Genomic DNA, 72089 nt, shown 5'->3' on the forward strand with positions numbered 1-72089 from the left:
CTTAGTGAATGTGATGACCTAAAATGTATGTTTGTAAGGAGAGGTTATCCATACAAGTTCATTATGGACATTATGGTGGAAGTAGTGAACAAAAGGGAGAGAGGTTATTTGATTCCTTTATTATCCGATCTTGACACCAATATAGTTAGCTATAGTAACACTACCCAGGCAATGAATGTGGATAATCAAAGAGAGAAAAGGGACTACAAGACCTCTTTCATTACTGTTTACTCTAATGACAGTTATACTTTAAGAAGAATTCTAGAAAATAACTGGTCCATACTAAATCATGAAAAGGCCATTAGACCATTTATTGGTACCCAACCCACCATGGTGTTCAAGAAGGGCAGAAACCTAAAGTACATTTTAAAAATGGAACCAAAGGAAAAGAGGGATGACGGTTACATGAAAAAGTGTGCAATGTGTAACCACTGTAAATACATTAAGGAAGGAAACGCCTTTCAGATTAATGATGTGGAAGTAAGGCTTCACCAAAAATATAATTGTGCCTCTGAAAGGATTATCTCCTGTGCTCTATGTAATTGTTGCAGCTATTTTTATATAGGTAAAACAGATTGAAAGTTAAAAAAAATGGATCCATGAACACTTATACGATATAAAATCAAAAAAGACACCAATGCACTCAGCAGGCATATAATGGAAAACATTGGACATTCCTTCTATTTCATTATCATTGATAACATAAAAACAGAACTCGGTGGCGGCGCTTGGTCACTTTTATTAGAGAAGAGGGAACTATACTGCAGCTACTTCTTAATGCATCCAGCTAGCCAGGCATAAATGAACATATTTCTATTAGTTTCCTTTTAAAACTGAAAACCCTAGAAAGATAATATGTTTTAGTTATGTATTCATCATTTAAATAGATTTTAAATATTTATATATTTACATTTATGATTATTTATTATATTATGAATGTTTTATTGTATTTACTTTAGAATACATTGAATTTATGTGCTTCCTATATACAATTATAGGATTTTATATGTGTTTTTCTTTAAGGGTGTGTGTCATTTTAAACAATTCACTAACTGGTCATGACGTTTTTAATTAACAATTTTTTTCTATAAAATGTTTTGGGATGTTGAACTAATTATCTGATGAAGTTCTGAAGTGGTCAGGATGAAAGCACTTATCTTTTATTTTAAAATTTGGCTCAATAATCTCCAGTATTGGTTTTATTGAAGTGGCTCACTTTGGTGCATTATTTGACTGTGGAGTGGCTTTTCTTACTGTTACTTTCTATGCTCTTTTTCTTTCATCGATCTTAATATGCCTAGACATCTCTATTAAATCAAGCAGCTGTACTGTTATATCATTTTCTTCCAGACTGAGACAACCTTTTTTGCTCTCCATTTCCTGCATTTATTTCACAGAAAGTTTCAGAACACCTTCCAGTGGCATATCCTCTTCTGATGCAGCCAGCTTTATCTGCTACTCCTTCATATGGGAACTCATTAGCCCATCATTCCATAACATTGCCTAAATCAAAGTTGCCATTGTGTCCTGCTCCTTCTCTTGCTGTGCAACTTCATCTGAACTTTTGTACCAGTCTCCTACAGAAGGCTTCAGATCATAACCATGTAGCAATTCTTCAGATGCCTCCTGCTCCTCCTGTTTCTCTTTAATATGAGGACTCATTGTTCCATCATACTATGGCATTAACTGTGTTGGATTTTCTATACTAAATCATTCACTTTGCAAATAATCCATAACTGTTGTTTCTATTTGTTCATCTTCTTCCTTATTAATAGTTTCTACTTCCCCCTTCATTTTTTTATTTTTTTTTTAATTCTTTTTATATCTTTCAATAATGTCTGGGTTTTGTTCTTTATATTTTTTTCACTTCCTCTGTTGCTTTTTTTCCAGATGGCCCAAGGTGTCTTGGGTCTATATTAGATAGTTGAAGTTCCGTAACTCCGAGTACCTAATGGTCGAACCATTAAGTTCGAAGTTACAGAACTTCGACTATGCAAAAAAACAAAAATATACAATGTACTAAATTATAACTTATTGCTGTGCCCCCCACATGCCCTGCTACTTAAATATACCAACTACGAGATTGCACCACATTAAAGTGAATGGAAACCTCCGCTTACGGTGATTTCCATTCAAACGCTCAAACTTTTACAAATTTGAACATGTGGTTCAAATTTGTAAAAGTTTGACTACATGAATGGAATGGGTCTATATTATAACATTGAAGTCTTACAACTTCAAATGTTATAATATCGAACCCTATTCAGCGAACGCTAGAAATAGTGAAGCTGCAGAGCACTGAATACTTTCCTAGGGAAAGTATTCAGTGGGCTGTTTCTGCAGCTTTGCTATTTCCTCGACTGTGGAGTGAAGGTTACGGACCGGGTTAAGATAAGTGTGCGAACGAAGGTGATTGTGAGATAGGGACATTAGGGTTAGGGAGTGGGTAAGGTGAGTGTGCGATAGGGACTTTAGCATTAGGGAGCAGGTAAGGTGAGTGTGCGATAGTTAGGGACCTTAGGGTTAGGGTTGAGTTAAGGTAAGTGGATAGCTAGTGGTGTATATATGGTTTAGTGTAGGGTTTTGTGAAGTGTATGTGTGTGGATTATTTATTTTGGTGTGCTTGTGTTGTGTGTATTCTTGTCAGAACAGTGATTTTTTTCTTTGGGAAAAAATTTACTATTCTGACTGTTCGGTTTTCTGGTGTTTTGCTCTAATGGCATTGATATTATAACATTCGAAGTTGTAAGACTTCAATGTTATTCTATAGACCCTAATGGAACACGGTTTCTTCATCTATGCAATGTTTTCCATGGATATGTTCTACTAATAAATTAATGGAAATATTTATTTGAAGCTTTTGACAGTTTTTCTTGTGCAAGTATATTTCTTTCTTCTAGTTTCTTTCTTAATTTTTTCTGAATATCTTTATCTGAAATTTCTGGGCTTCTTGCATAATAGTAAAAATATATAATTTCATCCTTATCCTCAGCATTTCATTCTGTGATATTTATAACTGTCTCTTTATTTATTTATTTGTTGGCCTGGCAGACTTAAGGATAATTCCACTTCCAGCACTACTCTCTCTGTTTTTCTGATTTCATCATGCTTCCATTCTTTTGGCATTAAGTGTAAACCCATAGTCTAGTCCTTAAATCAGTCTTTGATCTGATGAAGCTGTTGTTGGAGTATGTGAGCACCAGAGGGAGAGCTTACCACAACAACATATTTGTGGTCATCAGCATACTTAGCTATATATTGATCATTAACTTCCACCACAGCACTATAGGCAAAACAGTAGATGGTCCAGGACAGAGCTGTATAGGGCACCTTTTTTGATTAGAAAAGGTTCCCCAGCCTTTACTATATACATACTTGTCAGTCAACCAGTTAGCAAATCAGAGGATAATATGTAGCTTGATATTTAGTTTGGTGAGTTTGTTGATAATATGAAGGTTGATATTTAGTTTGATGAGTTTGTTGATAATATGAAGGTTGATATTTAGTTTGGTGAGTTTGTTGATAATATGAAGGTTTATATTTAGTTTGGTGAGTTTGTTGATAATATGAAGGTTTATATTTAGTTTGATGAGTTTGCTGATAATATGAAGGTTGATATTTGGTTTGGTGAGTTTGTTGGTAATATGAAGGTTGATATTGCGTATCATAATCCCGAACAGTGAGGGAAAGAAAATTCACATCCAGAAGTCTGGAATGCAGAAGATTTTAAAGCTGTTCCTACTGAAGCTTTAGTTATCAAGAACCCATCTAACAGCCTAGATCCTTAACATCTACAAGTGTTACTTGAGTTGCTTCATGATACAGAAGAACCTTTTACTCGTGAACAAGTTTTAATAACTCTGGCTAATTGTGCAGCTTTTTCCATAAATCAGACGTGTTCAGCATAAGTGTTTTATCAGCAGAGAACAAGCCGTGGTGTTTAGCTGAAGATTTATTTTCGTGGTTTTGGTGTTTGTTCCTCGGCTAGCTTCAGCAGTATCTACTGAGCTTTTTTTGCTGTTGATATTTAGTTTGGTGAGTTTTTTGATAATATGAAGGTTTATATTTACTCATGTTCAGGACGGAATAATACATACCATGAAAGGATATCACATATACAGTTACGCAGGGATAGATTTAACAAAGGAACACTTTATCTGTGTATGAAAGTTTTAAAATTTGTACCTGCAAAACGTTTTGACTATACTGAAACACTTATAGAGTTAAAAATGTTTATGAGAAAATTAAACCTGGCTTATTTGTTTCAAGATCAAAAAAGAAATGAAAGGAGAAGTAATAGTATAGAACCTGGGAATAAAAGTGTTTATAACCCACCATTAGATCCAACATTAACATATACAGATTCTGATGAAATCCCTGGGCATAGGGAAGAAAGCGCTCAATCTTTTAATTGTTTGGAACTGTTTCAATAAAGTGGTTGGTGAGTGAATTCAAACCAAGGCAGTGTTGTATTGCTGTTGACTGAAGGTTTATATTTAGTTTGGTGAGTTTGTTGATAATATGAAGGTTGATATTTAGTTTGGTGAGTTTGTTGATAATATGAAGGTTGATATTTAGTTTGGTGAGTTTGTTGATAATATGAGGATTTATATTTAGTTTGGTGAGTTTGTTGATAATATGAAGGCTGATATTTATTTGGTGAGATTATTGATACAGCCTGTAAGAGGAATGGTGATGAATGCTTTAGGCAGGTCCAGATATGCACTGTGGACAGTCTAATTGTCATTCAAGTCTTCAGTACCCATTTTAAAGAAGTCAACAAGCTTGAAAAGGCATGATATAGCTTTTGCTTATACAGATTGCTTTGGATCAATGACCTGAATGTTTGGATCAAGCACCTGAAAAGGTTCATATGTAATTTTTACGAGTTCTATTTGAATATATTGCATGACCTTGCAGACAGTACTAATAAGGTCTATTCTTCAATAGTTAGCAGGATTAGCAGTCAGACCTGTCTTATGCAGTGGCACCTCAACAGCAGATCTCCAAAGTCTCAGAGACATAACCAGAGGTGAGGCTTTGGATGAATAATTTTAGGAGGTGCTGAGCTATATTTTGTATTAACCCAAAGAAAGCTAATGATGTGAATGGAACGTGTGAAGCTGGTGTTTTGGGTATTGGAAAGGGCTGACAGGACATGATCTAGACATATTATAGGTGGGAACATTTCTAGAAATGCATTCTGGAGAACAGGGGCAGTAGGGAAGACAAGGTTAGAAATTAAGTTCTGAATGAGAATGTTGGCAATGGCTAACAGATAGCAATGAGTCATACTATTTATTACCAAGTTACAGCAGTTCTGAGAGCTGCATCTAATGTTCCTAATATAGCTAAAAGGGGTTCTGTGATTATCTTCGGTATAATATGCAAATGTATGTTCATAACTAGGCTTCTTCTTCTTCAGGATATACCTAAAGCTTTTGATAACTAGATGTAACTCTTATTTTATATAGGAGCAGAGGAACTTTCTTATAAATGGATAGGAGATTATTTCCTTTATTGTGTACTTTACTGATAGTTGAACTTTGCATTGTAGGTTTTTTATATGTACCTTTGTATTTGTGTCATATAAAGTCACTCAGCCCAATGCTGTTATTTAAGAGAGAGAATAGTATCTGGAAAATATGCCATGGTGCTGTGAAGGTAGTCAGCTATGGACTAAAGCCAGCTATGATATTTGATAAAATCAGTGAATGGAACATAATTGTCTCTAAAGTAGTTTCTGAATACAGTTGAATTCTTGAGGCCTATGGCCTTGGTACTTATAGGGAGCATGACTAGTATTGGTGTTTGGAAGGAATAAAGAATTATCCATAAATATGAAGCAGTTGCTACTCTGCTAGAATACTTCAAGTGAAAGCAGTCTGGACAAGGCAGGGGTGATACGTTGTAGCACCATGGAACTAAGTATTAGATCACTGTGTTTGGAGAATAAAAAAGCAGGGTGTACTAACATAGGGAAATACATAGAAAAATTTTCCTGCAAACTGTTTGTAGCGTAATGCATGTATAATGTGTGCAAGTGAATGAAAGGGAAGTTATTGACATACTACAGCAGGTAATTATAAAAGTGGTAGACAAAAGTGATGTTGCAAGTAAAATCAGCCAGAGGGACAGCTATGAATATTAAAGGGCAATTATTGGATCAACTAGAGGGACTGCTATGAACAATAAACAGCAATAAACAGATCAGCCAGAGGGACAGCTATCAGCAATAAACAGTAATAATCAGATCAGCCAGAGGGGTAGCTATGAATAATAAACTGCAATAACCAGATCAGCCAGTAGGGCAGATATGAACAATAAACAGCAATAACCAGATCAGTCAGAGGGGCAGCTATGAACAAAAAACAGCAATGACCAGAACAGCCAGAGGGTCAGCTATGAACAATAAACAGCAATAACCAGATCAGCCAGAAGGGTAGCTAAGAATAATAAACAGCAATAACTAGATCAGCCAGAGGGGCAGCTATGAACAAAAAACAACAATGACCAGAAAATCTAGAGGGTCGGCTATGAACAATAAACAACAATAACCAGATCAGCCAGAGGGGTAGCTATGGATAATAAACAGCAATAACCAGATCACCCAGAGGGGCAGCTATGAACAAAAGCAGCAATAACCAGATCATTCAGAGGGGCAGCTATGAACAAAAAACAGCAATGACCAGAACAGCCAGAGGGGCAGCTATGAACAATATACAGCAATGACCAGACTGGACAGAAGGATAGCTATGAACAATAAACAGCAATGACCAGATCAGCCAGAGGGGCAGCTATGAACAATAAACAGCAATGACCAGATCAAACAGAGAGGTAGTTACAAACAATGAATTACGAGAATCAGATTAGCACATTTGGTGTCAGCCATAATGTAGAATAAGACCAGATGCACGGGGTGCTATGCAGAGCATGCAGAAGAAAAGCAAATGAGCAATCAATATAAGGCAGTAAGTTGTAGGGTTTAAGACATAGTAAGATAGCTCACATAGCAATCTTTAAAGTAAATAGTTCTTTTAATACAGCAACCAATAATAAACAGTATAGATCCATAGGACACGTAAAGCCTAATTAAAAAATCCTCACTGCTATGCAGCAAAAATACTTTTTTAACACAATTGAAATCAGACTGGACAATAAATGCATGCAATATACCAATAGTTAAAAGATAAATAAAAATGTTCAGATAGCACTGCCTTATCTTGAAGCCCTAAGTGGTAGCAGTCAGAAAGAAATGGAGAAGGAGAGCAACAGAAACCTTACTGGAGCATGAAATGAACTTTGCAATAGCCAAATGTAAAAGTGGATAAGGTTCAGGTAGGAGACCTCTGCATGTACTACCGTGTAGAGCTAGTCAGCTCCCAAATGAGCGAGAGCTTGGAAGGTTTCCTTTTCCTCCTTTTCTAGCACTGGGATTCACCAAGGTCATCAGTTTACCATAAAAGAGTGCAAGCTTCACCAACAGATCTGAATTAAAATCCAGACAGCTTCCACCAAACTATGAATTCATCAATGAGAGGTGCACATGGAAGAACAGCATAAAGTTTGTAATGACCAGAAATAAGTGGTCTCTGACCCTCCTCTCATCAGGAGCAAACTGCAGTACCAGTCATAAATCAAATCCTTATGAAGAGGTTCCCGCATCACCACAATCGGTAATCATGTCCCAGATTCAAAAATGCTGGGTTGAAGTTCTCTTCCTTTTTTGAAGCACTGAAATATGTAATGCTCAGTAGTTCAGCACAAAACAGCACCAGGGACTCACTCACCAGTTCTGAATTGAAATCCAAACAGTTCTTACCAAAATGGGAATCTTTCAATAGGAATGCACACTCAGGAATGACCCAAAGGCATAACAAGCCAGGAATTAATGTGAACTGCATCCTTGTCACCATGAATGATCAACAGTACCAGTCATAAATAAAATCTTGAGAGACTGTTTACTGATAGTCCTTGTTGTTTAAGACTGCCTTTATGTTTATGCTTATATTTACAGCTGTTGCTTCTTCAGTCTCTTTTCCATCTTTGTACATGTGTAGAAGCTTTTCTTCAGTCTCTTTTCCATCTTTGTACATGTGCAGAAGCTTTTCTTCAGTCTCTTTTCCATCTTTGTACGTGTAGAAGCTTTTCTTCAGTCTCTTTTCCATCTTTGTACGTGTGTAGAAGCTTCTCTTCAGTCTCTTTTCCATCTTTGTACATGTGTAGAAGCTTTTCTTCAGTCTCTTTTCCATCTTTGTACATGTGTAGAAGCTTTTCTTCAGTCTCTTTTCCATCTTTGTACATGTGTAGAAGCTTTTCTTCAGTCTCTTTTCCATCTTTGTACATGTGTAGAAGCTTTTCTTCAGTCTCTTTTCCATCTTTGTACATGTGTAGAAGATTTTCTTCGGTCTCTTTTCCATCTTTGTACATGTAGAAGCTTTTCTTCAGTCTCTTTTCCATCTTTGTACGTGTAGAAGCTTTTCTTCAGTCTCTTTTCCATCTTTGTACATGTGTAGAAGCTTTTCTTCAGTCTCTTTTCCATCTTTGTACGTGTAGAAGCTTTTCTTCAGTCTCTTTTCCATATTTGTACATGTGTAGAAGCTTCTCTTCAGTCTCTTTTCCATCTTTGTGCATGTGTAGAAGTTTTTCTTCAGTCTCTTTTCCATCTTTGTACGTGTAGAAGCTTTTCTTCAGTCTCTTTTCCATCTTTGTACGTGTAGAAGCTTTTCTTCAGTCTCTTTTCCATCTTTGTACATGTGTAGAAGTTTTTCTTCAGTCTCTTTTCCATCTTTGTACATGTAGAAGCTTTTCTTCAGTCTCTTTTCCATCTTTGTACGTGTAGAAGCTTTTCTTCAGTCTCTTTTCCATCTTTGTACATGTGTAGAAGCATTTCTGTCCCTTGCTTCCTGTGGATCCACTGATCTACATTAAGTCACAATTTTGAATTCAAGTTATTGGGTACATATGAAACAACAGAAAAGTAGGACAGTCCAAGTTCTAAAAGCAATCCCTCCAAATATGATGGTTTTACAGGCACAATGAGGCAGAACCAAGTGTGTCTCAGTATTATGGAATATCAAAAATGCATTCTGACCTAAAGACAAGAGTTTTAAATCACCCTTGTCACAATGTATCATCCTACCAGCCATCCCTCCTTCAGTGACTAGATGGCCAAACATATACATATATGTGTGTGTGTGTGTGTGTGTGTGTGTGTGTGTGTGTGTGTGTGTGTGTGTGTGTGTGTGTGTGCATGTGTGCATGTATATATGCATATATATATATATATATATATATATATATATATATATATATATATATACATCTAAGCATTGAATAGCCTAATTTATGCACTAGGCTGTAAAATACCCAAAAGCACCAACTAAACGGAGCACTACACAGCCGCCAACCAGGGAAAATTTCTATAAAGTGGTATTCATTTAATGGCACCTTGGGTATAAGCATGAACTTTAAACACAGAACATAAAATATCTTCAACAAAGCCATTATGATGTCCCTTGCTTTACTGGTGGGCTGTTGATCAATCAAATTACAGAATATTGATGCCAAGACACATTACTATGAGACAGAAATAACAGCAGATTGGTCATTGTTGAACTGCGCAGAAGGATGGAATGAGGAGCATCCAAACATTAGAAGGCCACATTTGAAGGGAGGGAGGAATAATTTATTGCTACACAAAAATTTCTGGATTGGAGGATAGTGTTGATGACAAATGTGTCTCCCTGTTGAAATGTCAGCACTCAATGCCGAGTTTTGACAGACTGACAAAAAAAGACTGAAATTACAAAAGAGAGAATTTCAGACATCACTCTTCTCCTTTAAAATTGCTTTTTTCAGGAGAGCAAGGCCCTACAACCCTGATGTGGGGGGGGGGGGGGGTGAGCCAGCCACATACCTTGAACTTATATATACTGACTCTGAGATCACGGTACCTCAGACAAAATGGAATAGTGCAAGGCATTACCATCTCAGACTTGTTTTCTTTTTTCATCTATTCAGTCTCTGTAATTTGGAATTATGACAGCGCTGATATTTCTTCTGGCTGGCAGTTTTTTGTGATGTGCCAGCAGCATGGCATTTGTAGCACAACATCTGGAAAAAGTGATCAGATTGGGCAATTAATGCTAAACCACACAGCTGTTTATTCAAACCTAGGAAACCACACATATGCATTTATTTAATTATGATTTAAACATCCCAGAGAACAAACTACAGAAAGGATGCTGGGAATCCCTTGCTGTGCTTAGATTAGATCTTATGAGAAATCACCGTAATGTTTAGGAAAAACTTTTATATTTGATCTTTTAAAGAAAAAAATACATATTATGTTCAGATATTGTACTTTAAAATAGGGACGTGAATATGAGAAACACTCATCCTGTTGCAGCACTGGGTACTGCTGTCCACTCATTCATATACAAAGAAAAAGTCTTATCGATAGAGCACGTAAACAGAGATGTTATATAGTGCCTCTCCGAGGCACAAAGTCATGTGTTCACTTAGGTTCATAAGTAGGTACTAGGCTTTCAGCCCAAGGGATTATCGGAGTAGGTGATATGCTACAAAGTAAAGCTGAAGTTTTTTAAGATGGTCAGTGTAGGGCATCTGTTTCAAGCCAGTAATCCTCTTTGTGAGGTACTTCTGTGACCTTTCGAGCTGCTGCAGATGTCTTGTGAGGTACATTCCAAAAGGGGATTTGTACTCTATAATGGGTCTAATGATTGCCAAGTAGAGGGGAACAATTACCTCTATTTTCCTGGATGAGAACCCTTTTGTAATGAGGTGTGCCACATAGAAGGATTTCCTGACTACTGTGGCAATGTGATTATCAAAGGAGAGTCTACTGTCCACCTATGTCCCAAGGTCTCTTATCACACATTCGGCATTAAGTAGACTGCCATTTATGTGGTAGTTCATGGGTACAGAGTTTTTACCAAAGGGGATGACAATGCACTTTTTGGCATTGAGCTTGAGGCCATGCCTCTGACACCAGGCATTTGTCTCAGTGAGGCCCTTCTGTAGGATGTCCACATCATTTGGGGACTCGACTATGGCTCCTAGTTTTACAGTCATCTGTGAACTTCGTTAGCCAGAGGCCTTCTGTGTTGGTCTGTACTTCAGAGAAGTAGATACCAAACAGGAAAGGTCCCAGGACTGAACCCTGTGGTACGCCATGTGTCACTGGTTTGAAGTCAGATTTGGAGACTGCAACTTTTACAGTGTGGGTTCTGTCAGTGAGCCAGTTGGCAACCCATCTTGTGATGTAGGGATCTATACCTAGTTTAGTGAGTTTAGCTATAATTCCAGAATGGGGGATGGTATCGAAAGCCTTGGCGAGGTCAGGATAGGCTGTGTGAATCACCTTACCCTCATCTACGGCTTTGGTGACTGCCTCAAGGAAGTCAATCAGGTTCAGAAGGCATGATCTGCCTTTCACAAACCTGAACTGGGTGGAGTCCAGGGTCTGGAGGTTACCAATGTCTTTGTTTATGAGTTCCATGATGATATGTTCCATGGCCTTGCAGACCAGGCATATCAGGCTAATAGGGCAATAGTTTCCAGGATCAGTGGTGGCTCCCCCTTTGTGGAGTGGGATAACTGTTGCTGTGTGCCATTCAGTGGGCACAAAGCCTGATGGGAGACTATGCTTGAACATGGTGCTTAGGTGGGGAGCCAGTTCATTCTGAAATTCATGTAAAACACAGCCTGGGATGTTGTCAGGTCCCATGGATGCTGTGTTTTTGGTTTTAGAGAGTGCAGCTTTTACCTGCATAGATGTGATTACAGGGACTCTGCAGTCTTCCTGTATAAACATGGGCCCTTTAGGGGGTGAGAGGGGGGTAAAGTTAGCACTGAACCTATCTGCCAGGATGCTGGCAGTAGTTGGTTCTGTAATTTTTGTGCCATTGTGCTGTAACTCAGAGCAGATCTGGGTGTTGCCATTGAGATTCTTGACATAGCTATAGAATGCTTGTGGTTGCCCTTAGAATCAGTGGCAATTTTGTTTCCGTAGCTAGCTTTGGAGGATCTTTTAAGGGATCTCAGCTTCTTACTAAGGCTGACAAGGCAGCTCCTCCACTCATGGGATTTTACTCTCTTTTGCAACAGTTTCTTCCTTCTGTTGTAGAGTTTGTTTATGGCATGGGACCACCAGATTGGCTTCCTTTTTTTGGCGGATAGCTTCTTGGTTCTGTTTGGGATAGCACGATCCATGCACTCATGTAAGTGCTTATAGAGTGCATTTGTGTAGGATTCAGCAGTCGTAACTACATTGTGCATCTGCATGGGTGTCATGAAGTTCAGCACTTCTGTCTTAAGAAGCATGAAGTTGGCTTTGGAGAAATTTTACCATGGTTTCCTTAATGGTGGGTGGGTCCGGGATGCGGATATCTAGGGTGATTAGCTTATGGTCAGATCTGACCAATGAGAAGTTGATTTCAGGTGTGGAACACCAGTCACTCATGTTGGTAATGACTAGGTCTAAGATACTGTTGCCCCTTGTGGGGGGGAGGATAAGTTGATCCAGGGCACTGGAATTTATGAATTACAGAAACCGTTCAGCGAAGTAGTTGGTACATGAGTAGTTTTCCCACTTAATGGTGGGTTAGTTGAAATCGCCCATTATTAGGGTGTTTGGCTGAACAATAATATTTTTCAGTATATCAAGAAAAGAGGAGTGGGAATCCTGGGGCATGGTGGGGGATCTGTAGCAAGCTACAATTGGGATTGCAGTTTTGCCTATAGTTAGTTGCACTTGGATAACCTCGGATGCATTATGCTGTGCAACTAGCCTGGAGGTGTGGATATCCTTAATGAATATGGACACACCTCCACCTTTGGTGTTCTGGTCCAGGTTAGATGACCGAAAAGTGTGGTGTGAGTTATAGCCTGGTAATACAGGGGTGCTCTCGAGAGCCTTGAACCAGGTCTCAGTCACTGCACAGATATCAATGTTGTCCATTTTAAGGAGTGCCTCGAGTGACTGCGTTTTGAGATTTAGACTTCTAGCATTGAGTAGCATTACCCGCCATTTTTGCTTGCCTATTCCTGTTATGGTGATGAATTTGTCATTTGAACCTTGCCTAAAAAAGGCACTATAGGGGCGGCAAGAGTCTTACCCAGTATCCGGAATCCCAAGGGCGACAGGTACAGGCCATCTCTGACAAAGCATCATGGTTTTGTTGAATATATGTCTTTATACAGTTACTAAAAGAATAAATAAGGTAGACCAAATGACTCACTTTCTTGTCAGTCAGTTATTAATTAAGGATTTATTTAGTTATGTATATATTTAGTTATTTATGTATGTATTTATTTATTTATCTAGTAAGTTAGTTGTTTCTTTTGTTGACTGGGTAATAAGACTGGTCCTTACAGCTGGACTATTTTCAGCCACAACCCAAGCCATATGGCAATAAGATGACACTGAACAATAAATTATACCAAGATAGAGTATAAAGCACATTTCAAGTCAAAGTATAGCATACAGGACAAATGACAGGTGTTGACAGGTGTGTGAGATTAGATTATTTAATAGGCTGAGGAATATGTCCTTTCCCCAAGAACAGTGTGATCTTGGAGTTAGTATGTGTAATTAGCAAGAGATGTGGGAGCATAACCCCACACACACATGGGGGAATTGCACAGGTGCTTGCCCCCTGCAAAAAAGAAAACAATGTTTTTATTTTTTTGTATTTGTTTTGCATGTACCTAGGTTATTGCTCAGTGCATGCTTAGTATCATGTCGATGTTTGCAGTGTCAAAGGTTTTATACTGAGTTTGTGATTCTCAACATCTGGGTCATGGATTAAATATGGGATGTATATATATATATATATATATATATATATATATATATATATATATATATATATATATATATATGTATATATCAAATTATGATGACCAAACCTGATAACCACACACAAAAATAAGTATCCACCAGGTAAGAGAACTGCAATAAGTAAAAATAATAAAAATGTTCTTCAAGTGGGAATACAAGGAGCAGCTGAGAATTTTACTTTCTATTCCAAAAGGAAGAAAAACAATGCATAGTTAAGCCTCTAATTAATAGAATTAGCTTAATAATACATGTCATTGAGTAATACATCCAGTGTCAAAACATGTGACATCCAAACCAACAGAATATATTTTGGCAAATATAATCAACTCCTAATCAATTATTCAAGAAAGCAAAAAATAAAACCTCCTTAGATGAGCAGCTTTATTCAAAATTAACACATACAAAAGTCAGAAAGTGGTGCAAGAAATATTAAGTTAACATGCCTTTTATTACCAAAGTAGAAATACATCTTTGACATTTTGAGCCTCCAGAAGAAGGCACCCCTGCCAACATTTGTTAGAGTATTAAGACACTATAAGAATATATTCTGTCAACTATGCTGCTTTAAGACTGTTTTCTAATTATCTGTAACTTTCTCTTAAGTTTCAAGCAGTTTAGTAAATTAAGTTCAGTCATCAGCATTCTGTATATTTATCTAATGTGATCTTTTTTCTTGGTTAGAAGGAAGCAGTTCTATTCCATATTTACTAACAAACGTACTATGTGAGCATATTTAAAACATGCAAAACAAAACTCTCCTCAGTCCTCTAACTTCTCAAAATTAGAAAACAAGGATTTTTCAAAGAGTAAGTTCAGTACATTGTACTGATGGGCAACAAAGACATACAAATTATAAAGCTGTATAAGGCCTGCTTCGTCCACCTAGTATGACCTTTATTTATTGGATAAACTGAATGTCCTATCTATTTTGCTGTTTATTCAAACCTAGGAAGCCAAAAACATGTATTTATTTACTTATGATTTAAACATCCCCGAGAACAAACTACAGAAAGGAAGCTGGAATGCCCTCCTGTGCTTGGACTGGAACCCTTATGAGAAATTGCCATAATGTTCAGAAGAAACTTTTTTATTTGATATTTTAAAGACAAAATACATACTATTTTCAGATATGGTACATTCAATAGTTAATAATACAATTTCTGTGACTGCAAAATTAATAAAAAGAACTGTAAATCCTTCTTTCAAGTTGAATATATAGTATAACAATTATTCCAGTCTTAGAAATATAACCCTAGCTACATTTTCCACTGTGTAACTAATCACTACATGACTTATTACTCATTCGGGTTCAATCATACCTGGGAGTCACCATCATGAGTAAAAACTGCATTTATGTTTCTACCTGAATGATCCATGTGTCAGGTGGTAGGTGTTGCTACATTTTCCTTCCCATTGTCATGCAGGATGTGCATAGTGACCCCTGATGTTAGCACAGTTCAAAGACATCAGTGTTTCATAATTCATATTGCCAAGAAAATGAGTCCCCAAACACCAGTGATCATTGGTCTGCAGATCAGGTACAGGTACAGTATACGTCTGCAAAAAGAAGTCAATAATTTCACAGTAATCTTCTGCAGAGCTGACAATGCTGCAAAAATCTTCAAAGCAATAATCTGAAAAATGCACATGCAGTCATATTTTAATTTTAAATTGTTTTGCTATTTTTAGAACTCAAGATTTTTATAACATTATAAATCATTATTATTTTTATTTTTTTTTAGCACAATTAATTCCCTGTTGAAAATGAAAAGGATTTTCCCTCAGCAGACACAAATAAGTAAGCAGTAACTTCAGGCTGATACATAATGAAGCACAAATGTATATGTATATGTGTGTGTGTGTGTGTGTGTGTATATATGTATATATATATATATATATATATATATATATATATATATATATATATATATAATGTATGTATATACTTGTCCACGTCTATTTATGCATTTTACCCATGTGTGGTTAACATTTCATATTTACTAAAAGCTGAATGTATGCCTAATAGACATATGCTAAAACTAAAATTGTTAGAAGATTTTATATGGGGCAGCTGTGAGTAACAGCAAAAAAAAAATGCAGTTTCTCATCCAGCTAATGTATTACACATGCTAATTTAATTTAGAACAAAAAAGTATCAAATATAGAATAAGGCAGACAGTACTCGCACTTCTGCTTGAAGTATACAGCTGTACAAAAGTTCCACAGAAGAGCAAAAACAATTTACAGCTATCAAAAAATGAAATTCCATTTTTATGCGATCAACTTTTTAGAATGAAACTAGTAATTATTTGTGCTATTCCTCTTCTTTACTGTGATTCTGTTATAATCTGCCACACATCTATATATAAATAAAAATAAAACAGACAGATTTGAAGTACAAAAGACGAATTAGAACAAATTGATTGTTTAATATATCATAGATATAAAAACAAATACAAGTTATAATGAATAAGTATTCTAGTCATAAAGACAAATTCCATGAAATCTCAAGATTTGGTATTATTCATATGGCTCTGATTCCAGAATTGTATAATATTTTCCCAGAGAAATGGAAAAACAACATGCCTGATGATATTTAATTTGAGCGATCTTTTATCTTCAGGTTGGTCATGATGTGAAGGGACAAACAGTCACACATGCTGTGAGACTCATTGCCATTCATGTAAAATGGGCAAGGCTAGGAAAGACCAGAACTATGTCTGCTTGCTGCACTGTTGCAGTTTGCTTGTTTCTAAATGTGTTAAAAGAAAGTAAGTCTCAGCTATTTCTCTGCGACTAAGGCAGAATTGCCACTAGACCTCCAGATAAAAGTTGATAGTTTAAGTGATAACTTCTTCATGAAATAAGCAGAAAATGCAAAACAATGCCAAAACTGATGAAATGGTGGAAGACCAAAAATGTGTGATACCACTGAGAACTAGAAAATGATAAACAATAAAACTCAATAAAATAGAAAAAAAGCCACCTCACAACAGACCAACACACAAATGACATATCAAAGATGACTTTACTTTTTATTTATTTTATTTATTTGCTTATGGTAAACCAGTTAGACACAAGTCTATTTTCAGGGGCAATCAGGTAGTACTGTTTAGTTAAGTGACTTTCTTAGAGTCACACAGTAGACAAATCATAACTAAGACAATCAAATCCCGAACTACAAAATAAAGGCCATTAGTAGCTAATAATTTTAATCTTCTGTGTCAAAGTATTAGATCATTTAACTCTTCAAGTAAAAAAATGTCAAGACCACATAGTAAATGAGGTCAGCTACTATTTTCCCCTTGACTGTAGTAGTGTTTTGCAGTGATATTTATTCCAAACAAACATTTAGCTTTTACAGAGTAATCTGATGGAAAACTGGAAACAGTGCCTACAACAACTTGATCAATACAATGTTGCATCTGACATCATAGACAACAGTAATAAGGTTGAAGATGCTAGATATTGTTACATTACTAGAAATTATGACATTAAGGTATTTGATACATTTAATCTTACTAAAGAGTAACAGTCTGAATTATCTGTTATTAAAAATAGATTTTATTCTATCAATTTTGTGACATTTGAAAAAAATCTGTTATATATTTATAATTTATTTTTCACTACAAATTAATGACCACAAGACTCTACATATATAACTGAGATAAGCCATAGAGTTAATTACAGTGAGTCTATACAACTGTGTAATTCATTATTAAGAGATCAAATTGTCTGGGTTATCAAGAATGATAAAGTGAGTAGCAAATGTTTGCCAGAGACTGAGCTAACACCTGAGAAAGATGTGAATATATAAGGAATAGTAGAACTAACAAGCATTCAAATGAAGCAGTTTGCAGTGGATCTGATTTTGTGTAAAATGAAAACATGCAAAAAGAGTCTGCGGTGGCAGTGTAATTTGAAACAGGATAGAAACCATGTGGGAGAAAAACACATTGCAATGGTTTTCCAGAGAAAATAAGAAAAATTTGTTCTGCACTTACTTGTACAAAGGCAAATTCTGTCCAGCATTAAGAATATATAAATTGTGGCATGTAAAACCATTACTCTAAAATATGTAAGCGTAAAAAGAATAAAAAGGCAAAATGAATACACAGTGCACAACTACAATAATAGTGCACTAAAGGACAGTTAGTATACATTCAGTCAAGACAAAACATTCACAGATTCATATTGTAAACTTAGTCAGTGCATAACTTGCACATTCATGAACGTGATAATTCATACCTTCATCCCATGCAGATGATTAATGCACCAAAAAAAAAATGGTGAGCAGAGACTCTGAATTGGATAGTGCAAAAACATAATCCAGAAATGTCACTAATTACTCATGTATCAGGTAGAGTACCTGTAGCATTCACACAATAACCTGAGACATATTTAAAATAGATGGAACAAATTGGTGTGATTACAAAGCAATCTGATCCAAGTCCATGGCTGACAGTATGGTGACAGCAGAGAAACAAGACAAGATCAGGCTATCCATTGACAAATAAGACTTGAATAAATTATCTTTGGCAGAAAAAACAGACAGTTGAAAAAGTGTTTTTCATAATGCCTAGAAACAAATATTTTTTCAATGTTTTCTGTTAAGCAGGGCTTCTGGCAAATCAAAATTGATCTAGAGAATTTGTATCTATGCCAGTGAAAAGATATAGATTCCTGAGAAACCAGATGGAATTTCTTTAGAACCAGAGGTTTTACAGAGAGGTATTGCACAGATCTTTTAACTTTGGGAAGGTGTTGTGAACATCATTAAAGACATTAGTTGAAATTAATCAATGGGTAGACATACCACAAAAATGAAAGAGTTAAATGACTGGCTGAGGAAAATTAGCCAGCGATTAAATGAAAATGAATTCCAATTGTGTGCTAACTAGGCAAGTATCTGATATATGTGATATGCATTGCCTAGTCAGGGTATTCACCCTGATCCTAAAGATGTGACAGCAACTGATCATAGGCAAAGACTATTGGAAAGATAAGCAGCTTTAAGGTTTTTAGGTTTTGTATAACAGTTATCGAAATTCATACCCAGTGTTTCAGGAGTGTTTATCCTATTGTTGAAGCCATTTGAAAAGGACAAATTATGGCACTAGAAGCCTGCACAAAAAGAGTTTCTCAGTTCTAAAAATACATTGTGATAGATTATCCCACTCTTTGCTACTATACTGTGGCAGATGTAATAGAAGTTAATGTCAACTGGATATTGGACAATATTGTTACAATAAGGTCAACCTATTGCTTATGGTCCCAGATTGTTGTCTTATTTCCAGATGAGCTATGCTTGGGAAGAAAAAGAGATTTAGGCCATTTTTATAAATGTGTAAAGTTCTATGAATATACAAGCATGTGTTGATACAGAGCTAGAAAAATGATTGTGACTCATATACAACTCATCCAGCATTCAACTATTTGAAAGTTACCATACATGTCCAAAATGTATCACATTCAATTGAACACCAACATGCAAACAAACACAGGCCACATACACCAAAAATATTCCCAACTCATTGTTCTTTGCAGTGGTAACTATCCCTGTAGCTGTAGCCTCATGTCTTCCTGACAATTACATATACCAACTCTGAGATCCCAGAACAGAGGGGAAAGGTCATATTTCCTATCCCCACTATACCATAATCTCACTCAGATAACAGCCTAATACCTAACAATCCTAAACTACTTTCCACATTACTGACAAGTTATGCTGCCACCTTTTAACATGCATCTCTCTTAAAAATACAGTATTTTGAAATGTATATCCTTTGATAGATTGGGATACAGCTAAGCACTTTCAATCAGCTGTGTCTCCAATCACCTAAATGGAGCCCAAATATATATATGGTAGATAAACATGTGTGGAAACTGACCCTATACCATCCCAGAGCATTTTCATAAGCCTCTACATAAAATACCATTACTTTTTTTCACAGAAAATGTCATTGCCAATATTTCACTTGATAGCTGCGAATATATCTGACAGAGAGATACACATTGTTGATTAGATCATCTCTTAGAATTCATATCCATTGTCATCCTACCTAGTAAGGTGTAAAGGAAAGTTGCAATGATTTGTTCAGTGTACTGATGAATTTGGGACAGTCAGGAAATATAAATGCTTATAAATGTGGTACAGTCAGGATGACTAGAAGAAAGGAAAAAATGATCTGCTTCCCTTCCAGATGTACTATACCTTCTGGATAAAATCATTCTGTTGTTTTTTTTTTTTTGGGGGGGGGGGCAAAGTTTGTTGTTCAAATCCATCAAAACAATAGTACCCAACCAAATGCATAAGAAGATACTAGACAATGTAAGGCACGTCTAGGAATGCCAAAGAGTAAAGTGCAAAAAAGAGAGAGAGAGAATATGATACATCATTTTTGCAAGGTAATCTCATCAAATCAAAATAATGGTTAGAAACTGTCAGATTTGCAATCCATTCCATAAAACAGCATCAAAGAGGAAGTATTTCTACCTGAGATTCCAGGCAGGCCATAGAGCAAATTAGTTGCTTATTTTAAAGACTTGCACTCTCTATTCTATGCTAGCAATCAAGGAACATATTCTGATGTTATAAAGATGTGTCATATGCCATCACAATCAGTCACTGTACTTCTAAAAGAAATGTTATCATCAATATCAATCAGATAAAACACAATTAAAGTACTGTCAATGGGTCAACAGGATCCCGACATATATACTAAGTCTGAAGTTGTGGTACTTTGAGGTATTACCCTGACTCAAAGAAACAGTGATTTCAGGGCAGTATATGTAAGTAGCAGAGGTAAGGGGCACAATCCTCATGATCTGGATATAACAGCCACAACTTCTCTTTTAAATTACCTAATGCCATTAAAGCAAGTTACAAGCCTCACTTTAATGTTATGCTATTTGTACCTTATAGTCTTGTGGGACTCTCAGTTATGGATGTCATACTTTAAATGGAAAGCCGAGAACACTGCCAAGGAAGAGTCATGTCAAGAAATCACCATCATGTATAATATGCTGAGGAAGCTGGAATAATATGGATTAGCTTAGAACCTGAAGTCAGCAGTGGCTTTGATGAAAAAGAAGGAAAAAAATGACGATTTCTATGTTTTCCAAATGGAAGGAAGCTTTGGGGGTTACCACCTTTTATGAGGGTTCCTGGCATTAAGTAATGCTACTTTTGCCACTAGATGTTTTGTTTTATATTTTTTTCAGTTTTGGTTCCAACTAAAGCCTGTAAAGTATAAATAAGATATTATAGGCATAGCAAATACCTTATTAAGTACTTGTATCACCTTGATTAGGAAGTGCAAAGCATCTGGAAAAGTGACATGTCAGCCCTAGTTCATAAGACAGAAAATCCCACCTATAGCATAAGCTTCTTAGCCATTGATTACAGGACCATATTTTTGTTGAAATTTCAGTGCAATGTATAAAGAAGAGGTAGAATTTCACTCAATGCATGCTTTTTTTTCTAAAACACATACAGTACATTGTTGAGTATCAAAGAAAGAAGACCTCAATAGACTGATCACCCATTCACTTGAATGACAACCATGATAAATCTTTCCTGTACTCTTAATGCCCAGTTTGCAATGTCCCTAGCCCCTGGCAAACAGATAATTATAGTCTGCAAAAGCAGATTTCACTATTTAATTTCACAGCTCAGTAAGTATGCTGGCAGCCTTAGCACAAATGGGCTCATACACACAAACATATACACACACATACACACATTAAAACATGCACATGCACACGAGTGTGCACATGCAGTCACATGCACATACACAAAGAAAGCAACACTGGGTCTGCAAACTAGTAGTGGACAATTTGTTAGTTTACAGCACAACAAAATGAGTAGCCAGTACACTCTTTTCATAGCTAACCAACACTTTTCAAAAGGCAGACTTGACCATTGAAGATTTTCCCTATATAAAAGTAAACATGAATACATGATGTCAGTGTTACCTAACCATATCTTGATATTAGAGTGAATATAACTTTATCATTAAATTTATTAAATTAAGCATCTCCCAAGTAGCTATAGTGCAACTTACACTCCTTACAACAGCAGTATATATGAAAGAAGAGCAATGTTTATGATTAGAGTAAGCTGGTATTACACTGCATTAAGTACAATGTGACATGTTGTGCTTAAATGAATATAGAACTCTGATCATTGCATTGTGTTGTTCAGTACCTTCCAGCACTGGCTTTTGAACCTTCAGCTCATTGCACAGGTCTGACAAAATAACATGTCACATGTTTCACACTCATTTGAGGTCCCATGTCTATCCTGAAATAGAGATTAACAGAATGCTTAACATTAAATCCAAGACAGTTTGATACACAAATTAGAAAAACTGGTCCAAATCTGAAAATGGAGCATTTAGTTTAGTGCATAATCTGGCTGAATAAATAACTATAATATTAATTCCTATTCATAAGCATTCAATCATTCTAGACATATGACTGAAATAAAAAGAAAAAAAAATGAAATTTAAGCTCCATTAGAAATGTTAGTTACATTTAACTAAAGCTCTCCATCTGTTTTTTACATGAAGGGTTAGTGCAGAACATTTTAATATGCAGATATCTTTAATGTAGAACATTTTAATGTGCAGATAGTTCTTAGTGTAGAACATTCTATTATGCAGATAGCTTTCTTTCTGTCTTTAATATTACTTTCATATTCTGAGTTCTAAAACTAATATAGGAGTATAAATCTAAATGACTGTAAAAAAAGATTGTAATTCAAAATGTTCAGCAACTGGGTTATGCATTAATATATCTAGCTCTATGGGGCATAATATATTGATTTTATTATTCTGCATATAATTTCTTTAAAGGTAGTACAGTGAAGTGGCATATGATTTCCTACACCTTGGTAATAAAGCTCATAAATGGCTACAGCTGCTGGTGAACTTTTATGTTTGAATACATCCGGCTATATATTTTTTCAAATTGCTCAGTTTCCAAAGACATTCTTTCCATACACACATATATACGTGCATACACACACACACACACACACACACACACACACACACACACAAATACATATGGGCACACACTTGTACAGAATCACAAAAATAATGACTTGACAACTTTAGGGGAGATAATAAATTTAGAAACAGCAGTAAAAGTATCCGTTATACAAATGCATTTTCCTTAAGCAGAGCTAACAGCTTTAATGTACAAAATAAATAATCTTGACTTTAAATACAAATGACGTCAGTTCTCAAAGGAAATGCTTGGATTTTACATACAAGCAGCAGTACTCAGAACTATTTTGACCTTAAGAAGTGCAAGTAGCTGCAAGGTTCAGTTTAAATATTTTACTTCTTTTATTTATTCTTTTTGACTAAATTAGTCCAGTAGACGCTTTCAGGGCAGATAAAGGTGGTATTCACACTGACTAGGGGAAATCTCGTCATGGCAGCAGGAAACTTCCCCTACTCTTTCACCAGAGGATACCAGAGGGCTTGCCACGGAGGAGAGAAGCTCCAAATTGGTGCCTGAAGAGGAAGGAGATGTGATAAGATAACTGGATGGAAATGAACAATCTGATGCTGTTAATATTGATGGAAGGCTTATAACATTCTCGAGTGAAATAAATAACAATACCCATTTATTAACCAGGAAGGTCCACTGGCTAAACAGTCCCTTTTAGGGGCAACCTGGGAGCAATATTTGGTGTTGTGACTTGCTCAAGGTCACACAATAAGCAAACGAGTACTGGGGGATACAAACCCTGTACCACAGGAACTACATCTCACAGTCTTAACAATCTGTATCAACTGCTAGTTGATTGGAAGGATCAACAGTGCACATTAAAAGTGAAGGTGGATGAGAATAAGCCAGCTGATGAGATTTCAATGTCATAAAGAGATGCATTATAACAATTCCTTGCAGAAACACAGGTAACTAAATAGCCAATTTATCAGTTGGACAATCTGGAGTTATATGAACACCAGATAAAGAAGCTGTACAAGCTTACATGGAAGACAGGGATGCAGAGAAGCAGGCAGATAGGTTCAAAGGTTTCATAGGAGTGTACTAGGATAATGGCCCTGGAGCCTTTACAAGCCTAGCCCGTAGGACTACCCTGGTATCATGCCACCCAACTTTAGTTCCCAGTGCCTCTGTTGAGTAGAGCCACTGGAATGATCCCCGGGGTGAATTTTCTATTTCCCATCCACTCAAGATTTCTCTTGAAGAGGGCCAGTGAGGTGCTCTGTTTGACATGTATGGGAAGTCTATTCCATAGCATGGGCAGTCTCTGGGTTTTGAATCTGTCCCTCCAGCACATTCTGTTGGTTGCGGTAATGAGGTTGAGGTCTCTGGATTGTGTGGTGTGGAGGGATTGGGATTTCTTTAGATGTAGCATTTCTAACAGAGCTGTGTCAGACATGACTTTGTAAGTCAAGCAGAGATCACTTCTAAGTAGGCGATATGAGACAGAGAATAGTTGGACTTTTTTGAGTCTGTCCATACAGGGCAAATTTTTAAGGCCTAGGATCCTCTTTGTGAGGTACTTTTGTGGCCTCTCCAGTTATTGCAGGTGTCTAGTGAGGTACATGCCAAATGGGGCATTGTACTCGATGATTGGCTTAATGAGGGAAGATTAAGGGGAGACAATGACCTCTTTCCTCCTGGATACAAAACTCTTAGTAATGAGATGTGCCACATAGAAGGACTTTCTGACCACAGTGGCAAGGTAGTGGCCAAAAGAGAGGTTGCTGTCAACCTATGTTCCCATATCTCTTATAACGCCTTCTGTGTACAGTGGACTACCATCGATGTGGTAATTCATGGGAACTGGGTTTTTCCCAAAGGGAATGATGACACATTTTTTGGCATTGAGCTTAAGGCCATGGTTCTGACACCAGTCAGTCTCAGTGAGGCCTTTCTGTAGGATGTCAACATCACTTAGGGAGTTAATAATAGCTCACAAATTGCAATCGTTTGTAAACTTTGTCAGCCAGAGTCTCTTCATGTTGCCTGGACTTCAGATCAGTAGTTACCAAACAGGAGAGGACCCAAGACTGAACCTTGTGGGACTCCACTCATGACTAGTTGGCAGTCTGACTTGGAGTCAGCTATTTTCACAATGTGAGTTCTTCTATCTGTGAGCCAGTTTGCAACCTACTTAGTGATATAGGGGTTGATGCCTAGCTTAGTGAGTTTTTCTATGATTACTGAGTAGAGAATGGCATCAAAGCCCTTGGCCAGATCAAGGTAGGCTGTATAAACCACCTTGCCTTCATCCACAGTTCTGGTGACTGACTCAAAGAAGTCGACCAAGTTGGGCAGGCATGATCTACCCTTCACAAAACCAAACTGTGTGGGATCCAGAGTTTGGAGATTCCCTATATTCTTGTTTATTAGGTCCATGATGATGCGTTTCATAGCTTTGCATATCAGACCCATCAGGCTAATGGGATGATAGTTTCCAGGGTCTGTATTCACGCCTCCTTTGTGGAGAGGGATGACTGTAGCAGTGTGCCATTCGGTAGGGACAAAGCCTGAGGTGAGGCTGTAATTGAACAGGGCACACCGGTGAGGTGCCAGTTCACTCTGTACTTCATGTAGAACATAGCCAGGGATATTGTCAGGTTCCATAGAAGCTGTATTCTTGGCCTTGGACAGTGCTGTTTTAATCTGTGCAGCAGTGATACTGGGTGCCTGGCAATCTACTGGCATTGTGATTCGTCCTTTGGTGGTGGCGATAGGGGTAACTTTGGCACCGAATCTGTCGGCCAGTATATTGGCAATATCTGTTGGCTTGGTATAGGAGGTACCATTGTGCGGTAGCTTAGAGCAAATCTGGATATTGCTGTGGAGATTCTTTACATAACTATAGAAGGCCTTGTGGTTGTCTTTACTATCTGCTGCAATTCTGTTTTCATAGCTAGCTTTAGAGGATTTGATGAGGGATCTCAGCTTTTTGTTGAGGCTGATAAGGGAGTTTTTCTAGTCTTGGGAATTCACCTTATTCCACATCAGTTTTCTCCTTCTGTTGTAGAGTTTGTTTATGGTAGGGGACCATCAGATAGGCTTCCTTTTTTGGAGGAGAGTATCTTGGCTCTATTGGGAATGGTGAGATCCATGCATTTGTATACATGTTCTTACATTGCATTGGTGTATGATTCGGCGGTCATGCAACTATTCTGCATTTACATGGGTGCCGTGAAGTTAGCCACCTCTCTTTTTAGGAGCCCAAAGTTAGCTTTGGAGTAGTTTTTCATGGTGGTTACCTTTGGGGGTTGAGGGGTGGGAGGGATGTGGATTTCCAAAGTGATTAGTTTTTGGTCAGATAGCCGACTGCATGTGGTAGTTGTTGGTACATAAATATTTGTGCAGCAGCAACTGCAGCAAAAAAGATTGCTAAGAATCTGAAGTTAAAAGGATATTGTTTTTAACAAGTATTTTATGTGGGATACACTAGCTGAACCTTTGGGTTTCAAGGATCCTAACATTCATTCTGTAATATGTATGGGAACAGAGAAGATTATAACAGTCATGAGTGATAAAATAATAATAATACTCATTGTTAACTAAGTCAGCCCACTGGGCATGCAGTCCCTTTTCAGGGGCAAACCGGGAGCAATATCTGGTCATGTGACTTGCTCAAGGCCACTCAATAGGCAAATGGGAATCAAAACCTGCACCAAAGGAAGTACATCTCACAGTCTCAACTCTCTCTGATCTGACAGTATCTTTAAATCATTTCAGTTATTACAGAGACTAATGATGTTACTTGAAAAATAGAAGCAAAACCATCCCACGCAATGAGTATGGGCCAAATTCATTAACAGATAAATGATAGCTATTTGGTATTCATTAAATGTCTCTACATGATGTCTGGAGCTCCCAAACAAAGGGAAATGGCAAAATAAGCTGATGACAGCATAAATAGCCAAATAACATGCTAATTAACCAATCCAATATGGTGGAACTATTCAGGAAGCTATATAAGCAATTATATATGCTTAGTATTGATCTGTACACCAAAACTCTTTGAAATATAACAACATTACACTTAGAAAAAAAACATGTTATGGGTTGCTGCTATTATTATGCTGTATGTGGAACAGGTTTTAAATCAGGGTGCTGCTGCCAGACCTCAGGCAAGAAAATGAAGAAGGGTTTTTAGACCCCATTTAACCTATTATGTACTGCATGACACAGAAATTGTTGAGCAATACTGGGTGGACAGGGAAACACTTGGAGGAACTATGCAATCTCTGCCACTCTCACATCAGGCCTCAGGGAAATTGAGGAAAACCCATCAAAGAGGAAACAAATGTATGTATAGCATTATATATACTAGCTGTTGGTACTTTCCAGAGACCCACAGGGGATATATTAGGGATGCCACAGGCATCAGCCTCTAAAATATTACATCACTTTCTAAATGCAATGCTACATTGTGCAGGGGATCACATCTGTTTCCTACGCACCCCACAGAAGAGAGAAAAATCCATACAGGAATTATATGCCATAGCACACTTACCTGATGTGTTTAGTGGAGTCTGCTTCTAAAGCCCAACTGTCAGATTACTGAATTTAAAAATCCCGAGACGAAAATCACAAAAGTTCAGAAACCCGAACATTGACTGTTTACTAGGGTAAGTAAACACCTGGCCAACATGCCCTGTTCTCCACTGTAGTGCTATCCCAGAGTTGATATATTTAGTTAGGGGGGGGGTGTGCGAGCATAACTCCCCACCTAAGTAGGTTTTACTAGCCTCGGAGTGATTTTAATTTACAGTTGGCCATGTATTTACTTACCCTGGTAAAAATTGGCATTCGGGTTTCTGAACTTTCGTTATTTTCATTTTGGGATTTTGTAAGTCGGCTATCTGAGCATCAGGCTTTAAAAGTAGACCCACTGAGTGACATAGATTGTACATATACAAATAAAAGCCCCACTTGGGGAACAGAGAAGGAGGCACAGCAACAGAAACAGTTTCCACTCTATAAAATGTCATGTTGTCTGTAATGCCAAGAGATTGTCTACAATGTCAGTGTAGTTAACCTAGGCAGTTTTCTTGACTCTCACATATAGCACACCTGTGAGCTGTATACCAGGTTTGATAGGGCTGACATTCCTCAAGGGCATCTAGCGAGGTATGCAGGTTATGCACTGGAGCCTTGTCTCATGAGATCCATGATAAACTTACACAACCCCAATGAGCAAGGATACAACAAAGTTCATGCTCAAACTAGGAATATCATAGAACATGTGTTTTGATTACATAAATCAGTGTTTCAGTGATGACACACATCACTAGGTGCACTGCTGTACAACCAGGACACCTCTGCCAAAATACGTACAGTCTATACAATTTTACCCAATATAATTCTCAGGAAACAGCTTCAACAATGTCAGCAAGGGGTAGGACAACAGTTCCAAGGAACGCAACCAAGGCCAGCAGTAGCAGATAAAGATGAGGAGTCTGAGTGAGAACTACCAGCTGCAAATGGTGCTGGCAGACAGAGGAGTACAAAATATGTTCTGGCTCTGGTCAAAAGGCTAAGAATAGCACACACAGTCACTACCTAGGTCAAAGCATTGAATCCCACACACATACATATAGGAAAACTGATACCTGCCAAACTCCACAACCTTTACTTAACCATGTAATGGCTGTGTTCTGATAGCATTAGATGGGGACAACCCCCAAGAAAACAACTGTTACCTGCTATAATGACAAGTTAAGTGTGGAACCTGTAAAAAAAAAAAAGATATATATAGCTGAGTACTCTGACATGGAAATATGTATATACCCTTAAGCAGTCCATTTATCTGATTATTTGAGGTGTACATTTATGTCAGTAGTATATTCTATGTCATATTTTTGCAATATACACTTACATATTATAACCAGTACTATGCATCAAACATTTCAATTGACCACTGTATCTAAAACATAGAACAGGTCATTATACCCTCATTTATACAACTATAACTAGAAGCAAGACTGAAGTACTGCATCCACAGCTTAGCTTACAATACTAACTGAATGAAATACAGTTAGGTTCAACAATTATATAAGCAATCATTCAAAAATGAGTAGGAGCAAGAAATCAAAAACTTTTTGTTTGCATTATATATAGTCATAAATGGAAGCTTATGAGTATGCAAGCATCAGATATCCACTGTGTGCATCAGTCATATATGCAACTGTAAGTCAGAAAGAGTCAGAAAGACATGTACAAAGGGCAGGGCACAGTCATCATTATTTGCATAGGGTGGAGTAGGGAGGGTGGTAGGAGGGCAAGGCTGACACCAAAGAACTGAGGGTGTGCAAGTAAGAAACACATTTATCTATCAGAATGAATAGTGATCAGGACCAGTAACAACAGATGAGTACTGTTTTGATAGCTTCTATGTGTGTGAGGTGATACTGACAAGTGATTTTTTTTTCAATGTGAGTGTATCTGCATGAACACAATCAAGCACAGTGCAAGCACAACATCCTGTCATCTCAGAGAGGTGTGAGCCATGCATGAGAGTAATCAGTTCAATGTCATTGCCTCCCAACACAAAAAACACTTCTGCCAGCAGTGTCACTGCTACTTCCATGGCCATGGCTAGAATTTGGGATGCTAGCTGAATGTGAGTGATGTCTACTGGATGGTTCTCCTTATGACTATGTCCAGAACCATGACCACATAGCCTACCACATCTAGGTGTGGACACCACAATCACTGAAGGGTGGAAGTAGTATCACTACAGGAGAGGGATCTTGCATGGCCACATCTGCTAACACCAGAAAATGTAGCATCTTTCTTGCCACATAGGTGCCTACCCTCCCCCAGCAGATATTCCATCACAGACACTGCCCTATCCAGTGTGTCATTTATCCTGTCCAAGGAGTCACCCACATGGTTCAGGGAGTCATGCATGTCAGAATTCATGACATTTAGTACTCTCACCATCTCTTCCGGGGCCCTGGTGAAACATGCCTGTGTCTCCACTATGGCCCTACACAAACATCTGGTGGCACCTAATGATACATCAGCATCAAGAGGAGGTTAGACATCAGGCCTCCTCTGAGTACCTCTACCTCTACCTATATGTGTGGCACCTCACCCTCTTGACAGCTGTGATAGAAGCAACTAGCTCTACAACCAGAGTAACCACACTACCCTGATCAACTGTGTCACCCTCAAACTGTCCTATATCAGAGGTATCCATGTCAGGAGTATGCATGAGCATACTGACTGTATCTGAAATATGGGAAGAGGATGTGGGACCCAGAATTTCAGTGTCAAGTTGACCACATGCACCCTCAGACTGTGCATCTTTAACACTACCATCATCATCAGAGGTTGCCCATGCTCTGACATCTGGTAATAGGAGTTCCACAGTACCACTGTCAGGATCACATATGATAACAAGCAATAAATATAACAAACAGAGAAACAGAGAATAAAATTGATGACATATTTTGCTCATATGAATGGTATTTTAAACTCTAATAGATGCTAAAGCAACATACATTTTACCCATTTAGACCTGAATCTACTTTATATGCAGTTATAACAATAAACAAATGTGTGCTTACCATGTGCAGGTAAGTTTGCAGCCTGAAATCCAGATGCCCCTGTATATGGAGAAGAGAAAGGAAAGAAAGATGCTAAGTATCACAATGCAAATGAAACAAGAAAAAAGAGATCAATCCTCTTTGCATGTGCAGATTAAGAATGCTCTCATATAAATATCTACAGAACAGTTAGAATCCCCCAAACACCCTCATCTATGTCTATATTACTGTATCATCTGACTCACACGTATTGCTGACTCTCTCTATATATATCAGATATCTAAGATATATGCATATAAAGATATAATGATAAAACTTGCATTTTGCATACCTGGAAGTCCTACTTGAGATACTGTGGGTCTGTTGTCTACATCAGCACCGACATCAAGAATTCTGTTTGAACCCTGTGCTGAGCTATCCTGATCTCTGACAGTGGACCACACCTCCTCTTTTTCAGTTAGTGGCAGTTTGGTAGCAGGACCACCTCCAGTAGCCACCTGTTCCAAGACAACTGCAGCCTCCTTATAGTGGGCAGAAGTTATCATATCTCTTGCCCGGTATCATATGTGGGAGTAACTTTTCTCATGGCTGCTGCCATATCCTGTCTCAGGGAAATTGATCACCTATACCTCTTCCTGAGAGAAAAGCTCCATAAAGAAATAAAGCCTGGATAATGACCTCATTTGCTTCATCAGTGTATGGTGTCTTGTGAGGTACAGATTTCTTCTTGGGTGTCATATCCCTGTATGAGATGAAACAGAAAAACAGCACAATAATTAAATATATAATAAGTAGGCAGGATGGCTGTGAAATCAATTATATATGAATGTATGCATCCATCATGCACACAGCAATTTAAAAGGTAATGCTCCTTATCACTTCAAAAAAGTTATGACAGCCCCCCCAAAAAAAATCTAAATTAAATATTAACAGCATTATGCAACAATTCTGTAATGCAGGTTTGTGTAACTATATAAGACATCACAGCATTAACAATAACAATAACAATCCACAATATAGCAGTAGAAAAGTAAGACAACTATTATAAGTGCCATATCCACTGCTGTGGTTGGCAGCCAGGTAGATATCACAGACCTAACACATTTATTTGTGCAAAAACATGTGAAAATGCTAGACCTTGCTACAAAGTTTAACTACAATCATCTGCAATAACTGCAAATAATAAAATACAACCTGTAAAATATAGGTTATGTAGCATTTTGTAGCAAACGTTTTGTAATGCAGACATAACTGATAAATCTGGGTTATGCTAAAAGTAAAAGATAAAGAAAAAAACAGTAAATGAATAAATGGTTTGGTGGAGGCATTAAAATTCATCTTTAATGTTACAGTGAAAGTATTATGTAAGAAATAACATCACACCTTGACAATAAAGCAGTGGAGAAATTAAGTTGTGTTTATTTAGCAGTATTGAGCTCTCTGGATCCAAATAGTCTCTCCACTATGATACAAGTGCATGAGTTACACAATTATATTTACATAGTGCAGAGTCAGCCCTGTGAGCCCTGTGAGTATGCAAATGAGGTGTTAAATTACTAGCATTCTTGAATACCACAATCTTCACTAAGTGTCGGGAAGGTAAACATGGTGTAAAGAGCTATTCAATTAGAAGCACAAGCCCTAACACTGCAAGGATGAGCATTGAGTAATGTTACCTGCTAATGTCTTGCAGGTGTCTATGATTAGTCTGACTGCAGGAACAATCATTATTTCAAAGTTCCCCCTCTTTGATGTACACTAACTTAGGGTGTGTCATGCAGAAGATACTTAGCAAATGGTCTGAAAGTATATTGACTAACTTAGAACAACATTCCTAACAGTCAAATGTTGACTTTAATGACCACAGTTACTGCCCCATACTAAGAAATGTTCTTCATCTTCAAGGGAATGTATTAAACATTGATACAGATAACATATGAAATAAAAATGAGATAGAATTGTTCTTAAGAAAGCATAGATATGGGAATGAGGCACCATAACAAATGAGAGTAATTTGCCTGCAATGTTTGCAGTCTCTGTTTAATATTGTGAGAGGACATGAGTATCCTAACAGTTGGCAATCTGCATATCATCCAGACATTTATTATCAAATGAGAAATGACGTTTATAATTTGTTTCCATTGAACTTTCAATGTGACTTGATACAATGCCACATTTTCAGTAAATCTAAACATTTTTTCTCCTTGTTAATATATGTCTTTTGTCTATGTCAAATATGTGAAATACTCTTCAATGATTGTTCTTAATACCCTGGTTTGATTGTTCAAATCATACAGGTTCCTGTTGCAAGATAACAAAGTTAAACATAAGAAATGTAAATATAAAGTCCTTGCTTCAAAAAGTTTTTTCCCTTTACTGTTTGCACATTTGGTATTGTGCTCCAGTGAATGGCAGTGACCAACAGCAGTAAATGGCAGTTCACTGTCCAAATTAAAAACTGAAAAATTTTATTTGGACTGCAATCAGTTCAATTAAGAACGGCATTGTTTCACTTTCCTCAGTAGTCTGGACAGTACTGTGCAAAGAAATTCAAGAGGTAACACACATATTTCTGTGGCATAAAGTGTGAATGTATTCAGCTTAGAGAAACAGTACAGTTAATTAAAGGTTCAAAACCAATTCATAGATCATTTTACTGTGGGAGTTCATAATAAATATTGACACTCATGTTGGTGTGTTAATGTGTTTGCTCTGGGAAACTCAAGAAATGTCAGCATTGACTTAAGGTGATGGATATGTCATTTGAAATGATATTTTATGTATTTTATTTTACATTTGTTTACCTGGAAAGTCCAACTGGACAAACAGTCCTTTTTCAGCAGAGGCCTGGGGAAAGAAGCTCTGCATTAATACATAAAGAAAGTTTGTAAACAGTAGCAATGATAGTAGATATATACATGATATAAAAATGTAATGAAATGCTTGCATGCGCACAAGGATATAGAACAGGTAGAACAACATTTTTACATCTTGACAGTACAACATATTTACAGTAAGCATAGTAATGTAGCTATTGTATTTATAAGGCTGCAAAACTGAGTAAGAGTACAGGACTTATAAAATGTACAGTAGTTATATGTTACAATTCCTAGGAGGGTTAATAGTTAGGGATAAGTTATCATTAGCTAGGACTTGAACAGGAGCATATCCATGTATTGGTTGAGTGAGATTTAAGGATTTTTTTTGAATTTAGTAGTGTTGGAAGTAGTTTTTATGTCTAGGGACAGAGGGTTCCAGAGTTTGACTATGTAGTTCGAGTAGGGATTCTCCTGCAGTGTTATTAGCTTTCATCAATCAATATTAATTGTTTGCGCTGTGTGAAAAATTAAAGCATTTCCTCTGTTTCCTGTGCCCTTCTCCATTTGCATGGCATTAGCTAAAGTTCTGATATTGTGAGACATATACAATAGTACTGATTTGGCAAGGAGATGAGAGCAGGCTGAATCTACCAGTGTAATGCAGTAGTAGCACTGCTCATTGCTAGATATACGCTGTGATTCATTTCATGCTCCTTCAAATTGTTATCCTAAAATATTTTATTACATTATATTTATATTTATATTTATATTTATATTTATATTTATATTTATAAATATAATATTAAAATTGTTTTCTTTCTTGCTGCTGACTCCTTAACTGCATTCTCTCAGCTTGCTCTCTATCGGTCAAGTTTGTCTTTTCCATAGGTTCATAGATTCATAGGTTAGTACTAAGCTAACTGCCCTTGCAAGCCATTTTAAGCCTAGCCAGTTATCCCTTGTGAGACTCAAACCATGCACCTTGTGCTTGCAAGGCAAACACCTTAACCATTAGGCCACCCTCCCAATCTTCATACTGATAGCATACTGTTAAAATTCCTGCATGCTTCCTTAAATGCTTGCAACGAAACTTGCTCATCACACAGGTCTGTTCTCTTACCTTGCAGTATCTCCTTATCTGCAAACTATCGGTCAAGTTTGTCTTTTTCATCTTCATTCTGACAACATACAGTCCTACATGCTGCATTAAATGGTTGCAACAAAACTCACTCATCACACAGCTCTGTTCTCTTACCTTGCAGTATCGACTTATCTGCAAAGTATGTTACTTAGTTTTTACATTTTACAATATACGTATTTAAGGCATTGTCTACTGTACTCTCTAGCAAGTTGGTATGCTGTAAAGTTGTTTGGCAACATGGACCCACCCCCATTTCTCCCATTTCTTAATAGACTGCCTGTTAGTTTCAACAAACGTATGTCTATTCATGCTGGACTCTAGCCTGTGTTAAGATAGTTCTTACCCAGCCTGTTTTAAGTTATTTCTAACATGATGGTACTACACAACAAAACCTCTTATTCTTACTATGAACAGTACATAGCCTTATTCTGTTAGAGTTTTTAGTGATTGTACTTGACTCTGGGCTTGGCTCTAGCCACACCTACATAGCGTGCTGTAAACACTCATAACCCACATCCCACCAATTAGACCTCTGCAGGAGGTGATATTACCTACTGGAACTCCAGGCCCCATTTTCAAACTGTTTTCTTCCTTGTTGCTGACTCCTTAACTGCATTCCCTCAGCTTGCTCTGTAAGTTCTTTTACTTGTTTACCTGTTTTGTTCTGCTCCTCTCCCTACAACTGCACATGTAATTAACCCTTCCCATTACAGTCCAGGAAATAACCCCTAAAGGACTTCCATTACAGGACACTACCACAACCTTCTAAGGAACTTCCAAACTATAGCCCCATCAGGATAAAATATAAAGTGTATGTACTGCAATCATTTACTAGCACTCACCACCGTGGTGCCTGTGCTTTACCTAGCACTTGCCAAGCAGCCTACAGCAGCCCTTAACTCCCTTACCTCCTATGCTACCTCATATTCATTTTTACCGCTAGGTGGCACTGCTCTCCCACTTACTGATTAAGATCTCCTAAATCTATTTTCCTTCTCTCCCAAGCTATCCCCACTCCCATTCATACTTGCCCCACTGGCCTGCTTTGACTTGACTTGAGCTGTATTTCACCATCTTACTCCCCTCAGCCTCATTTACCCCTACTGTCCTGTACTTCATTCACAAACCACACTTTTCTGCTTCAGCTGGCTGATTGGTTTCATCCAGCCACCTTCTCTTTAGCTCTTCCCATTCCGTGCGCCCTACAGGCTCACTCTGCTCCCCTACCCTGCCCCCAATTCCCACCCCCAGTACTCCTACCTTTATTGGAACCCTAAACCCCTCCCTCTCTCTTTATTAACCAACCGCTTCCTCTACAGCCCCACCCCCCTTTTCCTCCACCTGCCTATCTCAGTCACTCTTCCTCTTCCACTACTATATCTTTACATTTATCCACCATGCCAGGACTCCTACCTCAAACCATTCTCAACCCAACTATCTGCATTTTAGTCTTACTCACTTTATATCTCACTACCTCCTACTCCCACAACCTACTCCACCCACCCTTCCTATTCTATTCCCCACTCCCAACCTCCTTTCTTATCCCTCAAAAACACACTTCCACAACATATACACTTCACTAGTTCAACCCAACCCACTTCACTACTTCAAAATAAAATTATTTCCCCCATCAACTAAGTACTACACTCCTAAGCTAATACTTTACTTCCCACAACTACTAAACACCAAATCAAAAATACTACTACCCTTCCTCAGCTACCTCTGCTTAGCTGGAGACATACATCCAAATTGTGGACCAAACACTACCTGAACTGCTAATCTCCCCACCTCAAACTATAACGCCAACCATATATACCTCAAATTCTTCACCATTAATGCACAAAGTTTAAGAAATAAAGTAACTCAATTCCATGCCTGGTTGAACTACAACCAACCCAACATTGTTGCCATTCCAGAAATATGGCTAAAACCTCACATTAGTGACTCTGAAATCCTTCCTCCTGGATTCCAATCTCTCAGACATGACCACCCAAACAGAAAAGGTGGTGGGGTAGCCTTAATCTACTCTAACCTACTATCCATCACTCCATACCCTAATCCTAACCCCACATTCAATAATGCAGAACTAGTAACAGGCCTGCTAAAAGTAAACAACCACAAAAGCATTTGTATCATTGCTCTCTATATTCCCCCGGTAACAACACCATTACTTTGGAGGACATAACTCCTCTGGACCTCGACAAATATTAAGCAGGTGACCTATATACTTGGAGACGTAAACATTGATTGGAATAAAATCAATAACCCCAATCCCACCATATCCATCAATCTATTTAACTATACACAAATTACTAACTCCATCACCAGGCCCAATAAAACAAATCCCCCAGGTACCACACTAGACTGGATTCTAGCTTCCCATCGCAATAAAATCTTAAACTCTGGCATCACACCCGACCCTATAGGAGACCACTTGCCAGCATTTACCTACCGAGCTACCAACTCCTCTCCTCACCTACACCAAGTCATCCACACACGTAACCTCACAAACTTTGACCCAGCTACCTTCTCTAACTCCCTGAAACAAACAAACTGGAACCCACAAAAAACCCTTCCACAAGATAATGCCGTAGAATTTTTCAACTCCTCCTTCTTAAGCATCCTCAACTCCCTAGCACCACCAAGAACAAAAAGAGTAAAAACCAAATCCACCCCTTGGCTAACCAAAGATACCAAAAAACGTATGCTACAAAGAGACAAATCCTGGAAAACATACCATCAAAACAAGCAGCCTGAAACATTTCTTAAATATAAACAACTCTGCAACCTTGCTAAAAAAACAAATCATCATTCCTACTATATTAAACACTAATCTAACCAACCTAAAAGCCCAAAACAATTCTGGAACTCCATTAATTCTCTTCTCAGCCCAGGTACCTAAAGCAACTCCTGCCCTGACACCAGCAAATCTGACCCTGAAATAGCATCTCTATTCAACTCCTTCTTCACCAACTCCATAGCTGAACTGACCAAAACCTTCCCTAACAATAACCCCTCCCCTCAATCCACCCTTTCGTCACCACCACCCACAACACCCTCCGCTCCCAACCCTCAACCTATATTCAACCTTAAACCCATCTCAACATCCTATATAAAAAAATCACTCTTCAAATTAAAACCTTGTTAAAATGCCACTGACAATATCCCATCCTCCTTCCTAAAAATAGCCGCAGATGGTTTAGCTCTTCCCATTAGCATCCTGATCAATAAATCCATGCTAGAATCTTATGTTCCCAAACTATGGCGCACTGCCTTCATTATACCTCTCCATAAAGGAGGCAAAAACAATAACATCTCCAACTTCCATGCCATAGCCATCTTCTCCCCAATTTCCAAACTACTAGAAAAATGCATTCATATTCAGCTCGTGCCATTCTTAGCCAAAAACCAACTAATCACTCCAACCCAACACAGCTTCCGTCCAGGCCATAGTACAACCACTGCACTTCTCTCCTTCCTAGAGACAATAAATCTTACCCAGGACTCTGGAAAAATAGTTTCTACTGTTCTTCTAGATCAGTCCATGGCATTTTGATACCATCTCCCACACTCATCTCCTAAACCATCTCTCCGACCTTAATCTCTCCCAGAATATCTTATCCTGGTTCTCTAGCTACCTCTCCAATAGATCTCAAGCTGTAAAATGGGGGACAGGCACCTCAACCTTCCTTCCCACCCCCACTGGTGTTCCCCAGGGATCCACACTTGGTCCAATTCTGTTTAACATCTTTATTAAAAATTTCCACAAAGCCATACCCAGTACCAAAATTGTACAATATGCAGATGAGTCCACATTAATCTGCAGTGCCACCAACCTCCCAGAGCTTCATACAATGACCCAAGCTGCTTTCTCCACCACATAAAAATTGGATGCTTCAGAATCACCTCTCACTAAATGCCAATAAATCCAAAATACTATTATTTTTTTCCTGAAAAGCTTCCCCACTTGATAAAAACTCATTCCAAATCATTAGCCAAAACAACTCCACTATAGAGGTTGTTCCCTTTGCCAAACTACTTGGGGTCACTATTGATGAACACCTGAAATTCGACACTCACATCCAACAAAACATTAAGAAAACCCATATAAAACTTGGTATGCTATACAAAAACATCCAATTTCTCTCTCCTCCCACCAGACAAACGCTTGCCACTACCTATCTACTCCCCTCACTAATGTATACCGCTTCTCTATTAACTAACTTATCTGCCACACTCACTTCAAAATTGGAAGTCTGTTATAATAAGATTTCTAAATTTGTCACCAAAGCCAAATACTCCTCCTGTCACTGTATTGCCCTTAATTTGTTACACTGGCTTGAACTCTCCAATCATCTAGACTATCTTCAGATTACCACAGCCCACAAACTAATCTTTCAACCCTTTAAGTGCCCTGCTCTGTGCAACATCCTTCTCCCCTACACCCCTCAGAGAACTCTCAGATCTACTCACCAAAACCTAATCTATGTCTGAAAATCCAATCACCCTGCTGGTCAAATCCTGCTATCCTTTTCCTTAGCAAAATATGGAATTCTCTTCCTCCCTCTCTAAGGAACTGTGCAAACTTTGAAAACTTTAAATCTCAGTTACATTCCTACCTTTACTCTAACAGAAAATGCAACTGCATTTTCCCCACCTAGTCCTATAATTCTCTCTCCACCTTTAAACCCCTCTTCAGCTATGATTACTAGACTCTCTAGCTATGATCTATATGCTACCACACATATGTACATATTGTAAATATCAAATTTGTACCATGCGCCTAAGAATTTACACCTGATATCTAACATGAAATGTAACTGTAAATTGTTCATTAACAATATTGTGTCTATATCTAAAGGTAGCATGAAACATAATTGTAAATTTTCTTCTTTTCTATATTGTATCTGTATCTAAGCTTTGTAACATGGAGCTTTTCTCCTCGGGCCTCCACTGAAAACGGGCTTCCTGAGCCCAGTGGACATCCCTGGTCATCAAACTGGAAATAAATAAATACAATTTTTGTTATAGTTTCTGATAAATATTACCTTCTGCATTTCAGTGCTACTTAGCAGCACAAAATGTACTTTCACACAGTAAGGAAATAAGGTAAAATTTTAATTTAGACTGCCTTATGTAGTGCAAACCAGCCTAGCAGCATTCCACATCAGTCAGCTCTCTGGATAGCACTTAGTGAAGAAAATGCACCTGTCAGGTAACTTTCTCAGTGTCACAAGATGTACATGTAGTGAGCTTAGAGAAAAAAGACAGCTGATGCATGGTTCAAATCCACTTTACTGATAATTTTACAGACAGTGCTCTGAATGCATATTTAATCACATTTTGAGATACCACCGTGTCATTTAGAAATCAAATATTGTCATTATTGCTAACATGTGAGCTGTTGTGTGTCCACATTTACATTATTCATCATTAACTACAAGTCTGAAAATGTATTCCACAAAGTACATTTCTGATGTTGCAATGACATGTGAGAAGGATGAATGTGCCACTTGAATGCATTTCTTGGTCTGGTCATTGCTACATATACCAGCCAGTTGCATTTAATTTACTGTCAGCTCTTTTCTCTATCATATATTTTGTCTAATGCATTTTCCACTTGGTCTCCACTCAGCAGCGTGCAAACACAATTCACTTCATAAGGGAAAAAACTGAAAAATTTAGTTTAGGCGGCCTTATGTAGAGCAAATATGCCAGGCATCGGTGTACAGCTCGCAACACCATTTATAGTAATTACTGCAGTCATTGCACCTGTCAGATGTCCAAATCTGTAGCTCAAGGTGTGAATGAAGTGAGATTGAGTGAACTAAGGCATTTGGTGCATTATTTGAATCCTGTTTAGATATTACATTGCAATTATTCACAATATGTCATCTTTTTTTTTTTCATTTTAATTTACATTTACTCTCCACTTGGCAGTGTTCAAATACAGATCATTACCTAAGGAAAAAAGATAAAAAATTAGTTTAGACTGTTTTAAGTAGTGCAAAAATGCCTAGTGGCATTGCCTGCCAGCAGCACACTGGATAGTAATCAGTTAAGAAAATATAACTGTCATGTAGCTTTCTTTGTTGAACAAGGTATACATGAGGTGACTTGAGAGAAGTAAGGCACATGAAACACTGTTTGAATCTTGTTTAGAGATCACATTTCAGTTATTCCCAATATGTATTTTGTTAATATTTTTTTTAATCTTCCTCTTCATTTTGCAATGTGCAAACACAGCCCACTACCTAAGGAAAATAGTGAAAAGTTTAGTTTAACATGCCATAAGTAGTGCAAACACACCTGGCAATGGTGCACTTTCCTCAGCACTCTGGAAAGTACTGAGTGGAGAAATTCCACCTGTCACATACCTATCTCTTTTGCACAAGATGTAAGTACAGTGAGTTTAGATAAAGAACACAGCCGATTAAGGTTCAAATCCAGCTAAAAGATACTTTTGCAAAGGTGTTGGAATCCCATTTCTCACAGCATTTTAAACTGGACTATAAAACTAAAGAACAATGCTAATGTTAAAATGTTTATTGCAAGTACTGTATCTGTACTGGTTGCATAATTGCATTTTTCTATTTAGCATTTATCACTGATGCTTCACATATAACCTCAAGCTAATGTGTGTCCAATTTCTTAAACATGACAACAATATCTAATTTAAAAGGGTCTATATTAGATCAGCAAATGCTTAAACAAGTGAACGCTGATTGATCGACCTTATTTTAGTGAAAGTGAAAAATATCAAAGCAGCAGAAACCTGATTTTTTTCCTAGGGAAAGAATTTGATTGTCCGTTTCTGTTGCTTCGGTATTTTCAGTGCTGTGGTAGAAAGTTACGGATCGAATTCAGGTAAGTGTGCAGTTGTGTGGATGTGAGTGTTAGGGTGGTTCAGGTGAGTTAGGGTTAGGGCTCGGGTTAGGTATGTGTGCGATTGTGTGGACATGAGGGTTAGGGTGGATTTAGGTGAGTTAGGGTTAGGGAGCAGGTGAGGTGAGTGTGCGATAGTGACGGACCTTAGGGTTAGGGTTTGGGTTAAGGTAAGTGGATAGTTAGTGGTGTGTGTATACTTTAGTGTAGGGTTAGGTGTCAGATTGTAGGTGTATGTGTGTGGATTTCTGTTTGTTTGGTGTGCTTGTGTTGTGTGTATGTGTTTCGGATCAGCGATTTTTTTCCCTAGGAAAAAAATCGCTGATCTGACAGTTCAAGATTGTAAGCTTTCGCTTATATAAGGTCGATCATATAATATAGACCCATTTAAAATTCACTTGCATATGTATGAGGGGCATGATACTTTTGTTATAATCATCATGATTCATTACATATCCTATATATGTGATTAGGATAGTTATATCTTCTGAAGTATACATGTAATATACCTAAACTTGTATTACTCAGCTCATTTTACTTCATCCATCTGAAATATATTTACAAACAGAAATACTGACTTTTACATAAGAATGCATTCCAAGGACTAATTAAAATTGCACACATAAATACCTCTTTGGAGTGTATCTCCATTCATTCTATCTCTAATTACCATGTTTAAAATGTAGTTCTTAAGAGGCAATGTCAGTTAATAAGCTAAGTTTCAGTTTTTTGTATGCTTTATCCCAGTTTGATTCCCAGCTGGTACAATGGCATTTTAACATTGTGTGCACCTCATTATCACAGTATGTCACAATTCAGCCTAGTTCTCCTCCAAAACTGCAAGGATTAAAAGCCATGGCATTAAGCATTCAATTGTTGAACTTTGAAACCTGTGCAATCGGTTGAGCATCGCATGTGGCAAAGCTCAATGCCATGTTTCACACCTCTACTGCTACGTGATATAAGTAGTGTCAAGATGTTTGTCAAGAAATCCAACTACTTTCATTTGTGGAAATGCAGTAGGCAAGGTTGTGCATCTTCATGTGCAACCAGTTACATATGAGATCTGAACTGGGTGCCAGTTCAGATATATCTTGTTAGCTTGACATTTGCAGACATAGCTAGTGAGGGAGAGATTGGTGCTAAATTTAGAGGACAAAGGAGGGTAATGAGGAGTCCAGGATATTTGTGGCACTCCTTATAAAGCGCTACAGCTGTAGGCTGCATCAGGGGTATTATACCAGGTCTCACTAAAGGCTGAGGCTTGCAGCAGCTTAACCAAGGCTGTCTCCAGTGCAACTGGCATCCCATACAATAGAAAACCATGTCTTCACTACTATAGTGACCTTACAAAGTGCAAGCAGAACCTCCTAAGCTGTTGGGAAGCTGAATTGTGGACTGTAAACACCCCTCAATTGTCTAAGTATACCGACCCATAACCGATCATATGGCATTAATGGAATAGCCAGCCAATAAGTTACTCATTAAGCTTTTATATATATATATATATATATATATATATATATATATATATATATATATATATTTATTTATTTATTTATATTTTTATTGAAAAGGAAATACTTTATAATGTATTAACAATAAATACACAAAACAAAATTTTATATGAAATGAAAAAAAAATATATATAAGCTATTTACATTATTTACAATGGCCTGAAAAGAATTTATGAATGTTACAAAATAAATGCAAAAGGCAATCAAATAATATTTCAAGCAAAGTGTTAAAGTCCGTTTGATAAGTCTCAATAAGAGATGAAACCTTTAGCCAAGGATTATTAGTGAAACTCTTGAGATATCATCTAAGTCCTTTGCTTCTGGTTTATCTGATAATCATTTCTTTTAATAAGGACAAGAAAACTTCAAAACTTGGAGAGGTAGTGGAGGTCCATTTCCTTGTGATGCATTTCCTGGCTATTGCTAAAATTGTTCATAAGAGGTAAAATTTTGATTTATTCATATTATAAGCATCATTAACATTAAAAAATGATTATTGCTTTGGTTAAGAAGAAATTATCTGTAAATAAAGCTGAAAGGAATACTTCAATGTCTTTCCAAAAAATGCCTTAAATGAACACAGTCATAAAAAAGTGGCATCAGTCAGCATTACAGGATGATAAGCATATCCAGCAAATAATATTATCAGATTTTTTTTTTAATTTTGCAATTTTATCAGGAGCTAAAAAAAAGCTCTGTGTAACAACTTCCATGTAAATACACTTCAGTATTGACCCCAGGGAGTGAATTTTACAGAAGATAGTAGTTTAACTTTCCCTGTCTGAGAGAAATTGGGTGATAGACCTCTGCTCATCATGTTCCATTATTTAGTTGTTATGATGGTTTTATAATTTAATAAAAGGGTCATTATATAGTATTTCAGATATTAATGAAACTAAGAGAGGATGGGTTAAATGTGATGAGTTTTTAATAAGTCTACATAAATCTTGAAAGTAGGTAATTATATATATATATATATATATATATATATATATATATATATATATATCTTTTTTTTCTTTTTGCACTGTACTGCAGCAGGGAAAATAGCTGCAAACTGTGAGGTGTACCAGAAGAGATTAACTTGTCTCAGAAAGGCCCAAAGTCAAGCCAGAAACGTCATTTCTTTCCCCTCAATCACTAGCATCTTGAGAAGGCATGCTTCAACCTTTATTTCAAGCATGCATGCATGTTTTCCCCAGTAACTCTTTCTGCTTGCATTAGGCAGTGAGAACAGCAGATTAAATGAGTGTGGATTCAATACCCAGAACCAGCAATTATTTTATTATTTGATAAGTATTTCTTAAATATTAACATCAATAATATGTCAGGAGCAATTCAAACATGGTCATTTCAATTTTTGCATTTGAATGCATATATCCTATCCATCATCTCAGTGAGATTTGTTCACATTATGACACATTAATACCTTCCCATCATATATGGATGTGGCAAAGGTGTATAATAATAAATTGTCATAATTATGTATTGCCAAAGTTTACTGAAAAAATAAATTCATGTGACATGCCATGTATCTAATTATCTCTTTTTTTTTTTTTTTTGGAGGGGCTATAATTTATTAACTGACCTCTATTTGCATATTTAACTGCTGAAAAAATAAATTACCAACATCACAGAGAGGTATACGGACTACTGCGCCTCAGCCCATCATACCTCCACAGATAGCAGCATAGACACACAGCATGTCAGGGTCACAACCTGTCTACATTGCCTCTGCAATACCTTCCCTACCTGCTCCACCTGTGTCAGGTAGCTCTGCCTTGGCTGCTAATGCAGTGGCACCCTCCACGAGCAGTACCAGTGGAAGTGATGATTTTGTCACCCAGCATGAGTTGACAGCGCTGGTGTAGGATAGCATGGAAAGGCATCTTGGTTCGTGTATTGGCAGGGCTGAAAAGATCCTGCATTGGATTGCAAAGCTGATGTCTTGGCTGGCAGTGACCCAGGGAACAGCTACAGTAGACAGCAGTGACAGCACTGAGGGTGAGGACCAGATTCCCACTAGGTTCAAGCTAGATGTAGGTGTGCCTCTGATGTCTCTGACTTGTTTTTGGCACACTATATGATGTGTATCTGTTGGCTACATACTGTTATGAGCCAACATTATCCTTCTTCTGTCATAAGCTACTTTGTCCCTGCCTCTATCTTACCATGTTGATATATTTTTTTCTCTTCCGTATTGTTATTCTTCCAGCACTGTATTTGTGCAATCTGTAGCACAAGGTAACAAATTTTACTAAGGCTAAATTGAAGTACACAGCTTATGGCACTATCTTGAGATTTAATTGCCTTTGGCTGCATTAGACTGTTGCAGTCCATGCTTCTGCGCCTAGCTATGTTTGTTCAGTGTAAAGTATTTTTCAACCAGCCAAAATGTTGGATGTGTAAATTACAGAGGTCATTAGGGTAATGAAGACACATATTCATGTTTGCTGAAATCTGCTGTCAAATGTTAACTATAAGGAGTATGGCTTCCTACATGGTGTGCTTAGATAATACTCAGGTGTAAATGTTTTTCCTGGAATACTCTGAAGGTTTAAATCCAGATGTATGAAAAAATGTTTAAGAATGTTTTGTCTGACTCCTCTGGATGTAAATGTTAATTACGCCTTTCTTTAGCACATCATTATCCTGCTGTTATATTAGTGTGCTTCCTTTCTATTGTGAAACCTGTCTTTTACAGTTCTTTGCATGAATGTCAGCACAGAACAACATAAAGTACTGTTAATTCCCATTTTAAGTTCAACACTTCAAGAAATGATTACACATGCACTAATACTTTGCCATCAGCAGTACAGTTCAGCAATTATTCCTTTAGGTTGCATGTTTGTATATCTGTACTAATTTTGTCAACAGGTTATCTTGATTTCAGACTGATGTTGGCTCAGTTATTTCAGTCAGTTAATATATGTCTGCTCTACAATGTTTACACCTCCAACTGTTACAAGTTTTGTTAAACTGTTCTCACATAATAATCCATCACTGTTATTCTGCAGTGCAGTGTTTTGTGTATGACGTGCATGTTTGTCTTAATGCAATCACCCCGGTATGAAGTGGTAAGAAAGTTTAATTGGATAATCCACTGGTTTACAACTCTGAATTTCTTTGGCATCCCATACTGTGAAACATGTCACTGTCCCTCATAGTAACACAATGTACATGAAAAACAGTATTTAAAAGTATGTAATTACATGGTCAATCATAATAATGTTATATTGCCCTCTGCATGTACACATTTGTTACACAACCTGTGATCCACAATACCATCCACAGTACCATCTGTTCCAAGGAGTGGATTTTCAATGAGTACAAATGTGCTTTTTAACATTTGGAAAGTCAGTATTCTTTTGTGGGGCTTGCAAGTAATACTGTGCTCTGTAGACTGAGTAACTAGAAAAGTAGGAGGTTTGATGCCCAGCAACTTTGCACACAGCTTCCTTATCCCACTTTGTATAGAAACATACTAATGAGGTCATCCTGCTAAAAGTGCACTGTTCCCTTAAGATTCTGACTTCTCCTGTGACACTTTCAGTTAATACTGTGATCTCCAGATTGTGTAACATAGATAGGTAAGAGGTGTGATGCTTAGCTTAAGAAACTTGTGCCTGTGTGTATCACTTGTTGCTATACCCACTTCATATGAGGAGAATTTATTTACATTTGCAAACATATCCCCTTATCCCACTTTTAATAGAAATATCCCCTTTGAAAAACACTGACGAGGTCATTCAGTCAAAAGTGCACTCTCTAGCCTTAAGACTCAATCTTCTCCTGTGGCACTTCTGACTAACACTGTGCTCACTAGATTGCTCTGACTAACACCGTGCTCTCTAGATTGCTCTAGATTCTATAAATAGATAGGTAAGAAGTTTGATGCTCACCATGGGAAACCTGTGTGTGTGTGTGTGTGTGTGTGTGTGTGTGTGTGTGTGTGTGTGTGTGTGTGTGTGTGTGTGTGTGTGTGTGTGTGTGTCTGTGTAACATTTGTTGCTGTATCCAATTCAGGTCAGGATTATATGTTTATATTTGTATACAGATCAATTATCCTACTTTTTACAGAAACATCCTCTCTGAAACACACCTATGAAGTTATCCTGTCAAAAGTACACTGTCTCTCCCCTAAGGAATTAGACTTCCCAGGTGGTGCTTGCAACTAATACTCTGCTCTCTAGATTTATGGGGAATTTGTGCATGTGTGAGGACAGGGTGTTTAGAGTCAGATGAGCATGTCCTCTAACACAGCTGTGCAAATTATCTTTGACTCTGGAGAAACATTTTAAACTGCTAGATGACTCCACCATCTCCTTATGCCACCTTTCACAATCACAACTTCTTTGCAATACACTGATGAAGTCATTCTTTCTAAAGTGCACTGTAAATGTTAGTTTTCTCCTATGGTTCTTGCATTTCTTACACTGTCCTCTAAAATTCGTGAATAGGTAGGAGGTTTGAGTACAATTTAGCATTGTATGGCCTCATACTATAAAGCATGAATTGCATTCACCGAATTTACAATGTGTACATTTAAAGAGGGAGAGGCTTCCTCATCTTTTTTACCTCAAAGAGATTGCTTATAATACATACATATAATGTAATAAGTCAGCATAGGTGGAGGGTCACACTTGTGTTAAGACTCCCACTGTGGCATTTGTGGTTAATCTATATATCATTAGTCAGTAAAGTTGCTTGCTTTTCAATGTACGAAAGGCCAACCATTATATATAGTTATTTCTATCAATTTTTTATGTTGGGTAATGATATATCATCACAGGTTGTGACTGCATGGCAGCAAAATGGTTATTTGGAACATGCCATGTTGTGACTACTCCTGTGGCATGTTCATTAATAACTGGCTTGTATAGCATAACTACACAAATACTGTAGATTATGGTTCAATTCTGAGACAATGTTTGTATACTAAATGATGGAAACATAAAATATAAATAAAATACGAGCACTGGAAGCACACTTGGGCTAGCAAAGCAATATGTATTATGGTGAAAGCTAGCATAATAACCTTTTCAAATGTGTCTTATTTTTAAAAGCAAAAGTTGGATGCTACCCTACCATACCTTTATGCAAATTTTTGCAAATATTGAGAAAGGCCAGGGTATGCATGCTTCTAGACTAAATGTAAGTGAGGAAGGTTTTAAGAAGGAGATTGCTGCCTTCAAGGATTGCTTTTTATACTGTGGGTATAAACAGAAGGAAGTGGAGCAGGGGCTACCAGTGAGTACCCAGATGAGGCCCTCATGTGCTAGACCATATTTCTCAAGGGCCATGAATTTAGTAGCTGTTGAAGAGGTCAAGGTTAAGGGTATGAGAGACCTCTCTTTCTCCTTACAATATAGTAGTGATGTCAGTATTGTTACTGACATCATTAGGAAGCATTGGTTTATACTCCTTATGGATAATAAGATCAAAGATATGGTAGGGGAACATCCAACTTTTGCTTTTAAAAGTAAGACAAATTTAAAAAAGGTTATTATGTTATCTGGCTAGACCTGGGAAACCTAGATCAGTTGTTGGTATTCTGGATATGTTCCCTTGTGGTAAATGCCATTTTTGTATATATATATTGACAGTAGCAGTAGTTTTATTATTCCAGATACTGGTGTTAAGTTTAATTTTAGTGTTAGAACTCACTGTAATCCGAAGGATATTATATATCTGGCTTACTGTATGACATGCTCATGTTTTTATACTGGTAAGAGCAACCTTAGGGAACGTATTAGGGAACACATATACTGTATTAGGTACAGTATATGTGTAATGCACTCGCTAAACATGTTTTTGAGAGCGGTGCTCCCCATGAGTTTAGGTTCTATGTGATAGCTAGAGTTTCTATGGGCTTTAGGTTGTTTGATCTAAAGAATAGACTGAGACAGTTGAGCTCGAATGGATCCTTAGGATGAGGTGGAATAGCAGCTCTGGTCTGCATGACCATGTCTCTTTGAAACCTGTCTTGAAATCACAGGCCTTAAGGAAGAAATTAATATTTTGTATTAATTCTTGTTTTAAGTTTTTAAATGTTTTTGGAAGGTTTTTTGATTTTTCTACAGTGATTTATAGAAATAATTGTATGTTTAATTGCTTCTGATGAGTGTGTTTTCATTGATGTGCTCTGACTGGTTGTAACATTCTTTATACTGCAGTTTTTTTCATTTTGCTTTGGTATGATGAAGCGACTTTTATTGTGAAAGCGCTCACTATAATAAATATTTTTTAACTAGCCCAAGTGTGCTTCCAATGCTCGTATTCTATTTATATTTTATGCATTTTACTTATAATATTTATTTATACAAACACTGGTTTATCTGAGTTCTGGCAGCGTTTTGTTTTTTGAAACAATGGAAACAGCTTCCTTTTTCAAAGAAGCATTAATATTGTACTGCTCACTGTTGTGTGGACAGTAACATGTGTAGCTCCTTATCAACATCCTGACTAAATCTGATTGTTCATGTTACTGTAAATAACTCATTCCTTACTGCACACATTGATTTCAGTTATTTGTTACAGCCACCATTGATATCTGCTATGATACATGCAGTCAGTACAGAGGTCTGTAGGGAGTCCAGTATCATAGGTTGGGGTTTTAATCTAATAACATATATGTGTCAGATAACTATATTAGACAGCAGTGGGTTACACACAAACAAAAGTTATGGCGCAGTCAGAAAGCCACCATTTTCAGGCCTTATCCTACAAGGTAGGCCATCTATACCCCTTATGATTGGAAAGTGATATAAGCCCCTTGAGGGTGTTCTTCTTTACATAACTGATATGCATATTTCTGTGGTGTCCATGACTGGTATGCATCACTCTGATATCTGTCTTAGCATGTGTTCAAAAATGACATGATGTGAATGTATATTATGTTATTCATTGCTCACAGGTCTTAGGTATTTCTAAAACAATTGCACTTTGTGTTGCATGTTTTCATCCAGATATTCATTTATTACTGCACTTGTTTTCAACACATTATACAGCTTAATGGAAGATGAGGGCTTCCATAAACATGTCTTCCTGTATGGCATGCTACTAGAGTATCAGAAATGGTGATTGATCCTTTGTTACAACATTTTCTTCTGTGTTTGTGTTGTTGAATTGCTGTTATGTTACAGTTCCCTGCAAGTCCATGTCAGCATTCCCAATATAACAAATGTCTGGGATGTTGGCAAATTTCCCGTGGAAAACTTGAAATCATAAAATATCATCTGGTCTCTGTTGTCATTTGTCAGTTATGTATGTTGTGTGGTATTATATTACCATTTAACATTTACGTGACTAAGCAACACTTGCTTGTCTAGTATGTGTTTATAGGCAATGAACTCCTTTTTCTATGGGTGCCAATAACAGTTATTTGTCCTGGTCCCCTTCAATAAATACATCACACCAAATGACATTTGACGACCTTTATTAAACTTCCATAACATAGCTTTGATAACCAACATTTATTAATTACAACTGAACATAGTATATTTGATTTAATTACAACATAAACAGCCATGTAATGTTAATTAGGACAGCGTACCTACTCATCCTGTCCCAGTAAGCAGTGTCCATACCTCTGCTCACTTACTTTACTTGTGAAGCAGCATCCCCAGCTCACTTCATACACCATTTATTGAATTACACTTCCAACCAAATAAGCAGCATCCTTTCCTCCACTTGCTTATTTATTTAACAAGCAGCTTCCAGTTGCTCACTTTCCTTTCCCAACTCCTTGAAATGAACATCCAAATACCAGAGGGGGAACAGACGAGGGCAAGCCTGTCCCCCTTCTCCTCCTACCCTGACTGATAACAATCCCCACCAATCCACCAAAAGAAAAAAAAAAAAGGCAGGTGGGTGGCAGGTTCACACCAAAAGGTGATTACTTACCCAACTACACTTGTCTAAAACCCTTAAGCCCCTCCCCACCCTTATCTCATTAACTTCCAATCATCCCTCCTTATATTTAACCCTTTCATCTCCCCAACCCTCTTAACTCCCACTAATATATTTATCTAACCCCCTTCTGAAGATGTCCCTGGACAAATTGGTTTGTTGCCAAACCTCATTTGTCCCAGTCCCCTTCAATAAACACATCATACCGAATGACATTTGATGACCTTTATTAAACTTCCATAACATAGCTTTGATAACCAACATTTATCAATTACAGCTGAACATAGTATACTTGATTTAATTACAGCATAAACATCCATGTAATGTTAATCAAGACAATGTACCTACTCATCCTGCCCCAGTAAGCAGCGTCCATATCTCTGCTCGCTTACTTTACTTATGAAGCAGCATCCAACAACTCATTTCATATCCCATTTATTGAATTACCCATCTAACCCAATAATTCAGGAAGATGTGACCTTATGCATCCTGACCCTGTAAGCAGTGTCCATACCTCTACTAGCTCACTTTACTTGTGAAGCAGCATCCCCAGCTCACTTCATACACCATTTATTGAATTACACTTCCAACCAAATAAGCAGCATCCTTTCCTCCACTTGCTTATTTATTTAACAAGCAGCTTCCAGTTGCTCACTTTCCTTTCCCAACTACTTGAAATGAACATCCAAACACCAGAGGGGGAACAGAAGAGGGCAAGCCTGTCCCTCTTCTCCACCCACTAGGTTGACCAGGCTGTTCCTCCTCTCTCCTACCAGACTTTCCAGGGCCTAACTACCCATACCAAAAGTTTCCTCCTGCAAGTGGTGGTACAGCCAAACATCATTCAGTGTACTTATCAGGACTAAACCCAAACCAAATTAACTGAACCCAGCTACATCCTCACAAACTGAACTGCCTTACCTCAGTGTACAGCCTCCCCAGAACCAGAAAGGATCCTTGTCATCAACCAAACCCCAGCCATATAAATATCAAAACCATCAATTACCTAAATGGTTAAAATAATCCAATGATCCCTCCCAATGCTAACTAACCATAACTTTGTGTAACCTCTGTATCTTAACTGAAATCTCATTTCCACTCACTATCAGTACTACATCATAAAGAGTCCCCAGAACATTATCCCCCAAAGGCAACCCCACATAAACCCAAAGCCACGCAGGACCACACAAAACCAATTCCTATCATCATGCCTTGCTGCGACCCTATTTCCCCTGCTGGATGGAACAAACTTGAAACTTCCTTTTGGAATCCAGCTATGCAGTATAAACAAGACACCCTAACCAGGCTAAGATGCTGCCCAACAAACCACCCTCTAATTGACAAATACCTCCATCATATAAATGGCACAAACTATCTTCTCCTGAACCTCTCTTATTGAAACCTACCCCGCAACCAAAGATATCTTCCACATTCCCCCGACGTCCTTCCTTCTTGATGTCCAACAGCAAACCACCCCCCCCAAATACTGTCCCTAACCCAACATCTCCTGGCCCATTTATAACCAAATTGTAATCCATATGAACAAATATATCTGAAACCTAACCCCATGCACCACAATGGTAAACCATGTACCATCCTGTTTACCCCTCACCCGAAAAGATCCAAGTAAACTGGGCAACCTGCCACTTTGGGTTTGACTCCACACCAGAACTGTCCATTCTTTGTGTTACCTTTGAATCTCTATGGTGAAGCAATACCATAAGCCTTATTACAGGTGCTCCAAAACCCTGCATCCCCACTGTAACTACAGTCAATGTCCAGCAAAGTCCCGCACTACATGGATCCCAACATACCAGAATTCAACCTCTTAAATCCATTCCTATGTAGGTAGTGAACCCCTAAGAACCTCAACCTTATAATTATTCAAAACTCCTGATGCCATCATACATCCTCAATGTCAGCAACCCACTACTCTCAAACCACTGTTAAGCACCTAATGAGGTGATTACTCGAACCCTCATGAGCTCCATTCCAGTGGCAAGGCCATCCATCCCATCAAAATGCATCACCTTTCAGATCCACTTTCCAGGCCACTGCATGATACCTTCTGTACTTCAGCAATCTGTAAAGAAAAGAAAAACAGTAAATTCTATGTGCACACATAATAAAAATTTCTTAACATGGAGGCACTGACAAGGACCATGCCACCCCCCATCAAGTGTTTGCCAAACTCTGTACCAAAGCATGGAACCAGCCCCCCCCCCCCCGTTTTTTTTTTTTTTTTTGTTATATATTTATATAAAATGTTTGACTTATATCCCCTTGGTCAAGAGTGATAGGTGCTACACACAGAAATAAGAGCTGAACTTGTCTAGCCTGTAAGCACCATAGAGCCAGTAGCCTAGTATCTTCTTATCATATAAGATTGCTGTGAATCCCCCAACCTACGTGAACCCCACCAACAGTGACATGCCTTAATGAGCATTACATAAAATGAATTACCTGTAACCTCATCATGCCCACTGCAGGAACCCAAACGTCCACCACATCAGAATCCATTACCATTGAAATCCCATTACCTTCAGCTGATAGCTGTTGCTCCCTTTACCATGGAATGCAAACACCCAGAAAACAGGAACAACTTTCAGTATTGATTTAACATACTGAAACGGCTAATAGAACAGATTGTACAACTGATTAACTTTGAAATCAGGAACTCAAATGTCTGTCATTCTCTGGCTGTGATCTCTAACAATTCATGAGTGATTTGCCAGGAAACCACAGCTGTATTAACTGAACCAGAAATATGATGCAGATTCTAGACCTCCTTTGACAATCTGTACAGTAAACCAGTCCAGGTATAAAAACAACCCTGAAACAGCTGTTAGGAAATCTAAAACCATGTCCTGCTTAATCCATATAAAACTTTAAAACTCACATATCCCATCGATGCATACCCAAGGCACCAGAGAAATAATCCACATGCTACTCTCTAACCTAAACCTGGTATGCAAAATGGACCTCATCTCTCCGAATTCCTATGCAAAACTATGATACCTGCTAAACTGAAAACACTACAAAGACCCACATCCCTTATCCAGGCATCCTACACTTCTGCATGACAAGCCACAGACCCATCCCCCTTAAAAGTATGGGCCAACCTTCCTCTCCCATTTGCAACCATTGTAAGTCCTTATGAGCAATGTAAAGCCTCTACCAAAACTCAACAACCTACAGAATCCATACCTTTGAAATCCACTTACTTCAGCCACTTGTGCTTCCCCATCTCATTGCTCACCACTGCTTCCATCATCTGCAAAAACTGGTACACCCATCACACCACCATCTTTGCCATCCACTTCCTTAGGCCCTTAAGTGTTACACTTTGCACATCCCCATCTGCGACCTTATTGAGCACCACTGCAGTGACTGTGGCATCCACTGTAACAGCCTCCATCCCTTTCCAGCCTTCCTCCTTCAGGTCACTGAATGATGGCCCTGCTGTGGTTCCCACCTCGAAGTCAACATCTGCCTAAAGAAAACCACAATAAGTAATGCAGCAATTAATGAAAGTAATAAACAAACACTAAAAGCACATTTCCAAGCCAAAACTCCCACCTAATCCTACCATTACTATGCCTGAAACCCCCATACCTCATTCCAAACTGCCTTCCTTCCACTTGTTTCTTTCTTTGCCCCCCTTTTTTTTATATGACTCCACCACACCCCACACATGATATGCACCTCATTAAGAGTCTCAGCAATCCACACCATGCAAAATTCCACCCCCAGGAGCCAGCAATCTTTATAAGTGGGACAAAGGCCCCAAAACCAGGGACAACCTTCAGATATAGCTCTAAACCTAGCAAGATGCTGGCACAGTGTTTGCATTGACATGAAAGGTAGAAAGTGTAAACCTCAACTGTCTGTCATTATCCTCAAACTTGACTCCATAATGATTTGGCATTAATTTGACAGCAAGCCTTAATTTTATGAGAAATAGGCCCAAATTGGAGGCATTCTAAAAAATCTGCACAGTTGAGAGGTATAACTAGTGCAAAGTCCTGACAAAGCCTTTAAGAAATGGAGGGAGGGTTGGAACACCTGTTTATACCAGTCCCACCAACACAGAAATTTGTATGGTAAGCTACCTTAACTTATAACAGCATAGTAGTAGCAGACCACTGCCTCTGTAAGGTAGTCAAGAGGGCTCTCTGGGTTTAATTTTCCCACCGGCCCCCATTATGGAGCCCCATTCACCGAATTTTGGGTACAGCCAAAACCAGCAACTCAGCCGAGAACTCGTACCACTGCAAAAAATTCACAGGCTTCAAAACAATCATTCCTGCAATAATTATCCCGGTTACTCTTCAACCTAACCCAAATCACATGCACTTGGACATTGGGAGCTATGCCTATCAAAGCAGTCATTCACAGCCTTGCACTCCACCCAGAGCATACGCACCTGGTGCACATTCTTTCCGGGCAACTCACAACCCCGCGAAACAAAATTCTTGGCATGTTTTCCTTCACTGCAGGTATCTCAGTTAAGGTTCCAACTGGCTTAATATAGCTGAACTGGCACGTGTTAATGCTGCTATGATCTCTGTAACCGCTGCATAAACACCCCTAGCACCCTGAAGTAATGAACAATACAACAAGAGACCATAGGTGGTGCACTTTCATAACTTCAGGAATGTCACACAATGTTCATCCAGAACAAAAAACAAAAAAAACACACACACACCAGTTAAGCAGCTAGACATTTGACTCCAATAACTATCTTTGTTTCCAGATGTCTTCTCCATCACCAACCCACAATATAGCAATGGCATTGAAACCACAACCAAAACTGGCATTGCAGCTATCTACATCTGCAAGGCATGCTGAACAAATGCCCCCCCCCCTTTTTTTTTTTGGAGTGACAGAAGAGCTAGTCAGTCATTTGAGGCAAAAATGGATGCCGAGATAAACTCGCATGCTTGTTAACTCAGTGACATGGCTTAATGAGGGCAGTATGGTTTCACTGATAAAGGTAAACCTTGCACACACTTGATTTAACAAAGACCTAAACACCATAAACTTCCAACCAAAGAACTGTCACTGAACCACCACACTCAAATCTCTATAGTCAAAACTGTCCCAAGAACACAGCCGATTATTGCTACCACATGGGGGCAGATCTAAGGTATAGCTATGATCAGCTTGAAAAGTTGCTAGCCTAACAGGGTTGTGTTAAATATACCTTTTTTTTTAATCAAAATGTATTACCATATGAAGTGATTTCTATCCTCCGGTCAGGCTTTATGAAACCAGAAAACCACAAGGTCATGATGAATAGATGAGGCAAATCTAGGCATTCTAAATCAAGCTGGACAACAAAAGCCCACCACTAGCTTGAGAGGTCACACTACACCCAGCACCCTCAGGCATTTCTTAGCCCCAGACATGGTTCTACAGACCAGAAACCCCATCACCATCTGAAATTAACTTTTTACTGTTCCCAGCCAATGTGACTGACGACTTCCTTCCCAGCATCACCCCGACCAAAATGGCCATGCAGAAACCAAACCAAGCAAAAACCCCACAAGAAGATGGTACGCATGGCCAAGTACAAAGCACTGAGCTCCAAACCTATTAATGCCTGAAGCCACTCTCAGGATGATGCCTCATAGAAGCCACAACTCCCTGACAGACCCCCTCAATTAGAACACATAACTAAAACTGTACCACCAATCCTCGCCCTACTCAATATAAACCATCAAATCACACAGCCACTTTACCACACAGGGAACTAATAATTCACTCACCTTGCCACCGATCTTACCCAAAACCTACCTGTTCTCCACAATACCTAGAGGTAATCTTGGATGTAAACTTGCTTTAGCAAGTTCATGCCAAAATGTGATTACTTACCCAGCTGTACTTGTCTAAACCCCTTAAGCCCCTCCCCACCTTTACTTCATTTCATCCCAATCATCCCTCCTTATATTTAACTCTTTCATCTCCCCAGCCCTCTTAACTCCCACTAATGTAGTTATCTAACCCCCTTCTGAAGATGTCCCTGGAAAAATTGGTTTGTTGCCAAACCTCATTTGCTAAAACACACAGCATTGGTGTCAGTTTGCATATATACATTTCCTGTATATACATCTCATATGCAGTAAATGCAGGCTATGCATTCATCCCACAATATATCTCTTGTCCTTGCTTGCTGTTGCCTCATATTAGCATTTTATTAACATGTATACCACATTTTAACTCCCCTTTGTTACTACAGCTTTATATCTGCATCAAATCATCTGTTAGCATTTATCATTATATCAGTACTGCAGGATTTATGTTGGAAAAGTTTCTTTGACACTTTAGCACATTCCCCTGCAGCTGTATGAGTGCACTTTACCCATTTACACTTCCCTATTATTTAATTATGCAGTATAAACTATTATTTGTGTACAGTTCTCCCATTTCACTTCCCCTCCTTCAGAATTCTTTCGATGTACTTGCCCTTAATATTTCAGGGCTGCAGCAAATGCTCATATCTTAGGTTTGCCTAGATGCAAGCAGTTTTGTTTGCATTCTGTGCTCATGTTTGCAAGCACCTTTCCATGGTCATGAACACTATTGCTAGCCAAGAAAAAGTGCTTACAAATGTGTAGGCACAATGAGCATCATGTAAATTCAATTAGCACTGCTGCTCATCATGCTAACAAACTTAAATGATGTAGGTTTAGTGCAAAGCCTACATGATTGTTAATGAATCCCAGAGTATGTTTTCTCATGTATCTCTGTACAAAGCAAAAAAAAAAAAAAAAACGTTTAATTTATAATGGATGAAATTACCATGAGTGAACTCAAACATTGTCTTCATAAATTTTGTTTGGACAATGAGACAGAAGAAATAGATGAAAGATAATTATGGACTGGGGCTTGGGAAGTGTTGGTTATACTAGAATACATGCATTATGAATTACAACATATTCCAGTATTGTCATAAAGAATGGGGAAAGTGGAACTGTGTAATATATTGGTTAACTACAACATTTTATTACTCTAGCAGTAATGTGCACCTCTTACATGACTGTGATAAGAGAATGTGTAAATAATGTGGGCAGAGGAGCCGCTATGCAAAACTTTGTAAAATTGTTCAACAAACTGTATTAAGGAAATGTATTTGTTCTTTGAATGTGAATAATGTAAAGTAAATATGTAAAATATTGGGCAAACAAATGCAAAATTTGTCAAAAACTGAAATTTTATCAGAAAATGGAGAGACTGCATTGTCAGATAAAGATTTTTCTGAAAATGAACTAAATTATACAAATGCAAAGAATATATGTCAAAATACCAAAGGTATAAATGTAGATAATAGGTATGAAATTTTGAAGACAGAAAAAATTCTGGGAATAAAATCAGTAATAAGAAGGATACGGAAGAAATTAGGTACGAACAAAATCTTTCAGAAGGTAATTGAATATGTTATAGGGAAAGAAAGTCAAAGGAGTCAAAAGAAAATATAAAACAGGAGAAGGTTATTATTCTATACTATTTGTGAATCTGAAATAAAGTGAAATAGTGGGCCGAATTCATGAATAGCTACACTAAGTGCAGCTGTTGGGTACACATCATGGTCCCCCCCCCCCCCACACACACACACACAATAGTGCACTATTTGGTATTCATTAAATGGTTCTACACTTAGTGTAGAGCCTCAAACCAAGGTTAAATGGCAGAGTATGCTAATTGCTAATGAAAGCATAAGCAACCAAATTATATGCAAATTAACTAATCCAATATGACAGAGCTATTCAAGAACAAGCCACTGAAATTCAAAACTCTTCAGCGTACAGCTATGATTACAATTAGGAAAACATTTTAGGGCTTGCTGCTGCCATAATTAACCTGTATGTGACTTTCCATGAATTGCATGAAATTGTAGAGCAATGCTGGTTGGACAGTGAAACACAGGAGGAAATATGCAATATCTGTCGCCCTCAGATGAGGTCTCAGGGAAATCATGGAAAACCCAACCCAGTGGAAACAAAGTAGGTGTAGCATTATATATACTTGCTACAGGTACTATCCAGAAACACACAGGAGATATATTAGGCAGTGTCATAGACCTCAGCTTCCAGAATATTACATCACTTTTTAAATGCAATACTAAACCATGCAAAGGAACATATCTGTTTTCTATACACTCCAGAAGATTAATCAAAAACCATACAGGAATTTTATTCAATAGCACACATCTCTGAAAATTTGGGGAATATAGATTCCACACACATAGAAATAAAAGCCCCACCCAGTGAACAGGGAAGGAGGTACAGTAACAGGAAAAGGTACCACTCTATAAATTATCAGGTTGTCTGTAATGCCCAATGGATCATCTGCTATGTTTGTGCAGGTAACCCAGGCAGTTTTCACAACTCACACATATAGCACACATGTGAACTGTACCCAAGCTTTGCCAGGGTTGACTTTCCAAAAAGGTATCTAGTGGGTTATGCAGGTTATGCATTGGAACCTTGGCTCATGACATCCATGAGAAACCCCCACAACTCCACTTAGCAAGGCTCAATGAATGTTCATACTGAGAACTAAGAATGTCCTAAAATGTATATTTGGCTTGCTCAAATCAAGGTTCTGGTAGCTAGACATCTTAGGAAGTGCCCTGCGATATGACCTGGCAACCTCTGCTGAAGTATTTACAGTCTGTTCCATGTTGCACAATATCATTGCCTGGAAATAGCTTCAACAAAGACAACTAGGGCAGGAATACAGTTCCTAGTACTACAGGCAGAGTCAGCAGTTCCAGAAGATACAGATGTGGAGTCTAAGGGAGAGATAGCAGCCACAGATGCTACTGGCAGATGTATGCATGCACTATATGCCATGGCTCTAGCTAAGTGGTAAAAGACATCACACAAACACACGTGAGCACACACACACACACACACACACACACACACACACACACACACACACACACACACTCTCTGACTACATAGTAAATGAATGAATAAGAGCATATGCACATACAAATATTAAAGCTGATGCTTGCAAACTGCACAACCTTTACTTACCCATGTAATGGTTGTATTCTGTTAGTATCAGAACAAGACAACGCAAACAAGACACAGCTTTTATATACAATATTAACAAGGAAAATTTGGAACCTGCATAGAAAAAGCAATGGTTATTTAACTGATTACTATAATAAGCGAATTCTCATAAATCCCTAAGGTGATATATGTCCCAGATGTACAGTAATGTCTGTAATAGCTTATGAGTGATGTTTGTAATATTACAGCTATGGATTTTGCCCAGTACTGTGCATCACACATTTCAACTGACCACTGTATATAAATCAGTGAGAAGATGAAAGTTAGTATTATTTGCACAACTGTAACAGTAAGCAACATTTAAACATCTACTCTGAATGCATTAGTAAGAACAGTAACTGAAATACAATGAGGGTAAACAATTGCAGAAGCAATCATTCACAACTGATTATGAATGAGTAAAAACATTTATTCTGCATTAAAAGAAGGTTATGAGCAAGCAAGCATTAGCTATCCACTCTGTGTATCAGACATATATGCAACTCGAAGTCACAAGGAAATGTGCAAAGGACAGGGCACAGTCATTATCACTTGAACAGTGTTTGGGAGGGGGAACAGGAGGGCAAGCCTCACATAAAATGAGTAAGTGTGCACAAGTGAAACAAAATGTATTCCTTAAGTATCCAATTTGCTGGGCTAATTGCAAGATATGTACAGCAGTCAACAGTACTGCTAAGAGACGTAGTGTGTGTGTGTGTGTGTGTGTGTGTGTGTGTGTGTGTGTGTGTGTGTGTGTGTGTGTGTGTGTGTGTGTGTGTGTGTGTCTGAGGTGGTATGGTCAAGTATTTGTTGAATGTGTGTGCATGTGTCTGCATAAACACAATCAAGCATTGTACTAGCACTGCATCCTGACATGGTGTGAGCCATGTATGGCAGACTAGTCTCTTCAGCGTCATCATCCCCGACCAGAAAAACTACTTCTGCCAGGAGCTGCACTACTAGCTCCATGGCTCTGGTTAGAATTTGAGGTGCTACCTGAATGTTACTGATGTCTGCTGCACAAGCTGTCATCATGACTACATCCAAGACAATAACCATGTGGCCTACTTTGTTAGTGTGTAGATATACTGATCACTGATGGAGCAGTGGAAGTAGCACCACTATGGGAGCAGGATCTTGCATGGCCATGTTGGCTAACACTGGACCCTCCCTCAGCAGATGTTCCATTACAGACACTGGCCAATCCAGTGAGTCATTCATCCTGTCCAAGGAGACATCAGCACAATTCAGGTAGACCCACATGTCAGAAATGAATAATATTTAGTGCTCACACTATCTCTTCTGAGGCCCTAGTGGAACATGCGTGTGCCTCCATGATGGTCCTAAACATATGTCATGTGGCACTTGTTGCTCATCTTCTGTAGTCAAATAATGAGGCTTGGGTGTTCATTTAAGTAGTTTATTACACAAAAATATATCAATATGGATGACTGGAATATGAAACTTAAACAAACTGACTGACTGACTACTACACACATACATGCTTTCACTTTGTCTTTTCACTCAAAATGACACTCTTGCTTACACATGCTCAGTACTTATATGCACGTGCCCTCAGATTGGAATGCCTATTGAAGGTACACACACACTCTATGATCTACATCCTCCATCTTTGACTATTCTGGTCTGCAATAAAAATGACAATTGGATCAGCATGCAAATTATACAGCTATATACAAACAATAACAATCATGCACAGGTTGCAGTGTATTTGGGATTAGGTCTTGAGATATGACCTGACCTTGTAATGTAATAATTAGAACTGGGTTTAGCAGCAGAGATAGTCACTGAGGAATGTTCTTCAGGATTTTCAGGGATAGTTTCAGGAACAGGAACAGACAATGAAATGTTCTCTGGAACAGGAACATTGGACAAATCATTCTGAGAATTAGAGTCTCTATTACAGGCAAGATGCTGTAACAATGTCACAAATAAATGTTTACGATACCACCTGAATTCCATCCCTTGTGACTCAATGATGTACAATCTCAGTTCCTCACACGAATGTTTCACAAGTCTTATTCGGTCAAATCCTTTCACTGTCTGCATCCTCACTATCTCAACTTCCTTTAATGGATTCAGAGGCTTGCTGGTTTTATCACAGTAAGACTTTTGGGACAAATGCTTCTTTAGGAGTTGAACTTTTACTGCTTTGTTGTTTTTAGCACTCTGAGTCAACAAATTCTTACTGATTGGCAGTGTGGTTCTGGTTTGTCGTGACATTAATCTCTGGGAAGGTGAACCAAGTAAATTGTTGCAAGGAATGTTTCTGAGATTAAGCAAATTAAGAAAAATATCAGTATTGTCAGGTTCGGACTTCTCCAACAGCTGAACTGCATGATCAGCCAGGCCATTCGATTTTGGGTATTTAGGACTACTAGTAACATGAATAAAGTCCCCAGTTTCAGCAAATCATTTAAACTGCTGACTTATAAACTGTGAACCATTGTCAGAAATGACTTTGTGTGAACTACCATGGACAGAAAAATCTCTCTTCAATTTTGTAATGGCAGTGCTGGATATGAGATTAGGAAGTAGATCAATCTCAAAAAAATTTGAATAAGAGTCTGCTAACACCAAGTAATGTTGACCATTCCATTCAAAAATATCGGTAGCTACTGTCAACCAAGTTATTTCAGGAATCTGGCTTAGATGAAGTGGTTCTATTTGCTGATGCAGTTTAGTACTATTACAAAGTTCTTTCTCAATATCTTTTGACACAGAAGGCCAAAATACTAGTCCTCTCACCCTTCTTTTAGTATAATCGGTTCCTGGGTGACCACAGTGCAAGATTTTAACTCATTCCCTCCAGTACAACTGTTTTGTGTGTATACCTTTAACTCCTAGTGGATGTGGCCTGAGCTTTTAAAAATTAAGTTATCACCTTACAATTCTAACAAATACTCATTGACACAGATCAAATATCAATACAACTGTGTTTGCCATCATGTATGCTTCAAAATAAAATATTCTGATACCTTGTATGTAGCATGGTTTTGGAATTATTAATGCAAGTATGAACAAGTGATATTTATAATCCAAAAAGCGAAGAACACAGGTCCAAATTAAATTGACCAAGGTCTTTATTCCTCCACACACTGGATACGCGCTGGAACACCACAAAAAATCAACATATAAAAATGGCTTGGTGAATGCATTATTTTATCTGATGAAGTGGAGTGGAAAATACGAAAACGCAGTAGCGGAATAGCGTTCATGTGGATTTGGATTTATTGTTGATTTTTTGTGGTGTTCCAGCGTGTATCCAGTGTGTGGAGGAATAAAGACCTTGGTCAATTTAATTTGGACCTGTGTTCTTCGCTTTTTGGATTATTGGTATTTAGTTGTTTTTCTTCGTTTTTTGTTGTTAACAAGTGATATTTGATACCTAGAGGAGGAGTAAGAGGTAACTGCAGATGCAACTGGAGGCATTACTCAGATGTAATGAGTTAATATACTCTTGTTTCAAGGATTTTGGAACAATCACTTTTGGACCTTACATGATGATACCATCTTCCATCAAAATCTTGTCTGTAAGGAAAATATTGTTGCACATCTGGTGATAAACAAGATTTCTTTGACAGCCATCCTCGAATGATAAAGTGGTTGAGCTTCTAGAAAATTGGATCTGAAGCTGTGTAAGTTCTGAGTTCATCACGACATGGCAGAAAAATGTCTCACTTCCATGACTTCAAAATCAGATTGCTCATTTCCATGCTATTCAGTGGTATTTCTGGGTGATCTGGATAAAGTATCAGCAAGATAAAGAAGATTTCCTTTTGTGTAAATCAAGTGAAATTTGTACATTTGCAATTTCAGCATCATGCATTGCAATCTCACAGGAGCTGTGTGCATTGGCTTTTTCAAAATAGTAACCAAAGTTTGGTGGTCAGTCTTGATTTGAATAGGTCAGCCATAAATATAATCATGGAACTTTGAACATGCAAACACAATTGCCAAGACCTCTTTCTCTGTGTGAGCATACTACATCTTGGTTTGGGTCAGCGTTCTGGATGCATAGGTTACTGCACCAAGACCAAACTTCGAAGCATCACAAGAAAGAGTTACAGGTTTGTGAACATCACAATATCTTAAAGTGGGTGGACTGGCATTTCTCTGTATCAGATCATCAAATGCTCTTTGGTGTTGTTCCAACCAGGACCAGGTCACATCTTTGTATGTCAGCTCTCTTTGTGGTGCTGAAAGGTCATTCATATCTGGAATAAACTTACCCAAATAGTTAACCACACCAAGAAAACATTGCAAGGAAGTGACATTGTCTGGAGCTGGCATCTCAAAAATTGCAGTTTCTTTGGAAGGATCTGGTCGTAAGCCTAAAGTGGTAAACAAATGGCCCACATAAGTAACTTCTTGTAACCAAAACTGGCATTTCATGGGATTTAGCTTAAGATTCACTTCACGAGCACCTTCCACTTTCCTAAGCTTTTTATCATGTTCGACTTCACTATTGCCTCCTACAAGAATATCATCTACAATAATAGCACATTGATAGCCAGAAAAAATTTGCTCCATCACACGTTGAAAGACTTCACTGACAGAATTTATCCCAAATGGCATTCTCAAAAATCTGTACCTTCCAAATGGTGTACTGAAAGTGGTTAGCAATGAAGATTTTTTTTTCTGTCCAGCAAAATTTGCCAAAATGAACTTTTTGCATGTAAGACAGAAAAAACAGTGGCATTTGGCAAATGAGCAGCGACTTCCTCAACTCTACACATTGGAAGATGAGGCCATTTTAGTCATTTGTTCAAATATCTTGGATCAATACTTATTCTAATACCATCTGAGCTTCTTTTATGAGTTACCACCATGGAGGATACCCATTCAGTTGGGTCTTCTACTGGAGAAATTACTCCTAGATGTGGCATTCTGTCTAGCTCAGCCTTACATGACTACTGGAACTTTCCATGTTGGTCTGATAACTGTGCTTACCTTGTGGTCTAACTTTATGGAGTACACAACTGGGTGTTTGCCCAACTTATCTTCAAAAAGATCAGCATAGTCAGAGAAAATAGTCTGTGCAAAATTTTCGTTGTTACACATGCTTACATGACTGACTTCTACATTAAATGAAAGCAGTCTCATTTTCAAACTGTCTTTGAGGCCTAACAATGACTATACATGTCTGTTGACTACATAACATTTCAAGTCATAGCTATTCCCAGCAGAATAACATGAAAGCACAACTGAGCCTTTGGTTTGAATTTGTTCACCACCATAAGCAACAAGCTTTGGACACTTTTCAAGATCAAGCTTCTCACCAGCTTTTACTTTGGCAAAGATTTCTGCTAACATAACATTGCACTTTGAAACAATATCAACTTTGAGCTCTACAGGTCTCCCATTAATCAGAACAGTACAAAATATTTAATTATTTGCCAACAAATCTACTGCATTGACTATTTCATAAGCAGAGACACATCATCAACATAAAAAGTAGGGTCGCAGCTTTCTAATTGATCAGCTTGCCTCTTTGAATGCTCTCTTTTAATAAAAGAATGTGGTCCTTTTGATTTACAGAACCTTTTGCAATGATTCCACTTTTTACATGTGTGGCACTGCTGACCAAACGCTAAGTACTTCTCTCTTCTGAGCTCATGAATACCCCACAATTATGACAGTTGGCAGTTGTTGACTCACCCCTCTGCTTTACTGAGTGTGCCTTGGGTGTTACTGCAGCTGTTCTGGGTTTTGATAGGGAGGCCCAGGGTTTGGCCCTGCCATTAGGCCTATCTCTTTTAACCTCATCCTGCATATTATCAACATTAGCACTGGAAGGCACTGCAAGCATGCTTTTCTCATTTGTAAACCTATTTGTGTTCTTTTCTGTGAGTGCATATATCTGACAAAACTCTATTGTCTTATTCAAAGTTAAATCACTCTTTATCGCTGCAATATCTTTAATACCACACACAAGCCTGTCTTTTATCAACTCACCTCTTAAATCCCCAAATCTGCATATTTTTCCTTGTTTCTCAAGTCAGTTATATATGCTGCAAGTTTCACCAGGCTTTTGATCTCTTGTGTAAAATATGCACCTTTCCATTCATAATATTCATTTGGGGGTTACACATTTCTCTAACTTTACATTTTAAGCACTCAAGGGTCTTCCAGCGTTTCAGCCGGTACCATAATATGGTCGATACCACAATATGGTGGTCTTCCCCCTCTTCTGCATACAGAGCTGGGGCATACACAAATGAATGCTCCCTTTCAATGGCATCTGAACCAGCTAGATTAAGAAGAATAAATGCCTTTGTACATGTGTCTTTATCAGAAAAAGCAGCCTGTGTGAAAATATCATACTCTTATTCAAACACTCTCCAGTTTTCAGCAACATTATTATCATATACAAGTGAAGCAGATCTGCAAAATCCCTCTGTCATGCCAACAAAATGCTTTTGTAATTATATTCAAATGCACACATCAGGCACTTGAAAAATATTCAACTGTACAACAGTCCCTTTGAAATTACTGTATTTTGTGAAATAAGTGTACTGTAACACTGCACACACTTGCGAACACTTTGCACACTTTGGATATTTCAAATAGCTTTAGTTAACATGAAAACGAAGCACATAGCAAAAATAAGTCTGTTTTCCCTTTCTTATACATTGTATGTGATTCAGAAGTTATTTAAAGCATTTTTGTAAGCATTTTGAATACTTTTTTTTCAAAATAGCAGAGTTTAAAACATTTTGTTTAATTAGAAACTCTTTTTGAATGGTTTGAATGCTTTATTTTATATTCCTTGAGTAACAAATCATTTAAATGACTTTTAGTACCTGGATTTATCCTTCTGACCTGTTTGTGAGTCATTTGAGCTTCACATGATTCAATTCTGTATACTCCTCCAATTATAGCTGCACACCTCATGGTCTTGAAGAAGTTTTACTTGGGATCCCATTTTTGACACCCTGTCGCTCATCTTGTGTATTCAAATAAAACAATGAGGCTTGGGTGTTCATTTAAGTAGTTTATTACACACAAACATATCAGGATGGATGACTGGAACATTAAACTTAAATGAACCAACTAACTGACTGACTGCTACACACATACATTATTTCACTCTGGCTGCTCACTCACAATGGCAGTCTTGCTTGCACGTGCTCAGTACTTATATGCACGTGCCCACAGATTGGAATGGCTCTTAAAGGTGCATACACATACTCGGATCTACAGCACCTACTGACACACCAACATCAGGAGGAGAGTGGACAGTAAGTGTCTTCTGAGAACCTCAACCAATCTACCTGTGTGATGACTTGCCCTCACAATGGCTATGGGGATAATCAACCAGCTCTGCAGCTGGACTAACCGTACTACCCTGATCAGATATACAGTGATCAGACCCTCAAACTGTCCTATGTCTGAGGTTCCTGTGTCACAAGTATGCATGGGCACACTGACTGTGTTGGAAATAGGGGCAGGACATATTTGAGGTACAATCTCAGTGCCAGACTGACCCCCTCCACCCCCAGACTGTGCCTGTCCATTGCTGTAGTCATCATCAGAGGCTGATAATACTCAGACATCAGGTGGCAACAATCCTATAGTGCCACCGGCAGGGTCACCCATGATAACAAGTAAGCAACACAAAAAAGGAGAAATAGAATAAACAATTACCAGAGCTATATTATGTGAAACGTATATTACAAGAGATGCTAATGGAATGAAAACAAATAGCTTTTAGTTACACATACAGCTACCTTTTGCACATTAATAAGAATACAGAAGATATGCTTACCATGTGCATGCAGTGATGCAAAAAGAGAACTTGATGTGCCCTGATATAAAAAAATAAGATGAAACATGGATGAAAATCATCTCAAAGAAAATGACACAAGAAACAATTCCCTTTGTAGCTGCAGATTAAGACACATCTTATCCAAAACTATACTGTCCAGTTGATTTTCCCCTCCCCCTCTCCTCCCCCCTCTCCCTCAATATCTCCTCTATCCCACCCATGTCTCTCTCTCTCTCTCTCTCTCTATATATATATATATGTGTGTGTGTGTGTGTGTGTGTGTGTGTGTGTGTGTGTGTGTGTGTGTGTGTGTGTGTGTGTGTGTGTGTGTGTGTGTGTGTGTGTGTGTCTAATACACATACCGGTAATATTCTCAAGTGCATGTTGAGAATGTCATGTTGTCTTGAGGTTCAAATCCAGAGAAATTGCTGTTTGTGTGAACATAATGATGTTTAACTCATTAACATCTATGTGGTGTGGAATGTTGCACTGCTTACAGCCTACACATGCCCTTGCATTCCAGGGCATTTTCTAAAAAATCAACTTAAAAATCATAATATAATCAAGGCTTTTCTACTCTGGGACATCCTAGATTAACAATCTTAGTGTCATTTTATTAAGTCCTTGCTCTTTCTAATCCTGCCTATTATAATATGGTAAGTTACTCAGTTAAACAGTCAGATATGAGAAAGATCAGGATGCCAGAAGGAGTTATGTGTCTTAACTGGAAGTATACAAAAAGGTACTATAGGCTTGAATGTGTTAAGGTGCATATGCTCATGTTGCAAGGCAACAAGGTTGAGTTTGAATCCAGTTAAATGATCATTTTAAAGAGGGGAGGTTCTGAATACATATTTACACACATTTTGTTATATCATTGTGTTGTTTGAATCGCTGACATGTAAGTTGTTGTCTGTCCCTGTTCCCATTATTTGGCATTACCTACAGTCTTGATAATTTGCGCCAGAAATTAATGTTCTTGTGTGGCAAGAAGATGTGTAAGAAGGATGAATCTTTCACTATAAGGCACCCTTTGTTCTGGTCATTGCTAGGTATACCATTTGATTGATGCATTTGGCATTTAAATGTTTTCCTGTTTTTTTGTTTTTTTTTAACACCTGCAATTGTGCTCTGCTTGGGAAGATGCAAACATGTTTTACATCCTAAGGAAAAAAAAATTAAATTTGAGATGCCTTCTGTATTGCAAACAAGCCTGGTGCAGGTGTGTGGCTGTTAGCACTCTAGATAGAATTCAGGGAATAAATTCCACCTGTCAGGTAACTATCTCTGTTTCACAAGGTATACAAGAAATGAGCTTAAAGAAAGAGGACAGCTGATGCAGGGTTCAAATCCAATCAACATACTTTTACAGAGGGGGTCAGAATGCCATTTGTCACAACATTTTGATTAAGAATGTCACATTAAATGCACATGGGTATCACAACTATGTTTATTATTACAAATGTATCATTACCGCTTGCTATAGAAGCCCAATTTAATGTACACAAATTATGTTAAACGTGACAATGATGATATTTACTGTAGAATGTGCATGCATAAGTATGATGTGCACAATATTTTCGTTACAATTCTTATGTATCACATATCATAAGTATGTATTTATGACAGTTTGCCTTATAAAATATGCATTAACCTAGCCCACCACATGTTGCACACATTATGCAACTACATACATCGGAAATGTCTTTTCAAACACAAATACTACATTTGCATAGAAATGCAGTCACATGACTAAGTAAAGTCACAGACATACAGGCATCGCTGAAGTATATCTCCATTCATTCTTAAATTTAGCATACATCTAATTACCATGCTAAAAAGTAAGTTCTCTTGTGACAATGACAGTTAATAAGCAGAGTTTAGCAGTTCATCGTTTTTTGTCATGGATTTGATTCCCAGGTGGTTCTTCTCAATCTTACTAGGGTGTAAGCCCCAACAGCCCGATATCCCAAGTCATCCCATTTTTCCTCCAAATAAAAATGAATAAATCAAACACAATAAAGCATTTCACTGTTTAACATTGGAACATATGTAAATAGTTTGAGCATCATACATGACCACATTTCATAGCCCTATTTCACATCTTCTGTGGTGTTTGATGTACTCAGTGCCAATGTGCTGGCAAGCCACTGTTGTGCTTTCAATTTCACACAAGCAGCTGGAAAGGCTGTGGGTATTTGTGTACAAGCTGTTAAATGCAATATCTGAATCAAGAGCCAATTCAGACACATATTTCCAGATTGAATGCTGCAGAAATGATGAAGAATGGTAGGGATCATGTTCCATTTAGATGGCAAAGGTAGAGTGTTGAGGAGTCCAGGATTTCTGTGGCACCCCTTGTGAAACACTACAGCTGGAAGCTGCTGCTGGGGGGGGGGTTATACCTGGTCTTAGCAGAAGCATAGCTGGCCTAACCTACACACCAACTCAGCACTTCAAGTGAAGAGCAGAAAAAGCCATTTACTGTATTAAGCTGATCACTATCCCTCCCTCTCTTTTTCATATCTTTATATATGTATATATATATATATATATATATATATAGGTCTACTTTGTTTTGTTGAAAACACATTTGGTCGAAATTCACTTGACTAAGCACACTTGACTGAATGCTCCCTTCACGGAAAACTCATTTGGTCGAAACTCATTTCATTGACAGTTATATATGGCCTTCTCCCCACTGTAATGCAATTCTAGAGTTAGAATATAAAGTAAGGGGTGGTGTGAGAGGGTGTAGCCCCCACCTATTTTAAATGTTTTAAACCATAGACATGTATATTGACAAGTGCAATGAACAACTCTTTTCACAAGACAATATAAACTCAAACAATGTGGGGGGCTATGCCCCCCACCCCCCAATGTGGGGGGCTGTGCCCCCCACCCCCTTTACTTTATATTCTACCTCCAGGATCGCACAACAGCAGGGTAAAGGCCATATATTACTTTCGACAAAATGAGTTTTGACCAAATGAGTTTTCAGTGAAGTGAGCTTTCAGTCGTGTGCTTAGTGAAGTCAGTTTCGACCAAATGTGTTTTCGACCAAACAAAGTAGACCCATATATATATATATATATATATATATATATATATATATATATGGGTTTATGGCAATTGTCTGAATTAAAGTTGCACAAGGGAAAGGTTTGTTCCCTTTCCCTACTGTTGTGCAACCTTAAAGTTGATATATATAATTAGCAAGGGGTCTTTGAGGTGCAGGTGTGTTTTTCCCTGCAAAAATATTGAGTTTGGCATGGATCAGTTTTACCAATATTTTGTCTTTAGGTATTTTACACTGTCAGTATTTTGTGTTTAGGTATTTTTGACTGTTGATATTTTGAACATTAGGTATTTATTTCAGTGCTGAGGTTCAAGTCTCTCGAGTGTGTAGCTCGATGGGATTTGGATTTTCTGAGGTGCAGCATGTCCATTAATTCCGGGTTGGACATGGCTTTATACGTCAGGCACAGATCGCCTCTGAGCAGGCGGTATGCCACTGAGTAGAGCTGGAGTTTCTTTAACCAGGCAGCATATGGCATCTGTTTGAACCCTTTGATCCTCTTGGTGAGGTACTTTTGGGGTCTTTCCAGTTGCTGCAGGTGTCTGATAAGATTATCCCAAAAGGGGCATTGTACTCAATTATGGTCCTGATGAGGGATGAGTAAAGAGGCACGATGACCTCCCCTGATCTAGATGTGAATCCCTTCATGATAAGGTGGGCTATATAAAATGTTTTTCTAACCACTTTGGCCATGTGGTTTTCAAATGAGAGATTGCTATCAACTTGGGTCCCCAGGTCCCTAATTACTTCTTCCGTACTTAATGGATTACCACCTATGTGGTAATTTGTGGGTACTTTGTTTTTGCCAAAGGGGATGACTATACACTTTTTGGCATTTAGCTTGAGGCCATGGCTCTAGCACCAGTTGTCTGTTTCTATGAGGCCCTTTTGTAGGATGCTTGTGTCGGCTGGAGAGTCGATTATGGCACCTAGTTTGCAGTCATCTGCAAACTTGGTCAGCCACAGTCCTTCCGTGTTGGCCTGTACCTCCGAGAAATATATACCGAACAAGAGAGGTCCCAAGACTGAGCCTTGTGGGATGCCACTTGTAACTGGTTTGGAGTCTGACATGGCTCCAGCAATTCTAACCATGTAGGTCCTGTCCTTGAGCCAGTTTGCAACCCATCTAGTGACATAGGGGTTTATATTTAAGCTGGTGAGCTTATCTATAATGCCCGAGTTGGGTATTGTATCAAAGGCTTTTGCGAGGTCCAGGTAGGCTGTGTGGACCACCTTCCCCTCGTCAATGGCCTTGGTGACTGTTTCAAAGAAATTGACCAGCTTTAAGAGGCAGGATCTGCACTTAACAAGCTGAACTGGGTAGGATCCAGTGTCTGTAGGTCCCCAATATCTGTATTTATGAGGTCCATGATGATCCTTTCCATAGCTTTGCAGACCAAGCTAGTCAAGCTTATGGGGCGATAGTTTCCAGGATCCATTGAGGC

This window comes from Protopterus annectens, chromosome 17.part0 (assembly GCF_019279795.1).
Source record: "Protopterus annectens isolate FY-2018-M chromosome 17.part0, PAN1.0, whole genome shotgun sequence".
Taxonomy (NCBI): domain Eukaryota; kingdom Metazoa; phylum Chordata; order Ceratodontiformes; family Protopteridae; genus Protopterus; species Protopterus annectens.